The 70,149-nt window shown below is 43.3% G+C and overlaps 1 protein-coding gene and 1 pseudogene across 1 annotated transcript; both read left to right on the forward strand.

Moving 5' to 3' along the window:
* The first annotated feature begins 24,091 nt into the window (after nucleotides 1–24,091).
* On the forward strand, nucleotides 24,092–25,534 carry NYX (nyctalopin). The gene has a single exon (XM_075538240.1). It carries the CDS (start codon nucleotides 24,092–24,094, stop codon nucleotides 25,532–25,534), a length of 1,443 nt encoding a protein of 480 aa, XP_075394355.1.
* An 18,810-nt stretch (nucleotides 25,535–44,344) lies between these two features.
* Nucleotides 44,345–60,748, forward strand: LOC142433314 (small ribosomal subunit protein uS2 pseudogene; annotated as a pseudogene).
* The last annotated feature ends 9,401 nt before the right edge of the window (nucleotides 60,749–70,149 follow it).

A 70,149-nucleotide genomic window follows, 5' to 3' on the forward strand; every position in this document is an offset into this window, starting at 1 on the left:
TTAAAGTTAATGACCGTGTCCATGTCTCCTGGTGCTTTAATTTCAAACACATTCTAGCAGCCCCAGAAGACGACGTGACTCTGACTATAAGTCACAGGCAATACGGACACCATGTTCTCAAGAAGCAGGTGGGTGAGTCCTCTCCAGCCTCTGCTGGGGGTGGGGAGGAAAGAGCCTCAAAAACAAGGCCTCCGTGGAGTTAGGAGTGGCCCATAGCAGGGTCAATTCAGGGCCAAAGCAAAGCAGAAATTCTCCAGTGGACACGTGCGTCTCCAGATAAGTGCAAATACCTTCCACGCACTCATCCAGCCACCTCATCTCAAGCCCCCCGCCCCTCCCAGGGTCTTCTTGCTGCCCACGGCATCAGATCAGTAATCCTCAATTTGCCTGACAGGTTCCATCAAGATTCATCTTGCTTTAAACCATGAGCCTCTCTGTGTTCTATTCATTTTGCAGCTTTTAGCCCCTAAACCATTGTTGTCTGACTCATAGAAATCCTGTGACAGAGTTGAAATGCCCGCTAGGGATTCCTAGGCCATAATCTTTATGGGAGCACGGTCCTTCCTCCCATGGAGCGGCTGGTGGGTTCGAACCACCAACCTCCGGTGCTTCCAAAGAGTTTGTTTGTGGAACTCATGAAGCTGTCCAGATTCGAACTCAGTCTGATAAATTAATTCATGTAGTAGTTGTTATTAGATGTCATCAAGTCGGTTCTGACTCATAGCCACCTTATGCACAACAGAACGAAATACCACCTCATCCGGCGCCATCCTCTCAATTGTTCCTGTGCTTGAATCTATTGTTGCAACCGTGATGTCAATCCATCTTGTTGTTCCTCTACTTTACCAAGCATGATGTCCTTCTTCCAGGGACTGGTCTCACCTGAAAATATATGTAAAATATGTAAGACAAACTCTTTCCATGGTTGCTTCTAAGGAGCACTCTGGTTGTACTTTTTCCAAAACAGATTTGTTTGTCCTTTGGGCAGTCAATGATACTTTTAATATATTATTAGGTTTCCTAATTAGGTAGTTATAGAAACGACTCAAAAGGAGCTATAGTGGCACAGTAGGTCTGCGTTGGGCTACTAATCACAAGGTAAGCAGTTCAAAACCGCCAGCTGCTCTGTGGGAGAAGGATAAAGCTTTCTACTCCCCATAAAGATTTATAGTCTAAGAAACCCCAAAGGGTAGCTCTATCCTGTCTTATAGGATCGTTATGTGTCAGAATTGACTCGAAGGAAGTGAGGCTGTTGTTGTTTTTCTAGAGAAATTTATAGTGACCCTATGGGACAGAGTACAATTGCCCCCATAGTCTCCAAAGTTGTAATTGTTACACAAGCAAATTGCTATATCTTTCTCCTGCGGATCAATGAAAACATACATCTACAGAAGATTTGCACACAAATGTTGACATAACCAGGAAAGAATCCAAGTGCCCATCAATAGGTTAATGAATGAACAAATTCTATACAATGGAATACTGCTCAACAATAAAAGGGAAGAATGATCTATCAATTGTCAACACAGTTGAATCTCATCAATGCTGCTGCATGTGTCAACCTTTTTATTTGTTGTTTTTATTGTGAGTTGCTGTCGTGTCAATTCTGACTTATATCAATCCCATGTACAACCAAATGGAACATTGCCTGGTCTGGAACCTATCATTCCTATGTCTGAGCCCATTGTTGCAGCAACTGTGCTAATCCATCTTATTGAGCTTTCCTCTTTATCAGTGACTCTACTTCACCAAGCACGATGTCCTTCTCCAGGGACTGATCCCTCCTGATAGCATGTCTGAAGTAAGTCTTGCCATCCTAGCTTCTAAGAGCATTCTGGGTTTTCTTCTTCAAACACAGATTTGTTTGTTCTCCTGGCAGTCACTCCATAATATCAGCATCAACATTACAGAGTGGCATTGATACATATATATATCTCCCTTTTGGCACAGGGAGATATAGCAGTTGTCAAAGTAGTTGTCAGTTTTAACCCATCAGCCACACTGCAGGAGAAAGATGAATCAGTCTTCCACCTAAAGATTACAGCCTTGGGCAGTTCTGCTCTGTTTTATAGAACCAGCATCGACTCCAGGGCAATGGGTTTGCTTTACCCTTTTGTATGAGTATGCCAGTTTGTTTATCCATCCCCTTATTGTTGGACAATTCCTGAATTGTACAGTTAAAGGTTCAACTACAAACTGAAAGGTTGGTGGTTTGAATCTACCTAGAGGTATTTTAGAAGAGGTGTTAGTCTGGGTAGACTAGAGAAACAAATTCACAGACACTCACATATGTATAAGAAAGAGCTTTATATACAAGAGCAATTGACTATTGAGAAAATATCCCAGTCCAGATCAAGTCCGTAAGTCTGATATTAACCCATATGTATGATACCAATGTATAAAGTCCTCTTCAGACTCACAAAACACATACAATGATGCCGAATGCAGGAAGATCACAGACCAGTGGGTGGAAAGTCTTGTGGATCCAGTGGCAGTGGAAGCATCTTAGATCTGGCAGGGGTCTCCACGTGACTCCTTCAGCTCCAGGGCTCTAGCATAGCTCCTTGTGTCTTGTCAACAAGAATGTCTTGCAGGGAGTGAGCATGTGTCCCACCTCCAGCGAGCTATTTATCTCCTTAGCACTTCCAAATGAGGTCATCAAGTTGCGACCTGATTGACAGGCTAGACTCCACCCCTTCACTCTTAAGTCTCAAATTGACAACAGATTATGTAACTACCACGGAAGAAAAGCCTGATGATCTGCTGCAGAAATGTCACAACCTTGAAGATCTTATGGAGCACAGTTTTCCTCTACACATTCGGGGTCGCCATGACAGAATTGACTCATCAGCAAGTGACTTTTCTGTTTGTTTATTGTTGGATATTTAACTTTTTTCTAGTTGGAGGCAGTCGCTATTTAGGCCCAGCGGCCTTTTCTGAGAGTGTGTATTCTATTCCTCTGGAGAGTTCTCCACTGTTGACTGCAACCAAGTCTTTGGGGGCAGCAGAAAACCACCCCTATGAAGAAAAGGTTGATTTCCCTATTGCCTACAAGTCCCATGAGCTAGTAAAACTGCAGCTTGAATAAATGATGTAAACTTTCCTATCACAAACGATGCTTGCAGGACATGGAAATCAAATTCTAGGTTAACATGGAAAGCAAATTCTAGATCGGAAACCACCAGATGGTCACCCCCACTGCATTCCCATGTCCTCCAGCCGTTCCGTGTTGAAAACCCAGCTTTAGGTCTCGGCCTGAGGAGCAACTGGGGTCGCAGTTGCTGGGAGGGAGAGGAGAGTGACTTCGAGAGCCCAAGAGGCTGAATAGATTTTGCTGAGACCAGAAAATTGCCCATATTTTCCCCAGCTATTTTGGTTTCACGGGGCCCAAGTTCTTTTGAGACAAAGAGAATGAAGAAACAGTCCCAACTCAGTCTGTGGTTGGAAACTCCATGAGTAATGTTCTTCTAGCAAACCTCAAGGGGGGAAAACACATATTTGCAAAGTTGAAGAGCTAGGCAAGAGAAACGCTTCAGCTGGTCTGCATTAAGGCTTCATTATGTGGCCAGCTGAGCTTGGCCGATGCAGCTTCCCTGCAGCTTGTGGGCGCCAGTCGACCCTTCCAGGACACAAAAAGCATGGGTCCGATTTGACCAGATATTCAGAGACACCTTGTCACACACACACACACACACACACACAATTGAGGTAAATTCTGCAGAACAAAAATAAAATACCAACTAAGTGGCATTTAGTACATTTACAATGTGGTACAGTCATCACCTCTCTCTAGTTCCAAGACTTTTTCATCACCCTGACAGGAAACCTCACACCCCTTAAGCAGTCACTCCCCACTCTTCCCTCACCCTATTCTGCAGGCTAATCAGCTTTCTATCTGTATGACTTTGCCTATTCTTAACATTTCATATAAATAGAACCACAAGCTACGTGACCTTTTGGGTCTGGCTTCTTCCACTCCGATAATCTTTTCAAGGTCTACCAGTTCGCCTGTATCAGTACTCCATACAGATAGTCCACATTTTGTCAAGCTGCGCATCAGTTGATGGGCATCTTTTGGCTATTTTTGTGCATGCCATGTACATGCAGTTATGTGAGAGTTTTCCATTCCTTTGGACATATACCAAGGAGTAAAATTGCTGGGGCACAAGGGAAATCTATTTTACAAGGTGTAGACTTTTTATACCTCACAAGCTAAGCCCGTGTTTCCATGCACACCAGTGGGTTTTGATCTTGACTGCATATTGGAGCCACCAGCAGACCCTTTAAAACCTTCCAGGCCTAGTTCCATCCCTGAAGATCGGGATAGAATTGGCCGGGCATAAGGTCTGGACATGGTGAGATTGAAGAGTTCCCCAGGCGATTCTAATGTGAAGTTCAGGTACAGAATCAGTCTAGACTCTTCACTGCCGTCTATTTGCCGCAATAGCATCAATAATCTGACACTTGGTGTCTGCTTCTCCACTCTGGGACAGATTTCCAAGTGGTCCACGAAGGACTGAGCAATTGATGAGGTTTACTCCTGTGACGAAACAGGTGTGTGAAGCCTGCTATTAGCTTTGCTCAGTGCTTTCACAGCTGCTCCAAGCATCACAACTCATCTGTTCCTCCTAGTTGTCCACACATTAAAGATGAAGAAACTGAGGTTTAAAAAAAAAGGGAGAGGGGAGGGAGGGGGGGGGAAAGAGGACCTGATGCAAGGGGCTTAAGTGGAGGGCGAATGCTTTGAGAGTGATTGGGGCGGGGAATGTGTGGATGTGCTTTATACAATTGATGTATGTATATGTATGGATTGTGGTAAGAGTTGTTTGAGTCCCTAATAAAATGTAAAAGAAGAAAAGAGAAAAAAATGATTAGGGCAAAGACTGTACAGATGTGCTTTATACAATTGATGTATGTATATGTATGAACTGTGAAAAGAATTGTATCAGCCCCAATAAATTGTTAAAATAAAAAAATTTAAAAAAAAAAGGGGAGGAAGAAGAAAAAACCCAGTGTGATAGGGCCTATCAGAAGTAGAGTCCTCAGAGCGTGAGAGATCGAGGAGGAGAGGCCCAGCCTTCAGGGTGTTTCAAGATGGAATGCTTTGGAAAGTGCATGAATCCCAGGGCTATGACAGAGGCCAGCTGAACAGGGTCCGGACCTGAGTCCTGGCCAGTCCTGCTAAATTTCCCATCTTCTTCTTCCTGCCTCAGGCTGGGAACCTTTTCAAATTTCCAGAGGGAGCTTCCCAAAAATACCAGTGTGAGAAGAGAAATTGCTAAGCAACTGTCAATGAATTTAACTCTCCTTTCTCACAAAGTGTAAGCTGTATTTTAATTTGGTGAGTGTTTTGCTGGCGCTGAGCTCTGGGTGGCCAAGGAGATTTGTTTTGGGGACAGTCACTGCTGATTCTGGAGAGGCCATTTTTCATTTGGACTTCTCTAAGTCAGGGTTGGCCTAAACACTTGTGTACTCAATGTTAGGTATATTCTGCCAGTGAATTTGATTCACTTTCCCTACCAAGAGGTGTTCGCGTGACTCTTCAAGGGCACAGGGACGGGCAGAAGGAGGAAAACGGTTATAGAAAGACCAAGGGAACTTGTCAGGATGTTCTGGTGAGATTCCTAGAATCCAATCTAGGCCAGTGAAGCACAGAAACTTATTTACAAATTTAGGTGTTCCCAGGCTTCCTGATTAGAGGCCACACAGCTGGGAGCAATGAGGAAGGAGAGGAGCAGAGGGGAAGTTCCAGTAAAGACTCCTTGGCCATCTGCGACTGGGGGCAGACATGGGCGCATGTGCATGCTAGGTGCTAGAAACCCCATGCTAGCCTAGAAGTTATATGCCTCTGACATTATTGTTCTGGAATTTTGTTTCTACATGGTGCCTGTTTCTGAACCCAAGCCTGCCTTGGAGGTATCTAGTTTGGGTAAGTGCTAGGTCACATGCCCGGGCCCCAACATTAAGGGAAGCTAGTTCCACATTGGACTGTGAACTGCAAGGTCAGCAGTTCAAAACCACCAGCTAGTCTATGGGAGAAAAGCAGTTCTAGTCTGTCCTGAGTCAACATAGATTCGATGACAATGAGTTTGGGTTTTGTTTGTTTTTGGTATAGGGCTTCCAAAGCTGCAATCTTACAGAAATAGATGGATAATTCTCCCGTATAGCCATTGGGTGGGTTCAAACTGCCAACCTTGTAGTTTGCTGGAGAGTGCTTCCCCAATACACTACCAGGATGCCTTGTGTAGAGAACTCTCTAACTGTAGAAAGAGTGCTTGAAAGGTAGTGGATAACCAGCAGAGATGTCAACTGCCCACTACTGATTTGGTGCCACGGAACCGAAACCCACTCGTTCATCTAGATGGTTTGAGTGGATTTCTGAAGTGGCAACAGGGAAATGTCACAGACAGGGCTACAGCAGGGCCTTGTGGGAATCAAAGGAGTCCCTATGTGGTGCAAGCAGTTTAGTGCTGTACAAGTAGCCAAAAGTCGGAGGTTCAAACCGACTGGGAGGTGTCTCAGAAGATTTTCAATCAACTTAGAAGAGATCATATTCTTGAAAATTCTATGAAGCAGTTTTATACTGTACATGCAAGGTCACGGTGACTTGGAGTTGACTCCTTAGCAACTAACAACAAAAACAAGAGATCCAAAGGACTGGTCAGTCACTTCCCTCTCCCTGGGTTTCCCTGATCTCTACCTCCGTGTCACATTTATTCCTCTCCTTCGCACCAGCTTCTGCATGTTGTTCTTGACAACTGCTCCTCTATCACTTTGACCTACATGTGGCTTTGGTAGAAATCCCCAACTATCCAGTCCTTTTGTTCAAGGGTTCACATGATCGTACTGACACAGGTTCTCAGTGCTAATTCCATTTTTATGGAGAAGGAGGAAACTCCCCATGTGTTCAAACATTTACCCATAATCCAAACAGCTGTGACTGGGAGAAAGTGCAAAGACACATGGGGCTAGAAGTGGGTATTTGTTCTTAGAGGCAGTGGTTGGCAACAGGTGGCGAACCGAAGGCATCACGATGGTTGGTGTCACTCATGGTGCCCCAGTCCTAACTCCATGGATCTCTTACCATAACCAGATCATACAGAACCCCGAGTAATGTCTATTATCATGTTTCACCATAGAATAACATGTGACATAGTTATAAATTATTTAAATATAGTATTTATTAGCTTATATGCATATTAACAACAAATTGTTTTGTAAAATTTTTCTTTTTTTTCTGTTATAAATCATTTTACTGGGAGCTTCTTACAGCCCTTATAACAATCCATACATCAAGTGTATCAGCTGCATTTGTACACATGTTGCCATCATCATTTTCAAAACATTTTCTTTCTACTTGAGCCCTTGGTATCAGCTCCTCTTTTTGGCCTCCCTTCCTCATCTTCCCACCTTTATGAACCCTTGATAAATTATTATTATTTTCATATCTTAAACTGTTTGCTGTCTCCCTACACCCAGGTTTCTGTTCTTTGTTCCCCTGGGGAGTGGGGTTACATGTCGATCATTGCGATCGGATCCCCCTTTCTTTCTCTTCTCTCCCACCTTCCTCCTACCCTTATGGTATCACTACTCCCATTACTATTCTTGAGGGGTTTATCTGTCCTGGATTCCGTGTGTTGAGAACTCTTATCTGTGCCAGTATACCTGCTCCAGTCTAGCTGGGTTTGTAAGGTAGAACTGTAGTCAAGATAGTGGGGGAGGAAGCATTAACGAACTAGAGGAGTGTTGTGTGTTTCATCGGTGCTTTGCTGCACCCTGGCTGACTCATTCCTTCCTTGTGACCCTTTTGTGGGGGAATTTCCAATTGTCTACAGATGGGCTTTCGGTCTCCATTCTGACCCCCATCCTTTGCATTAATATAAGTGTTTATTTTGTGTCTTCTGATGCCCGATACCTCATCTTGTTGACACCTCTTGCTCACACAGACAGGATGGTGTGCTTCTTCTATGTGGGCTTTGTTGCTTCCCTGCTATATGGCCACTTCAAGGCTTTAAGACCCCAGATGCTGTATTTTTTTTAATAGCCGGGTGCCATCAGCTTTCTTCAACACATTTGCTTATGTATCCATGTTTCTTCAGCGATCATGTCGGGAAGGTGAGCATCGCAGAATGCCAGGTTATTAAAACAAAATGTTCTTCCATTGAGGGAGTTCTTGATTCTTGAGTAGAGACCAAATATCTATTTGCTATCTTAATACTAACATTTAAATAAATGTAAATAGACCCATATCCCTATTGTTATATATTAATATATTTGCATATGTACATGCCTATATTTATTTATGTCTTTTTCCTCCTAGGTCTTTCCTCTGTTTCCTTTTACTATCCTCCTGTCCCACTATATGTTTAACCTTTATTCGGCTCCCAGTAATTCCTCTAGGCAACACTGCGCTTGATCAAACTCTACCCGGCATTCTATGCCCTCCTTGCCTTTGATTTTGGATCTCTTGTTGATCCCTTGTCCCTGGGTTGGCTTTCCCCTCCCTTCTCTCTCCCCCCTCCCCCAACCCCCCCAGAGTCAACGGCCCATTGTTTTTTCCTTGGAATTGTTTATCCTGCCTATCTTATATGGATAGACATAGGGAAAAAAAGAAAAAGCCTATATGTAGTTCCAGGACTGTCTGCTGTCCCTTATGAATGTTTTTCAGTCTAGTCTGGTGAGGTGCCAAGCCCTGCCCACCAAATCTGAAGTCTGTTTTCAGGATTCCTCAGGGACTTCAGTGTTTTGCTCCCCTTGCTCTCTGTTGCGCTCCCTTCATGTTTTGCCCCAGTGTGTGTGTGTATGTGTGTGTGTGTGTGGGGGGGGGGGATCAGACCAGGCACATTCCTTCACTGTGCCTTCAGTGCTATTCCCCCTAGTGCTGTGGGTCAGTGAGGGCGTGTCATGTCTGGTGGTGGGGTAAAATCTTTCTGCACAGAATTACAACATGATTAGTTTCAACATTTTTAGTAACCATGTTGAAACCTTTTTTGAGTTTTCTCCTTCTTTTCTTTATTTGCTACTTCATTCTCAAAAATGTTACTGCTATACATCTGAAAATATTATTTCTCAGAATATTGTAGCTGAAACACCAGAAAACTTGACAAAATCAGCTAGTATAAAAACATTGCCAACAACAAAAACAACAGCAAGCACAAGCATGAGCTTGTTGTGAAATCAGATGAAGCCACATGATTTGAAGCATCATTGTAATTGGGTAATAATGACAGCTCTGACTGTTACTTGTTAAGTGTCAGAAATTCAATTTGGATTCATAGCCACCCTATGTACAACAGAACAAAGCATTGCCTGGTCCTGTACCATCTGAAATGAATTGTTATATATAGTTTGATAAAGAAGTTCTTCTTATCTTCCATATGTACATCCGGGTGTTCTAATACTAATACTAAAGGATTTTACTTTCCTCCCTAAAATATACCTGGACACTCTTGAAGAAAGAAAGAAAGAAAGAGATCAATGGACCCTATTTTCTTGAATCTGTTACTAAATTCTATAATCTGGTCCAGTGATCTATTTTGCCTATCTTTACACCAGACATATTATTTTTTCTTTAAATATCATTGATTCTGTTGTTTCTGAAAATATATACAGCATCCTATAAACCCACTGCCATCAAGTGGATTCCAACCCGTAGTTAACCTATAAGACAGAGTAGAATTCCTCCCTAGCGTTCTGAGACTGTTGAATCTTATGGGAGCTGATAGCCTCATCTTTCTCCTATGGAAAGGCTGCTTGGTTTGAACCACTGGTCTTGAGGTTAGCTGCCCAGTGCTTATCTGACAGCACCAGCACCACCAGGGCTCCTTACACACAGCAAAACATATACCAATTCAACCTTTCTATAGTGACATTGATTAAATTCTTGGAGTTATGTTACCCTTTTTCTCTAAGTATAAATCCTCCAACTTGGTTCTTTTTCAAAACTGCATTGGCTATTCTAGGTAATTTCCATTTTCATTCTAGAATCAACTTGCTGATTTCTATAAAATCAACTGCAATTTCCTTTGGAACTGTACTGAATTTATAAATCAATTGGAAGAGAGTTTCCATAAAGCAATGTTGGATGGATATTCCAATTAATGAATACTGCCTCTGCATGTATTTAAAATTTTAAAGAATTCCCTCAAGGATGTTTTATAGTCTGAAGTTCATATCTTTGATTAAATTATTCCTATGTTGTTGCTGTTAGGTGCCATCGAGTCAGTTTTAACCCATAGCGACCTTATGCACAACAGAACAAAACACTGCCTGGTCCTGCACCAACTTCACAATTGTCTCTGTGTTTGAGGCCATTGATACAGCAACTGTGTCGGTCCATCTCATTGGGGACCTTGCTCTTTTTTACTGCCCCTCTACTTATCCAAGCATGATGTCCTTCTCCAGCGACTGGTCTCTCCTGATAATATGTCCAATGTATGTAAGATGAAGTGTTGCCCTCCTTGCCTCTAAGGAGAACTCTGGCTGTACTTCCAAGACAATGCTGTCCTTTTAGCAGTCCATGGTGCTTCCAATATTCTTTTCCAGCACCACCATTCAAGTGCATTAATTCTTCTTCAGTCTTCTTCATTCCGTGTCCAACTTTTACTTGGGTCAGGTCTACCTTGGTCCTCAAAGTAACATTCTTACTAGGTCTAGTGCAGCAGCTTTACCTAATGCAAACTCATCTTTTGATCTCTTGACTGCTGCTTCCATGAGCACTGATTGTGGATCCAAGTAAGACAGAATCCTTGATAACTTCAACCTTTTCTCCATTTATCACAATGTTACCTCTTAGTGCTGTTATGAGGATATTGATTTTCTTTACATTGAGTTGTAATCCACTATGAAGGCTGCAATCCTTGATCTTCATCAGCAAGTGTTTCAAGTCCTCCTCACTTTCAGCCAGCAATGTTGTGTCATTATCATATCTCAAGTTGTTAATAAGCCATCCTTCAATCCTGATCCACATTTGTCTCCATATAAATCAGTTTCTCTGATGATTTGTTCAGTATATAGATTGAATAAGTGTGGTGAGAGGATACAACCCTGTGGCACACCTTTCCTGATTTTCAACCATGCAGTATTCCCTTGTTCTGTTCTCACAACTGCCTCTTGGTCCATGTACAGATTCAGCATAAGCACAATGAAGTGTCTGGAATTCCCATTCTTCTCGAGGCTGTCCATAGTTTGTTATGGTCCAAACAGTTAAAAGCCTTTGCATAGTCAATGAAATACAAGTAAACATCTTTCTGGTATTCTTTGCTTTCAGTCATGAGTCATCTGACATTAGCAATGATAACCCCCATTCCATGTCCTCTTCTGAATCCAGCCTGAACGCTGGTAGTTCCCTGTCAATGTACTGCTGCAACCATTGTTGGATGATCTTCAGCAAAATTTTACTTGCATGTAATATCATGATATTGTTCTATAATCTGAGAATTCTGTTGGGTCATCTTTCTCTGGATGGGTACAAATATGGATCTCTTCCAGACAGTTGGCCAAGTAGCTATCTTCCAAAATTTCTGCATAGACAAGTCAGTGCTTTCGATGTTTTTTTTTCAAGTTTTATTGGCACATAACTTATACATCATACAATTCTATAGTTCAATCATATCAAGGAGAATTGTCCAATCATTACCACATCAATTTTCTTTTTTTAATTAAAAGATCATTTTATTGGGGGCTCTTACAACCACATCAATTTTAGAGCATCCCACCCCCATGGTTAAATCACCTTTAAAATGAGTTGTGCAATCAGTCAGTTCTAGTGCTCCCTCCCTGCTCCCGCCTTCATTATTTACCCCGGAATTCCCCTTTCTCTCCCTATTACCCACCCTCAACCCTGCATCGCATCCCCTATAAACCCCTGAATCAGTTATTATTATATATCTACTCCTCCTGTGCTTCACAAATGGGCAACCCAACAGAAAACAATGCAATACAAAATCACACTAAGGTGGTAAGAATAAAATCCTAATAGTATAAAGACAAAAGTACAAATAAGGGATAGGAAGGAAAAAACTCCCATCAATATTCAAAAAGCCAGGGAAGAAATTTAGGTCAAGGAACAAGTAAGAGATACTTGCACCCAGAACAAATTCAGGTCAGGTCTATAGGGAGGTCAGCTGGCCAAGTATCCAGTTTAATCCAGCATAATCAAGATTTCAATGGTCTCTGCCTGCTAGTAAGGCTGTTAGAGACTCTTGCCAGTGGCTAGAATGGATCTGCCATCGGCTCAGTCTGACTCTGCAGATGGGTTTTGGGCCCCCATTGTCCTCCACAGCCTTCTACAAATTGGGTGTTGATAATTTTAGCTCTGATATTGTTTTCTTCACCTTATTTGAATTTTGTAATTGTCATCTTTGGATCACACAAACTGGTGTGCTTCTGCCATGTGGACTTAGCTGACTCCTCGTTTAGATGGCTCCAATGTTTTATCAGCTTGTTGAGATATTTCAATTGATAGTTCATCAATTCTTAAGAGTCTTGTTTTTGGCTTGAACCTCTTCCTTCAGCACCATTGGATCTTGCTCATGTTACCTCCTCAAATAGTTGAATGTCGACTACTTCTTTTTGGTACAATAACGTGTGTAGTCTTTCTATCTACTTTTTATGCTTGCTGTATCAACCAATATTTTGGCCCACAGAATCTTTCAATATTGCAACTCAAGGCTTGAATTTATTTTTGAGTTCTTTCAGTTTAAGATATGTTGACTGTGAAAGTACTCCCTCAATGCAAGAACACTTAGTTCTAATAACCCAGCATTTTGTGATGCTCATCTTCCCAACATGATCACTGAAGACAAAATGGTTGCATAAGAAAATGTAAAGAAAGTTGATGGTGCCTGGCTATCAAAAGATACAGTGTCTGGGGTCTTAAAGGCTTGAAGATAAACAAGCAGCCATCTAGCTGAGAAGCGAAAAGTTCACATGGAAGAAGCACCCCAGCCTGTGTGATCAGGAGGTGTCGATGGGATCAGCTATCAGGCATCAAAGGCCAGGACTAAAAAGTCATATCATTGTGAATGAGGGAAAGCGCGGAGTAGTGACCCAAAGCCCATCTGTAGACAATCAGACATCCCCTTAAAGAAGGGTCACAAGGAAGAGGCGAGCCAGTCAGAGTGCAGTATAGCACCAACGAAGCATACAACTTTCCTAAGGTTCTTTAATGCTTCCTCCGCCTCCCCCGAATATCATGACCCCAATTCTACTTTACAAATATGGCTAGACCAGAGCATTGTCATGGTACAGATCAGAGCTGGAGACACAGGGAATCCAGGACAGATAAACCCCCTCAGGACCAATAATGAGAGTAGTGATACCAGGAGGGGAAGGGGAAGGTTGGGGGAGAAAGGGAGAGCCAATCAAAATGATTTACATATAACCCCCTCCCAGGGGGATGAATAACAGAAAAGTGGGTGAAGGGCGACAGCAGTCCATGTAAGACGTGAAAAAAAATTATCAAGGGTTCATGAGGGGGGAGGAGTGGGGGGTGGGGGGAATGAGCTGATACCAAGGGCTCAAGTAGAAAGAAAATGTTTTGAAAATGATGATGGCAACATATATACAAATGTGCTTGACACAATGGATGTATGTATAGATTGTGATAAGAGCTGTAGGAGCCCCCAATAAAATGAGTGTGTTCTTCCCTTTTGGTTTTCTCATTCTAGATCTTTGCACATTTCATTATAATATTTGGCTTTGTCTTCTTGAGCTCCCCTTTGAAATTTTTTATTCATCTCTGACTTCCTCATTTCTTCTATTTGCCTTAATTAGTCTATGATTAAGAGCAAGTTTCAGAGTCTTCTGACATCCACTTTGTTCTTTGATTTCTTCGCTGTCCTTTTAGTGACCTTTTGCTTTCTTCACATATGATGTTCCTGAAGTCATCCACAGTTCATCAGGTCTTCTATCATTTGTGCTAAATGCAGCAAATCTGTTCTTGGTTTGTTCTCAAAATTTAGGTAGGATAGACTCAAGGTTGTATTTTGGCTCTGGCGGATTTGTTTTAATTTTCTTCAGTTACAACCTGTACTTACATATGCGCAATTGGTGATCTGTTCTAGAGTAGGTCCCTGGCCTCATTTTAGCTACTGATATTGGACTTATCTATTGTCTCTTCCCACAGATGTAGTAATTTTATTTCTGTGTATTATATCTGGAGAAGTCCATATGTAGTCACCTTTTGTGTTTTTTGTAAAAAGGTATTAGCTATGAATAAGTCGTTGGTTTTGAAAAATTCTATCATGCGATCTCCAGCTTCATTTCTGTCACCAAGCCCATATTTTCAAATTACTGTTCCCTCCTCCATGTTCCCAACTTTTGAATTCCAATTGCCATTGATGAACAATGCAGCTTGATTGCCTGTTTGATCACCGACAGCTTTGCATTTCATGATTGATTTTGCAATGTCCTTTTTGACAATGAATGCCATGCCATTCCTCTTGATTGTGTTATTTCTAGCATAGTAAATAATTTTATTTTCTGAATCAAAATGGCAATGCCAGTTCATTTCAATTCATGAATGCCTAGGATATCGATCTTATGCATTCAATTTCATTTTTGACGACTTTCAATTTTCCTAGATTCATACTTTGCATGTTCTAAGTTCTAGTCATTAGCAGATTTTTGCAGCTATTGCATCTATTTTGTAGCTATTCCTAAGTATATGTTTTTTAATGTCATTGCAAATTATAAGGAGTTTTCAAATATTCACTGCTAATTAAAAGAAACAATATTGATTTTTATTTATTGCCCTCGAAACTATGATCTTGCAAACATTACTAACTAATTCCAATATTTTTCTGGTAGATAACTTTCATATTTTATGTACACAATCATATTGTCTGTGACAGTTGGGCTTCTTTCATTCCACTTTTGCCATCTTGTATTTCTTCTACTATTCTGGGTTGGAATTATGGAACACTGGTAAATGGCAATGAGGAGAGTAGGTAGGTATTCTTGACTTATTTCCAATCTTGAAATATTCAGTATTTCACCACTAATTATGGTGGCAAATTTTTTATTAATAAATCTTTTTATTGGGGCTCATACAACTCTTATCACAATCCATCCATCAATTGAGCAAAGCACCCTTATACATTTGTTGCCCTCATCATTCTCAAAATTCGCCTTCCACTTGGGTTCCTGGAATCAGCTCAGTTTCTCTTTTTTCCCTTCCCTATCCTTCCCCGCTCACCCCTTCCCCCTGCACCCTTAATAGTTTATAAATAATTATTTTATCTTATCTTATACTGCCCGGTGTCTCCCCTCACCCACCTTCCCATTGCCCATCTCCCAGAGAGGAGGTTACACATAGATCTCCAAGATCAGTTCTCCCTTTCTACACCCCGTTCCCTCCTGGTGTCGCCACTCCCACCGCTGGTGTTGAGGGGTTCATCCGTCCTAGATTCCCTGTGTTTCCAGATCCCTACTGCACCGCTGTACATCTTCTGGTCTAACCAGGTCCACAAGGTAGAATTGGGGTCATGATAATTGGGAGGGGAGGAAGCATTCAAGAACTAGAGGAAGGTTTTGAGTTTCATTGTTGCTACACTGAACCCTGAGTGACTCATCTCCTCCCCACTGCCCCTCTGCAAGGGATGTCTAGCTGTTTACAGATGGGCATTGGGTCCCCATCACGCACTCCCCCTCATTCACGGTGATGTGATTCCCCCTCCTCCCCGCCCCCCGCCTTTGTTGTTTGAGACCTGGTCTCCTCTGCCCTTCACGATCACCCATGTTGGTGTGCTGCTTCCGTGTGGGCTTTGTTGCTTCTGGGCTAGATGGTCGCTTGTTTGCTTTCAAGCCTTTAAGTCCCCAGACGCTATATCTCTCAAGAGCGGTGCACCATCAGCCTTCTTCACCACACTTGCTTATGCACACTTTCGTCTTCAGCGATTATGTGATGGAAGGTGATCACACAATGATTGTTTTTGTTCCTTGGTGTCTGCTACCTGGTCCATTCAACACCTTGTATTTGCTTAGGCTGTGTGCTTCTTCTCTGTGGGCTTTGTTGCTTCTGAGCTAGATGGCGCTTGTTTGCCTTCAAGCCTTTAAGACCCCAGACGCTGTATCTTTTTGATGGCTGGGCACCATCAGCTTTCTTCACCACGTTTGCTTACACACACGTCTGTCTTCAGTGATCATGTCGGGAAGGTGGGTATGATGGAATGACCGTTTCGCTGGGTGAGGTGCTATTGTATTAAGGAAGTGTGCATGAGGAGGCCCAATGTCCACCTGCTACCCTACTACTGAACCTATAAATATGTGCACATAGGTCTATTTCCCCCATTATCATAAATATATTTACATATGCACCTATCTGTATTTAGGCTTCTCTGTATGCACTTTGCCTCCTACTCCTTTCCTCTATTTCCTTACTCTTTACTCCCGTCCCACTACCATGTTCAGCCTTCATTCTGATTTCAGTAACCTTGCCCTTGGTCACTCAGTAAACTTGCCCTTGGTCACTCCCTACCAATCCTCCCATCCCCTCCCTCCACTGGTTTTGAACCACTCGTTGGCCAACACAGGGACAAGGGAACAACACCCCCTCCCTTCCCCTACCTCCCACACTCTCATGTGTCTCCAGGACCGTTGGTCCCGTTATTTTCTTTTCTCATTGTTTGTCCAGCCTATCTTGTCTAGGTGAACCTCCTGATATAGTAATGTGTGTATACAAATGCAGATGGCATTGACAGTGCCCAAGTGGCACATAAGAACATGGCTCGAAAGCAGCAACACCGACACGCTGATAGGCAAAAAAGCCCCTAGCATACAAAATTTACAAGATTAAAAAAAAGACAAAACAAAAAGATAGCAAAAAAAGAAAAAAATTGCTAGTAGTTCAAGGTCTGTTTCTTGGCCTTTAGGAGTGTTTTCCAGATGAAACTTGTGGGGTGCCACGTCCTGGCCCCAAAGTCCATCCTTTATACTCCCTCAGGATCTCTTTGCTCTGCTTCCCCCGCTGCTCCATTGCACGCCCCCAGTGTTGGTGGCAAGCTTTTTTGGATGCCATTTTCCAGATTGAAGATGGTCTCTTCAATTCTTAGTATTATGAATGTTTACTATGGGTTGGAACCCTGTTGGCATAGTTGATTAAGCATTGAGCTGCTAACTGCAAGGTCAGCTGTTTCTCCATGGGAGAAAGATGAGACTGTCTACTTCCATAAGATTTACCTTTCAACACCCTATGGGGGCAATTCTACTCTGTTCTATAGGGTCACTATGAGTTGGAATGAACATGATGAAGGAAGGTTAATGTGTAGGTGTTGAAAAGTTCAAATATCAAATACTTTTAAAAAAGTTTTATTGGTATATACTTTATATATCATACAATTTGATTGTTCAATCATATTAAGAAAATGAGTGCAATCATCACCACAATCAAATTCAGAACATTTTCTTCTCTTACTCACTGTTGTTAACTCCCCATTGTCCCCATCCTCCCCTGCCATGCCCTTAGGCAATTATGAATCCAGTTACTATCCCTATAGTTCTACCTATCCTGGATTTCATTTACAGAAAATCATGCAAAACACAAACAGCAAGCAAACAACAAAAACCTAACAACAATGAGTAGATAAAACATAGAAAAACCTCACTAGAAAAGAAGCAGCAGAAAATGTTAAGAACTGAAACAACTTTAAAAAGGGTCCAAAGAGAGATCACATGATGCGGTATTACATGAACCTAACTCCACCTGCCATAATCCACTTTGCAATGCTCTGCCTGAGAGCAAGGCTACTCACAGCCCTGGACTGTGTTTAGAGGGGATTCACTAAGGCTTCAGCCATGGGTGGATTCTGCGAATGGATTTTGGGCTTTCACTATCATGCATAACCTTCTGCAAACCAGGCATTCACATTTATGTTCTGACACTATTCCCTTCTTCAGCTTTGGATTTTATTATTCTCAATCCTGGCATGCTTCTTCCATGTGGACTTAGTTGGTGCCTCACTTAGATGGCTGCTTATTATAAAACAAGTATGACCCTAGATGCTTTTCTTTTTGACAGCCAGATATCATCTGGTTTCTTCACATTTTGCTACAGCAATTATATCTTTAGTGATCTCTTCATGAGGATGAGCACTGAGCAGGACCATGACATAATGTCAAATGCTTTTTAATCACCATTGGTAGAATTATATATGCTTCTCCTTTATTCAGTTAATAGTGTGAATTTCATTGATTTACTAAGGTTAACCTTAATTTGAATTCCTGGGATAAGACACAGCTGGTGGTTTTGGCTTGCTAATGTGTTGTTACAGATTTTTGTGTTTATGCTCATGAGTGACACTAGTTTGGAATAGCCTTGTCAGATTTTAATATCAGGATTGTACTGGCCTCATAAATCAAGGAGGTTCCTTTTGACTTCATTTTCCTGTAAAACTATTTAACATTTTGTTCTCTCTCTTTTTTAAATCGTTGTATTAGGGGCTCATACAACTCATCACAATCCATCCATACATCAATTGTGTCAAGCACATTTGTACATTCATTGTCCTCATCATTCTCAAAACATTCGCTCTCCACTTAAGCCCTTGGCATCAGCTCCTCATTTTTCCCCTCCCTCCCCAAACTGTTGAACATTTATAATGCAACTTTTGGGGGTATAATTCTGGGCTGTGCTATGCTTCTATTACTTGTTCTTCCCTCTTGATAAGCATCATGCTTTGTTACATGTCTAGTGTTATTTGATTGCAAAGTAAATGTTGTGCATAGTAGTTGTAAAAACTCTGGATTCTTCTATTTCCTTTGAAGAGTATTACATTTTGTTCCAGCAGGCAGTTAAATTACTGGCACATCACTTTGCTGGCTTTTAGGCCTTGTTAGGGTAGGTCTAAGGTGCTCTGGTGGCATAGTTAGTAGGCTGTATATTGGGTTGCTAACCACAAGGTCAGAAGTTCAAACCCACCACATGCTCTATGGGAGAAAAATGAGGCTTTCTGTGCCTATAAAGGGTTACTACTTTGGGAACCTGAAAGGGCAGTTCTACTCTGTGCCATAGGGAGTTGGCGGTGAGTTTGGTTCTGGTTTTGAGAGTAGAACTTTTTCAGTTTTTGCCTTTAGGCCTGAGAAGTGGTCGTGAGGTGTGTCCCTTGCGGTGTTTCAATGGGAAACGAAAGCTATTTTCAAAGCTCCCCTGGAACAAGGTGGATCTTGACCTCTCCACCTTTCTCCAATTGCTGGACAATTGCTGACCTGCCTGTTCAGTTTTTGCTTTCCCCTGGTTTTCCTACCACACATTACTCATAATGAAAGGGTGCTTGTATGTGAAATTTGGGGTTCCCTCTTGTGACTCCCGTTTCCATGTTTTCCCTCCTTACTTTCCAGCCAGTCACTGTGGCAGCTATGAAGTCTGACCTATAACTTGTTTTCCCAATATTAAAAATGGGGCTTTCTGCTTGAACTCTGTTCCCTGTGTGTTATGTGCTGCAAAATGCTTTGAAAGGAAAAGCTAGTTAAATGCTCTTCTGTCAGTGGATGTGTGCACTCTGATGGCCTGTTTTGGTTGCCTCTCCAGTACTGTGTTAGGGTTCTCCAGAGAAACAAAACCAGGACACTTATGATTTTATAGCTATAGACACATAGTTAGATACAACATAAGGAATAAACAGCAGTACAAATGGCTCAGTTCAACTCACTTCCGTGAGACAGTTAATATACTGGCAATCCTTCAAGTCAAGGAAGCAGACAGATGAGTCTTCTGTAGAGCAATACAGGCAACTCAACCACAGGCAGCAAACAGCAGGGCAGGTCACCAACAATCAGACAGATGACAGGGTCCGGCAATTCCCAGTTCAAGTGATGTATACACCAGTAGTGTGGCAAAGCAGGTCTCGAAGGAACCTCAAACTCTAGTGACACGGTCCATGAATTGGATGTCCCAGAGACAGTGTAGCTCACAAGTTGAGGCAGAGAATTAGCTAAGGTAGCCGCACACTGGTCCAATCATCAGAGAGCAAAAGACAAAAGGAGAGGCTCGCCCAGCCATTTATCTCTTTGCCCTTCAATTAAACTGCAACCTTATTAACTCCACATGTGTTTATTGGCCAGGTTGGCCCAATAATCCTACCTTTCACAAGTACCTTCATACAATTCTTTAAAAATTCTTCAGAGTTTATGTTAGCAATCAGTTGGACTCTTCGTTATCCTGATGCAAACTACTCTGTTACCAGGATTGCCAGCAAAACTCAGCCAAAAACATTGTTGAAAACAATTGTTTCGTTTTTTTACATACTCATTTTTAGCATGAAACTAAAGACGGGGCTTTATTCCCATAATGAGTTATAGTCTTGGAAATTCACAGGGGCAGTTGTACCCTGCCTACAGGGTTGCTATGAGTCATCATTGACTTGAAGGCAGTGAATTTGGGTATATTTATAATACCAGAGCATTGGTGGTGTAGTGGGTTACATGCTGGGCTTCTTCTAACCACAAGATTAGCAGTTCGAAATCCCCAGCTGATCTGCAGGAGAAAGATGAGCCTTTTCACCCCTGTAAAGCTTTTCAGTCTGGGAAACACATAAGGGAGCAATTCCACTATGAGTTGGAAACGACTTGATGGTGTTGAGTTTGGTTCGTTTGGGGAAGCTAATTTGGAAGTTTGGGTTGTCAGTCCTGAGAATGTATTTCATTTAAATTTCATGAAATAATTCAGCAACACTAGGTCTCGAGTAGTGACAACATGTTGAGTGGGTTTTCAGTTTCAGAAACGTGTAATACATTCACATGGTTCAAAAATTTAAAGGTGAAAAGGAAACAAGGTGTTTCCTTCCCACTTGCTTGCTTGTGTGTGTGTTTTTTTAAATGGTAGCTACAATTTTTGATCTCTTGTGTAATACAAAAACAAATGGAGGAATCATGTCTGGCATACTTCAATGAATTCCGTAGCAAAGGGTTTCCACGGTAAAGTACCTCCTCCAGCAGAAACCTTCACCAAGGAAAGCATCAATTTCAATTCATTCTGCAAACACTTATTGAACCACACAAGTGTGCCTGGAACAATGTTAGCTTCCGTGGGGTATTAACATGAGTCATATGGTTGATAGTGCACTTTTGTTAATTAGAAAGAAGTAGAATGAAGGGCCGTTTGTCATCAAGCAATCTGATGCCTTCTACTTAACCTAATTGGAAGCGTTGATAGGAAGAGGTCTATCTCTGTCTAGATGAGACTCAGAGGTAAGGTTACATTCTTGGCCCCGTCACCTCACAGAGTGTGTCACCAACCCAGCAAACAGCTCTGTTCACAGCCAAGCACAGCACCAGCCCAAGGACTTTGCTGGAAGTTTCATTGTCTCTCAGTTTTGAGCGCGGAGAGAAAAAATGAAGTCAAGTCTTCACAACATCAGAACGTTGAACTAGTTACAGTTGGCAACTAAAGCATTGTTCAAAATCCTGCCTGTTTTCCAGCCAAGAAAGGGCTGAATCCCTTTTCCTGCAGTTGAAAAAACTTGGGAGTTTCCACAACAAATGGAAAAGGCGTCGGAGGCTAGGTCAGCCTACTGTGGCAGCACAGAAACAAGTATATTCTACACACTCATTTTGCGGCACACCTTCAAGGGCTAGGAAAGGCTGTTGAGGAAGAACGGGACTGCAAATCTGCTAACTGCCAGGTCGGTGGTCCAAATCCAACAAACTTTCTGTAGGAAAAAGATAAGGCTAATGGCTCCCATGCCTTATGGTTTAATTTTCAGAAACCCTGGTGGTAGAGAGGGTTATACATTGAGCTGCTAACCACAAGATCAGCAGTTTGAACCCACCAGCTACTCCAAGGGAGAAAGATGAAGCTGTCTGCTCCAATAAAGATTTAGTTTTAGAAACCCATAGGAGCAGTTCTACTCTGTCCTATAGGGTTGTTATGAACCAGAATTGACTCAATGGCAGGAATTTTTTTTTAGCATGGTTTATAGTATCTATCAAAGAAGCTCCAAACGAAGGTTCATTCCCAATCTTGTCCCCTATTTCGCCCTATTCCTGTGGGTAGTATTTCTCAGTGGGGGTTTCAGGAATTTAATTCTTATGGTGGGAGGGCCTAGTGCAGCTCTAGGCAATAGAAATATAGTGTGAACCAGGTTAAAATGCGCTAGTTACCACAATTTAAAAAGTAAAATGAAACAAGTGGCACAAAAATCTTTAAAAATACTTATATTGGGGGCTCTTACATCTTATCACAATCCATACATTCCTGCAATGTGTCAAGTACATTTGCACATATGCCGCCATCATCATGTTCACAGCATTCTCTTCCCACTTGAACCTGATATCCGCTCCCCATTTCTTCCCCCTCCCTCCTCTGCCCACCCTCCCTCACAAACCCTTGATAAGTTATAGGTTATTTTTTCCATATTTTACATCGTCCTCCGTCACCCTTCACCCACTTTTCCGTTATTCGTCCCCCTGGGAGGGGATTCTAAGTTGATCCTTGTGATCAATTCCCCCTCATCCCCCTCCCTAGTCCTTCTGGTATCTTTACTCTTCTTGTTGGCCCTGAGGGGTTCATCTATCCGAGATTCTCCGTGTTGCGGGCTCTTATCTGTAGCAGTGTGTATGCTCTGGTCTAATCCTATTTGTAAGGTAGAATTGAGGTCGTAATAGTGGGGTGGAGGAAGCACCAAAGAGCTAGAGGAAAGTTGTGTGTTTCATTGGTGCTATACTGCACCCTGACTGGCTCATATCTTCCCTGTGACCCCTCTGTGAGGGGATGTTCAATTGTCTACACATGGGCATTGCGTCTCACTCCATGCCCCCACCTCATTCACATTGGGGATGATTGTATTTTGGGTCTTAGATGCCTGATTCCAACGACACCTCATGATCACACAGGCTGGTATGTTTCTTCCATGTGGGCTGTGTTGCTTCTGAGCTAGATGGCTGCTTGTTTATCTTCAAACCTTTAAGACCCCAGGCACTATATCTTTTGATAGCCAGGCACCATCAGCTTTCTTCAAGTGGCACAAATCTTATTGGTTTATTTAAGCCAATTATGAGCTTATCCCAAACATCATTTTGACATGCAATCATGTAAAACAATGAATGAGATAGTTGGTTTTTGTTTTGTTTTGTACGAAGTCTTTGAAATCCAGAGTGTGCCTTACACCTATCAACTCAAACCAATTACTGGCAAGTAGACTCTGCCATCATGGGGTCAGATCAGAACTGTGCTTCATAGAGTTTCCAGTGGTGGCTGATTTTTTTGGAAGTAGATGACCAGGCACCATCTAAGGGGTCTCTGGTGAGGGAAACCTCCAACCTTCAGGTCGGCAGCCATGCACATTACTCACTGGCACCACCCAAAACTCCCCATCATTGAGTTGATACCGACTCATAGCGACCCTCCAGAACAGGGTAGAATTGCTGCTGCTGTGGATTTCCGAGGCCGTAAATCTTCACAGGAGTAGAAAACCTCATCTTTCACCTGCAGAGTGGCTGCTGGTTTCGAACTGCTGACCTTGCGCTTAGCAGCCCAACGTTAGACTACTGGTTTAATTATGATACCTGGAAAACAACAGAGAAGGGGTGGTTTTCTGTGGAGAAACTGTTAGGTCTCTCGGGGGCGAGATGTACCTCGGGCCTTGGCTCTGCGAGAGAAAGAATTCACACTGAAGCCTGGTTTGTGATTCCGGTGAATTTGTAGAGAATAGTAGCAGTTTCAGGCTCTATGTAACTGGAACACAAGCCAGTCAGGGTCCGCAGCATGGTTGTGGGACTGTGGCCTGGCTGCTTCTGCCCGCAACCCAGTTGCACTACAATATGTAGCAGCCTCTGGGCAAGAGCACCAGAGCAAAACTTCTGGCTTTTCAAGGGTCCCGTTGGGAGGCATGGTCGACAATACCGGTTGACCCTATTGGCTGAATCAAACTCACCTGGCTTAGATGGGCCAATCCAGGTGGTGTACCACCCCTTCCTGACCAGAAGCTCGAACCTCTGAGCATGAGTAGTGGATGCCCCAGTCCCTATGCTAGTTACCTAACGAACCCTTTGTAAGGCCCTGGAGACTAGAAAAGGCCGTTTAGTCCCTTAGTGGTGGGCGGTGCCTCCTGCCACCTGGGAGGCTAGGATTTTACCGCGGATGACCCTTTGGCTGATGGTGGTTCTGTTTCTGTCTTTTCTCTCCCCAGCGATGGTGCTCGGCCTGCCTGGCGCTAGGGCCGCGGGCGCTTGCACGCGCTCCTGCCCCGCCACGTGTGTCTGCAGCAGCTCCCAGCGAGGCTGCTCGGTGCGCTGCGAGCGCGCGGGCCTGCTGCGGGTGCCGGCCGAGTTCCCCTGCGAGGCGGCCTCCATCGACCTGGACCGCAACCGCCTGCGCGTCCTGGGCGAGCGGGCCTTCGGCACGCTGCCCGCCCTGCGCCGCCTGTCGCTGCGCCACAACAACCTGTCCTTCATCACGCCCGGCGCCTTCAAGGGCCTGCCCGGGCTGGTGGAGCTGCGCCTGGCACACAACGGCCACCTCCGCTACCTGCACGCGCGCACCTTCGCCGCGCTGGGCCGGCTGCGCCACCTTGACCTGGCCGCCTGCCGCCTCTTCAGCGTGCCCGAGCGGCTCCTGGCCGAGCTGCCGGCCCTGCGCGAGCTCGCCGCCTTCGACAACCTGTTCCGCCACGTGCCGGGCGCCCTGCGCGGCCTGGCCAACCTGACGCATGCGCGCCTGGAGCGGGGCCGCATCGAGGCCGTGGCGTCCGGCTCGCTGCGCGGCCTGTGGCGCCTGCGCGCGCTCAGCCTGCAGGCCAACCGCGTCCGCGCCGTGCACGCCGGCGCCTTCGGCGACTGCGGCGCCCTGGAGCACCTGCTGCTCAACGACAACCTGCTGGCCGCGCTGCCCGCCGACGCCTTCCGCGGCCTGCGCCGCCTGCGCGCGCTCAACCTGGGCGGCAACGCGCTGCGGCGCGTGGCGCGCGCCTGGTTTGCCGACCTGGCCGAGCTTGAACTGCTCTACCTGGACCGCAACAGCATCGCCTTCGTGGAGGAGGGCGCTTTCCAGAACCTCTCGGGCCTTCTGGCGCTGCATCTCAACGGCAACCGCCTCACCGTGCTCTCCTGGGCTGCCTTCCAACCCGGCTTCTTCCTGGGACGGCTCTTCCTCTTCCGGAACCCGTGGCGCTGCGACTGTCGCCTCGAGTGGCTGCAGGAGTGGATGGAGAGCTCTGGGCACGTCGCTGAAGTGCCGTGCGCCTCGCCGGGATCCGTGGCGGGCCTGGACCTCATGGAGGTGAGATTTGGGCATCTCACCGACGGCCTGTGTGTGGACCCTGAGGAGCTGAACGTGACAGCATCTGGTCCAGGCCCATCCCCAGACCCAGTAGCTGCCACTGTGAGCAAGTTCAGCAGCCTCCTCTCCAGGCTGCTGGCGCCAAGGGCTCCCGTGGAAGAGCTGGCCAATAGCACCGAAATGCTAGCCAACGCCTCGTTGTCCAGCGGCTTTCCTCACTGTGGGGTACGCCGCTTGGGCCGCCAGACCAAGGTCCTCCTCAGCGTTTGTCTCCTGCTCGGTGTGGCCCAGCACGTGAAGTCTGGCTTGCATATGGACTGACTGACCCTGACACACTGGAATGGCCCAAACTACGTGGCCAACCAGAGAATGTTTGATTCACCGGACTTGAGGGGGCAGGATGCAGGCGGGTTGTGAGGATGCCGCTGGAGGGTGGAAGGAACAGTTTCTCTTCAGAGCTGGTCCTAGGAAGAGAAGAACCCTAAGAAATGCCACCTCGGGGGGGGGGGGAAGATATGGATTTTTGCCCATGCCATATGGGCATCCGTTAAAAAAAAAAGAAGCGAGAATGAACATAGAAGGCTGGGAATTGGAAGACACACACACACACACACACACACACACACACACACACACACGCCTCTCCCATCTTCAGACAACAGGGCCAGCAATGACTGAAAATGAGTCAACCAATGCCTGAATTTGAGTCAACCTATATAGCTAAGAACGGTGCCCTTTCTCCGGTCCAGGTAGCTCACAATCATTTTCCCTCCACCCTAGGGGCCTGGGGACATTGAGGTCCAGGAGCATGGATGGACAGGACAGGAGAGAAGGGGGATAGGAGTGGGACTTAGAGCAAGGTGGTGGTGGTGCCTGGCGTCTGAGATGTATGTGTTAAGTGTTACAACAGAGGACCATTTATTTATTCCCGTTATTCCCAATGGTGGCCTTGGCCACAAAGAAACTTGAGGGACAAAAGAAGTTGTCTGTGGACAAGTACACGCAGAAAGTTCTAAGAGTAAACAAACAAACACCAACAACACAAAGGCTAATCAAGTTACTACAAGACTAATCAGAGATTTTCATATGCTCACAGTATTGAAGGCCATAGAATCTCTCTTTTTAGTGTTTTGTAGAAGAATGTCCAGAAGGCACAAAGATGCTATGCTAGTGGGACTAGATGATTCCTTTTAGCATGGAAATCATTTGGGGACTTACTAATGGCCAATCAAGAAGGAGTCAGTCAGTAACTGAGCAGGGGACTGAAAGATGGCCAGCATGGGAGTTGGCCACAGAATGCTCCCAGACCTGATGGCCAGACACAGGGCAGATCAGTACCTGCAGCGAGTGTACACAGCATCAGGGAGGGCTGTGACCGAGGGCAAGGCTGTCAGATCCTATTTCAGAGGCCCTAACAAGCCAGCTGTTCTCAGGGTTGTAGTTGGAAATGAGTAAGCTGGACTATGCTGTCAGCCTCAGGACCTGAAGCTCTTTTGGCTCAGTTACTGGCTGCTGGCACATGCTGTATCCTGCTGGGCCTGCTCTCTAATTAGCAGCAGGACCACCTTGAGCTGCACATAGCAGGCCCACATTCATGATGAACCATGAGTACCATATGTCTGCTAACTACGTACTCAGGCTGTTCCCCACACCACGTGCAGTGATGACTGCACTTGTCAACATTCTGGAGAACTGTGCTCTTCTCCGTGTTCACAGGTACACTCTTTGTATTTGAAGAGGTAGACTTTCAAAGCCCACCTGGTTCCGAGCTGGGAGCAGTACCTCTGGGTCTAGGCTGAGTATCAAAAATGTTGCCAAAAGTACCACCGAGGGCAGGGGATTTCAAATGAGTCCCGATCAGCATTTTCAAAACCAAAATGTGATAGATGAAGGGTAGGGAAATTTCCAGAGTATCACGTGTATAATAAATATTGTTTTGTGAAGCTTTATGCGCTTTTGTTCCAGTTGTACGTGTATGTATTGGGCAGCCACCATGGTCTGGAGCATGTGTGTTTTATTTATTTAACTTTCTTTTGAAAAAAAAATGAAACTACATGTCAACATTAGAAGAAGAGTATAGTGAGTATTTTGGCCATTCCACCTAGATTCCTAAGATGTTCATGCCTTACCATATTTCTTTTCCTTCTTGACACATTTCATATTCTTTCTAATGTGGCTGTGGGAGCTAGACGTGGCAGCATGGCCACTCCCTAGTTTTACATTAAAGAGAACAGTGCGTTACAGCTTACGTTCTAAGCACTTGGTTATGTGTTTGTCAAGTCAGCAGTTTGAAACCACCAGAAGCTGCTCAGGAGAAAGATGAGGCTTTCCACTTCTGAAAAGAGTTACAGTCTCAGAAACTCACAGAGGCGGTTCTAGCCTGCCTATAGGTTACTCGATGGCTGTGGGTTTTGCTTTGTTTGTTTTGATTCATGGAAGGTTGGCGTCCTAACTCCACTTTCACTCTTGATGTAGGTTCAGTTTGAGTTTTTGTGTTACTTTTTTGAGTTTTTGTGTTACAGTTTGTGTTACATTTGAGTTGTATGTGTTACTTCCTCAATGATTAAAATGAGACCCTAACTCACTGCCACTGAGTCAATGTCAACTCATAGTCACAGTACCCTATAGGGCAGGGTAGAACTGGCTTATGTGTTTTCAAGACTAACCATGGGAGTAGAAAGTCATGTCTGGTGATTTTGAAATGCTGACCTTGCAGTTAACAGCCCAACATGTAACCATCATGTCACCAGGACTCCTGAGCATTAAACCGCAGTGTGGTTATGCGTAGACAAGTGTGAGACAAGCCCAAGGAGGAACTGTTGGCCTTTAGGACGGCATGCTTAAACGTGGCTTAACTAGTGTGCAGACAGATGCTCACCCAGAGAACTAGGAAACTAGCCTGGGCATTTACCAAGAGCAGCCATTTAGAGGAATGCTGTCGGATATAAGTTAAAAGTTGGGGGTCCTGGTATTGTAACCACCTTGTGGTAATGACTCAGGATTGCATAATCATGGGTCATCACCTACCACACAGTGATGGAAGCTCCCAAACCAATCCTGTAACCCCTTTTAACCTGCAATTGTAAATGTACCCCAAGCAGAGTGTTTTTCCTGCTTCTGTAGTCTCAACCGTGACCGTGATGGATTGTCTCTGCTACCAATCATGATCTTGTGAAGATGTCCTCTGCTCTTTATCACATGATGAATCCATTGCTGCGATTTGGTGGGCTCCATCAGCCTTAGACTGATGGTTTCTGACATCTGGCTAATTTTATTTTGTCTTTGTCCCATTTAAGGCTTAATAAAAGGGACTTTATAAAACATGTTTGAATCTGGGGTCTTTCCCCCCCCTCGCCCATTAGTAACCTAACTTTTAGAAATTGTAATTAGCTTGTTTCTGTACATTTATCATCCGTTCCTGCTCTTTAGCTCCTGCATTCCAAACTGGCAGGTGCCTGGTTATCTGCCTCTGTTCACCTCTCATGGGTCCTCCCCACCCCACAAAACCTGCAGTGTTCCACTTGGTAAGCCAGCTAGCATTTCAGAGAAGAAAGGATTCCAACAACCATTTCATTCTAGTTTAGCTTTTAATTGTGAATTAGGTGAAAGCAGATAATCAGTTTTACATTCAACAATTCATATGTAGTTTGTTTCATGTTCCAGATGGCAATTCTCACATACTAATATCACTTCTTCTTGGGTTTCCTGTTTATATCCCTCCTTTTCTAACTCTTTGGGTAAATGCTGTCCTTTTGATTTTGAGTGGTTGATTATTGTATCACAGGAGTGACTTCAGTTGCAGACCTGAAGGGTGTCTATGGGCATAGTTTTGGCTGTCCCACTAATTCCTATCTTATCAGAAAGCTTGCTCTCTTTTATGATTTTTAGTTTTGTTTCACGATTTTCTTGCACTCCATCCAATGTGATCTTTTTTCCAAGGCAGTTGGTAGTGGTAGCTGGGCACACTCCCCCTCACCTGTTCAACAGGCCCGTCTGTCTGAGCATTACCATTAAGGCAGCATTTTGTTTATAACCATATTTGTCTCTGTTGCCTTGAACTCTTGTAAACCTCCCAATGTCTTACCCTGCTTCAGTCATTTTCTGCCAATCTCCTTACTGCATGTTGCCTTTCCCTTCACCGAAGTTCAGAAGTATCTATCTGGAGCCCTGGTAGGGTAGTAGTTACAAGTTGGGCTGTGATCTGCATGGTCAGCAGTTCAAAACCAACGGCAGGTCTAACGGAGAAAGACTGGGTTTTCTACTCCCATGAACAGTTACTGTCTCGGAAGCCCACAGGGGGTTGCTATGAGTCAGCATTGACTCATGGCAGTAGGTTTGGCTTTTCTTCCCATCCACCCCTGGCAGCCATTAAGGACTTTCTTTTAGTGTGAGAACCTTTTCTTGACTTTTTATAATAGTGATTTCATATATAACATTTGTCTTTTTTTAATGCCCTTTTGTGTTTTTCATATATAATGTATAGTGTGGTTCTTGATGTCATCCACAACTACACAAGACCTCTTTAAAGACCTGCTCATCTGCACAAGATCCTTTTTTATTAGTAGTAATCATTTTACTGGGGGGGGGAACTCTTACAAAGCTTATAACATTCCATCATTCAATTGTATTAAGCACACTTGTATATATGTTGCCATCAACATTGCCAAAACATTTTCTTTCTACTTGAGCACTTGGTATCAGCTCCTCTTCCCTCCCCCCTCCCCACCCTCCCACCATCGTGAATCCTTGATCAATTAAGTATTATTATTGCTATTTGGTGTCTTGCACTGTCTGTGTCTCCCTTCACCCACATTTCTGTTATTCGTCCCCCTTGCTTGGGGGAGGGGGCAGGTGGCAGCTATATATCCAACCTTGTACAAGATCATGAAGAGCAAAGATGTCACTTTGAGGACTAAGGTGCGCCTAACCTGAATCATTTGTCAATCACCTCATATGCATGTGAAAGTTGGCCATTGAATAAGGATAATGGAATTGATGCATTTGAATTAGTACCGATGATTGCCAAAATTTTTTTAAAAACTCTGTTTTGGAAGAAGTATAGCCAGAATGCTCCTTAGATACAAGGATGGCAAGAGTTTGCCTCATGTACTTTGGACATACGATTGGTCTCTCCTAAAGGACAACTGCTTAGTAAAGGATGAGGTCAGCGAAAAAGAGGAAGGCCCTCAGGGAGATGGACTGATACATTAGCAGCAACAATAGGCTCAAAGAAAACAACAACAGGAAGGATGGTAGTATTTTGTTCTGTTGTACTCATGTACACTACAAATTGGAACCAACTTAACAGTACCTAACAACAACAACATGCAATATCACTTACCTGTCAGTTTCTCGTGTTGCTGTGATGCTGGAAGTTCTGTTGCTGCTGTTTCAACTACTAGCAGGTGAACAGGTCCCAGCAGAGCTTCCAGACTAAGAACAGACTATGAAGAAGAAATAAGCTGTTCACTTCTGAGGGATTAGGCACTGATAACCTTATGAATATCAGCAGACATTTGTCAGATATAGCTCCTGAAGACGAACCACTTCGATTGGAAGACACTCAAAGTATGACAGTGGAAGAGCTGCCTCCTCAAAGTAGAATTGACCAGAGGGCATAGCTTTGCGCACCTTCATTTGCTGATGGGGCAAACTGAAAATGAGAAGAAATAGCGAAGCTTTGCGCACCTTCATTTGCTGATGGGGCAAACTGAAAATGAGAAGAAATAGCTGCAAGCATCCATTAATAAGAGGAACATGGAATGTACAAAGTATTATTCTAGGAAAATTGGAACCTATCAAAAATGAAGTAGAATGAAGAAAGATAAATATTCTTGCCATTAGTGAGCTGAAATGGACTGGTATTGGCCATTTTGAATCAGATAACCATATAGTTAACTCCTGGGAATGACAAATTCAAGAGAAACTGTTGCTTTCATAATCAAAAATAACATTTCAAGAGCTATCTGTAAGTACAATGTTGTCTATGATAGGATATCACATAATAGCTATATGCTTCCAAGGAAGTCCAGTTAATACAAGCATTATTCAAATCTGTACACCAATCACTAAAGGTAGTGATGAAGAAACGGAATAGTTCTAACAATGTCTCCATTCTGAAATTGATCAAACATGCTAGCAGGATGCACTGATAATTAGTGGTGGTTGTAATACAGAAATTGGAAACAAAGAGGAAAGAATAGGAGTTGGGAAATAGGGCCTTAGTGATAGAAAAGAAGCTGAAGATCCAGTGGTAGAATTTTGCAGTAGCAATGACCTTTTCATTACAAATACCCCTTTGCAACAATGTAAATGGTGACTATACACATGAACCTCATTAGATGGAATATACAGAAATCAGATAGACTACCTTTGTGGGAAGAGATGATGGAGAAGCTCAATACAGAAGCCTAAACAAGGCCAGGGTCATACTATGGAACCACAATCAACTGCTCATATATAAGTACTGGTTGAAGTTGAAGAAATGAAAAGTCCACAAGAGCCAAGACGTGATATTGATTATATCTCACCTGAATTTTGAGAACATCTCAAGAATACATTTGCTGCATTGAACACTAACGACAGAACTGCATACATGAATATAAAACCAAACAAAAGGAACATCAGACATAAAGAAAGCAAAAAGTCAGGGAAAAGACAAGGAAGAAAAGACCAAAGGGAATTTCCAGAAGAGACTTTGAAACTTGCTCTTGAATGTCACTCAATGTCAACGTTGATTCACTGTGACTCCCTGTGGGTTTGAGACTGTGGCCGTCTTTCTCACTCTGAGCTGCTGTTGGTTTCAAACTGCTGACCATGCAGATCACAGCCCAACACATAACCACTACACCACCGGGGTTCTTGAATGTAGAGTAGCTAAAATAAGTGGAAGAAATGATGGCATAAAAGAACTGAACAGAAAATTTCAAAGTACTGCAACTTGAAAAGACAAAACAAAGTATCATAATAAATGTGTAAAGACCTAGAATTAGAAAGTCAAAGAAGAAGAAGAAGAAGAAGAAGAAGAAGAAGAAGAAGAAGAAGAAGAAGAAGAAGAACATGCTCAACATAGCTCAAGCTGAAAGAACTGAAGAAAAATACAATCTTGAGTTGCAATTGTATAGGCACAATAGTGAATAGCATAGGAAGTACCAAAAGGGGATAGAAGAAGGGATTCCATTAGTAGTTGAAACTATTGGATACAAAGTTGATGTTCTGAAATGTAACCCCCCACCTAATTACAATAAAAATTGTTATTTTACAAAAGACAATGAACGGAATTCACAGTCACTGTACCAAAAATAATTGATAAACATTCATCCATTTCAAGAACCGATGTTATTGAAGGAAGAAGTCCAAGCTGCACTGAAGGCGTTAGTAAAAAACAAGGTTCCAGGAGTTTGCAGAATACCAATTAAAATGTTTCAACGAGCGTGTGGAGCACCAGAAGCACTCATTCATCTACATTAGGAAATTTGGGGAAAAAGAAATTTGGAAGACAGCTATCTAGACAATTGACTGAAAGAGATTTGTACTCATGCCGATTCCCAAAAAAGGTGACACAATAGAATGCTCAAATTATACAGCAATATCATTGATATCATATGCAAGTAACATTTTGCTGAAGATCATCTATATTGACAGAGAGTTGCAAGAGGTTCAGGCTGAATTCAGAAGAGAACATGGAACATGTGATACCATTGCTGATATCAGATGGCTCTTGACTGAAAGCAGAGAATACCAGGTAGATGTTTTTTGTTTTGTTTTTAAAAATATTTCTATTGGGGGCTCTTACATCTCTTATCACAATCCATACTTTCGTCCACTGTGTCAAACACACTTGCATATATGCCACCATCATCATTTTCAAAGCATGCTCTTCCCAGTTGAGCCCCTGATATCAGCTACCCATTTATTTTCCCTCCCTCCCCACCCACTCTCCCTCATGAACCCTTGATAAGTTATAGATTATTATTTCCATATCTTACATTGTCCTCTGTCGCCCCTCACCCACTTTTCCATTATTCATCCCCTAGGGAAGGGATTCTAAGTTGATCCTGTGATCAATTCCCCTTTTCTCCCCCCACCATTCCTAATCCTACTGGTATTTCTACTCTCCTTGTTGGCCCTGAGGGGTTTATCTATCCTGAATTCCCTGTGTTGTGGACTCTTATCTGTAGCAGTGTGCATGCTCTAGTCTAATCTGATTTGTGAGGTAGAATTGAGGTCATGATAGTGGGGGAAGGAAGCAACAAAGATCTAGAGGAAAGTTGTGTGTTTCATCGGTGCTATACTGCACCCTGACTGGCTCATCTCATCTCTTCCCTGTGACCCCTCTGTGAGGAGATGTCCAATTGTCTACACATGGGCATTGGGTTGCCATTTCATGCCCCTAGCCCCCATTCACCTTGAGTATGGTTTTGTTCTGGGTCCTAGATGCCTGATCCCTAATCCCATCGACATCTCATGACTATACAGGCTGGTATGCTTCTTCCATGTGGGCTTTATTGCTTCTCAGCTAGATGTCTGCTTGTTTATCTTCAAGTCTTTAAGACCCCAGACGCTGTATCTTTTGATAGCTGGGCACTATCAGCTTTCTTCACCACATTTGCTTATGCACTCATTTTGTCTTCAGCGATCATGTCATGAAGGTGAGCATCACAGAATGCCAGATTGTTAGCACTAAGTGTTCTTGTGTTGAGGGAGTACTCGAGTCAAGGCCCAAGGTCCATCTGCAACCTTAATTCTTAACATGTAGATATGAATACATAGTTCTATTCCCCTCTTGTTATATATATATATATTTACATATATACATGCCTGTATTTCGACCTCTACAAATGTTCTTTGCCTCCTGGCTCTTTCCTCTATTTCCTTTTATTTTACTCTTGTCTCACCATCGTTTGGCCTTCATTTGGGTTTAGTAATTCCTCGCTGCTACATTGCCCTTGATTAAGCCCCACTAGGCATCCTACAACCTTCTCCCCATTGATTATAGTTCACTTGTTGTTCCCTTGTCCCTGGTTTGGTTACCCGGCCCCCCCTTCCTTTCTCCCACCTCCCCTTCTCCTGTATCCCACCAGAACCATTGGTCTAGTTCTTTTCATCTAAGAATTATTTATCCCAACCAGGTAGATGTTTATTTGTGTTTTATTGACTATGCAAAAGCATTCAACTGTGTGGATCATAAGTTATGGATAACATTGAGAAGAATGAGAATTCCAAAACACTTTATTGTATTCATGTGGAACCTGTACATAGACCAAGAGGCAGTCATTAAAACAGAACAAGGGAATACTTGTGTGGAAAGGTGTGGCTCAATCTGTATGCTGAGCAAATAATCTGAGAAGCTGATCTATATGAGGAAGAAAGTGGGATCAGGATAGGGGGAAAGGTTACTAACAACCTATGATATGCAGATGACACAACCTTGCTTACTGAAAATAAGGAGGACTTGAAACATTTGCTGATAAAGATAAAGACTGACACCTTCAAAAAAAGACTGCCGCCTTCAATATAGATTACAACTCAATATAAAGCAAACAAAAATCCTCACGACTGGACCAATAGACAACATCATGATAAGCAGAGTTAAGAAATTGTCAAGAACTTAATCTTATTTGCATCCACAATCAATGCACATGGAGCAACAGCCAAGAAATCAATTAACATATTGCATAGGGCCAATCTTTTGCATACAATTTTTAAAAAGTATTGAAAATGAAGGATGTCACCTTGAGGACTAAGATGCAGATGATAAGTTTTGTGTCAACTTGGCTGGGCCAGGAGTCTCAGTTTGGCAGTTGGAGCCTCCCCTAGGGTGTGATCTAACATAATGTAACCAACTCTATGATGAGCTCTGCTGTGAGCAGCTAAGTGTCCGTGGGAAAAGTATGGTGGAGTGCTACCCCTTTAATCAGATAGCCGCCATGATGCAATTGGAAGGAAGTTTCATTGGAGGTGTGACCTACTATTATGTAAGTTGACACGGTTAAAGGTAACTGTTCTCTCTTCTTGCTGGTCTGGAGCCTGCATCTGGCTCATAGACCTGCCATGTTATCTGTGCACCCTGGGAGCGATCAACAACCTGTCATATTGCCTGCTGACCTAGGATTCATTCTACTCTGCGGCCATGAGTCTGACTTGCATCTTGGTTCATCTTCCTGTTTCTTGGTTCCTCAGTCTCTGCCTTCACCAGCTTGTGGTCTTCCTTTTTCTGGACATGAGTCAGAGAAAACCTCCAGTTTAACATCTGACCCATAGACTTGAACTTGATTGGACTTAACACCTGCTACACCTGCTATGTGTGAGCCACTTTCTTGATATAAATATCTATCTATCTATCTATCTATCTATCTATCTATCTATCTATCTATCTATCTATGCACATGCATACCCATGTTTATTGCTACATTTTTTGTAAAGATTTTAAAAAATCATTTTATTAGGGGTTCATACAACTCTTATCACAATCCATACATACATCAATTGTGTAAAGCACATTTGTACATTCATTGCTCTATCTATCTATCTAACATTTTTCTGTCAATAGTTTTGCTTCTCTAGAGAATCTAGCTAACAGTTAGCTGATCCAAGTTATGATATTTACAACCACATCATATTCATGTGAAGCTGGACAATGAATAAAGAATATTGCAAAGGTAAACAAGCGGCCTCTAGCTCAGAAGCAACAAAACCCACATGGAAGAAGCACACCAGCCTGTGTGATCCCGAGGTGTCGAAGAGATCAGGTATCAGACATCATCAGAACAAAAAAATCATATCATTGTGAATGAGGTGATATGCGGAGTGGAGACCCAAAGCCCATCTGTAGGCAACTGGACATCCCCTTATGGAAGGGGAGGAGATGAGCCAGTCAGGGTGCAGTGTAGTAACGATGAAACATACAACTTTGCTCTCATTCTTAAATGCTCCCCCCCCACTATCATAGTCCCAATTCTATCTTACAAATCTGGCTAGACCAGAGGATGTACACTAGTACAGAGAGGAACTGGAAACACAGGGAATCCAGGGCGGATGATCCCTTCAGGCCCAGTGGTTAGAGTGGCAATATCAGGAGGGTGGAGGGAGTGTGGGGTGGAAAGGGGGAACCAATTACAAGGATCTACATATAACCTCCTCCCTGGGGTAGGGGCAACAGAAAAGTGGGTCAAGGGCAAGGGCGGACAGTGTAAGATATGACAAAATAATAATTTATAAGTTATCAAGGGTTCATGATGGAGGGGGTAGTGGGAAGGGAGGGGAAAAATGAGGCGCCAATGCCCAGGGCTTAAGTGGAGAGCAAATGTTTTGAGAATGATGAGGGCAATGAATATACAAATGTGCTTTACACAATTGATGCATGCATGGATTGTGATAAGAGTTGTATGAGCCTCTAATAAAATGATTTAAAATATAAATTGCAGACAAATTGATGCATTTGAATTATGCGAAGAAAATTAAAAGTACCTGACTGTCAGAAGAACAAATTATCTTGGAAGAAGTTCAGCCAGAAAGTTCTAAAATGCAAGGATGGCAAGATTTTGTCTCATGTAATGTGGACATTAGGAGAAGCCAGTCTCTGGAAAAGGACATCATGCTTGGCAAAGTAGAAGGTGAGCAAAAAAGAGAAAGACCCTCGAGACTGCTTGACAACATGGCTGCAACAATGGCATCCAATATAACCGCATTTGTGAAGCTGGGACAGGACCAGGCAGTGTTTCCTTCTGTTGTGCACAGGACTTCTATGAGTTGGAACCAATTTGACAGCACCTAATGACAACAACAACTTCATTTAACTTAATGTTCTCCAAGTTCACCTACATTATGAGGTGCCTTACAGACATCTATTATTCTTTTGATGTACACAAGCATCTTATTTTTAGAGGTCCTGAGGTAGTTAGTTTATTGTGCCAACCTGGCTGATAAACACATGTGGGGTTGTTGAAGGGTGGAGAGATATATGGCTCAGTGAGCCTTGCCTTTCTAGTCCTCGGGTCTCTTGCTTTATGATGGTCGAACCAGGGTGCAGCTGCCTTAGCCAGTTCCCTGCTTCAGCTGGCAAGGCTCACTTCCTGCAAGACTTCTCCCCGAGGAGAAGCCACATGGACCTACCCTGGGTACTGGAGCAGCCCCGTGGAGACCCCTGCCAGCATTGAGATGCATACACATTCACTGACTCGACTTTCCTCCTGCAGTCGGCATCATTGTGTGTATTTTGTGAGCTGGAGGAGGACTTTGTGGATTGGTGTGGGACATATGGGTTAATGTTGGGCTTGTGGGCTTGGGCCGCACTGGGTTGGGATGTTTTCTTGATGTACATTTAACCTTTATATAAAACTCTGCCTTATACATGAGTTTCTGTGGATTTGTTTCTCTAAAGTACCCAGACTAACACAGATCCCATTCAACTATCTTGTCTTTTGTTGTTTGTGTTTTCCATTATGTTTGATAGTGTAATTTTGCCTTATTAGGGCCCCTTAGGGGAGCCTGGTGGCAATAGTGGGTTAGACATTGGACTGATAACTGCAAGATCAGCAGTTCAAAACCACCAGCTTCTTTCAACAGAAAGATGAAGCTTTGTATTCTCAGAAAGTTACAGTCTGGAAAACTCACAAGCATGGTTCCACCTTGTCCTATAGTGTTATGAGTTGGAATTGACCCAATGGCAATGAGTTTTGAGATTAGTGGCCCCAAATTTGTCCCCATTTCCCCCTTGATCTTTACAGTTCTTTCTAGGTTTTACATTTAGATCTTTGATACATCTTGAGTTTCTTTTTACATATAGTGTGAGATATGGGTCCTAATGTCATTGTTCTGCGAATGGGTGTCCAGGTTTATCATCATTGTTTGTTAAAGAGACTATCTCTTCCCCGCTTCATGTGATTTGGATCTTTGCCAAAGATCAACTGTTTGTATGGATTTACCTCGGGGTTCTCAATTCTGCTCCATCTATAATTTCCTTGTCTTTCTCCTGTGGAGTGGCTGGCGGGTTAACCCATTGTGCCACTAGGGCTCCTTTATGTGCTTTGAATGTGGACACTAGTGAACTAAATCAAGATGTCTCCAGGTCTTACATAGCAATTGATGACATTTTCAGACTTCTGATCCAGAATTGCATCAAACCTATTAGATTTCTTGGGTGGGAAATACCTCAGTTCTTGGTTTAGCATGAGCAAGAATTCACACCCGGTTTGTGTGAATTCACAAGCCTGGTTTGTGATCCAACCAAGTGGGCACAGGACAGGAGCCGAAGGGCAAAGAAGAAGCAGAGTCTCACGGTCAAGGTAATTTGAGGTCTCTGGCTGCGAGGTGTGGTCGAAGGTATTGATTGACCTCCTTTGACTGAATTAAGCCCACCTGAGCCTAGTTTGGGCTGCCCAGCTAGTCTTTATGGCTGGCTAAGGGCTCTCCTGATTCGCTTCCAACCTCCTATAGGGGGCTATCCGGCATGGAGAGGGACAACCCCGTCTCTGTTTCTTGCTACCTAACAAACTCAAATTAACAACATAAGACTGAATATATTAAATAATTACTCTGAAGCTTCTTAGGAGTCCTGGTGGCACTGTCAGGTAAGCATTGCAATGATAACCACACGGCTGGAGAACCTATATAGCAGTGGTTCTCAACCTGTGGGTCGTGACCCCTTTGGGGGGTCAAATGACCCTTGCACAGGGGTCACCTGCTTCATCACAGTAGCAAAATTACAGTGATGAAGTAGCAACGAAAATCATTTTATGGTTGGGGGGTCACCACAACACGAGGAACCGTATTAGGAAGGTTGAGAACCACTGCTATATAGGGTGACTATGAATCGGAATTCACTAAATGGCAATGGGTTTGGCTTGGTTTAATTGGATGGAGTTGATATGAGAATATTGCTAATGTCCAAGGATCTTTTTCCTAGGTATTAGAAATCATTTTCCCCTCTATAAATGTAAGCATGAGTAAATAATAGCACTAGGTTAGCAACAAATATCCTATGCTAGTTTCCTCATCTCCTGATTCTTGATGTTCGAGTAGCCCATATGTCACACCTTGGTTATTTGCCTCTTACCTTTGGCCTTTATTCCCACCTAGATGGATTAACAAATGTATGATAGCATTGAGCTGGACCCAAGGCTGAATATTAACTGATTTATCTCTTCCACCTGATACTTCCCTTGTAAGATCTTTAGTCCAAATCTGTGCTTCTGTGGTATAATCATTTAACTTTTATTTTTGTACTTCAAATAGGGTTAGAAGATATTGTGACACATGTCATGTTAAATATATTCATAATATTTTAAATAGTTCCACCCCTGGATTCCAAGAAACACCAACATGACTCTAAGTGTAAATTTTCAAAGCTGAATGGCTCTTGGCGTTCTCTCTGCAGCTCCAGGAGGCATCGTGCCATTGTTAAAACTGACTGTTGTGTTTATATTCCTCATAATAGTGCTAACATTACCCACTATATTTCCCATATGCAACATACAATATCAAATCTCAATAAATCTGTTCTTTCTTTGGTATTTTAAATAGGGTTTAGTTCTTAAGGTGAATGGTGGAAGAACATAAATTTTCCTTGGCTTCTTTCACCTTTATAACTATAAAATGTTTTTAGTTAATCAAGTGTTGGATTTCAATGGAATGTTGTGTACCCAAACCTACTTGTCCTACAGAGAAACTTAGTCACTTGTGGTGCTTTTTAGCAAAGAAATGTGTAACTTTGTGCCCTTTGCTATGTGAGTATTGGCTCATGTCCTTTAGCTGGCTAAGGAGTTTCTCAAATTTGACCTAAACCTTCCACTAATGAAACCCCCAAATGACTCACCCTGAAGAGGAGACCTACAGGCATGGCAAGATTAAGAAAATTGATGTGCCATAAAATGGCAGGGAAACAAAGTAAACAACAGGAAGTGAAGCCCTTGCAGAAGAAAGGTTACTCCATTTGTAGGATATCACTGCCTCCTAGTGGAAGCTTAATCAAAAGGGGGAAATGTGGCTGGGGAGGCTAAAACCAATACAGATGTTCCATAATTCATTCTGGAAAGCCTGGCTACTACATGGTTTCACAGTGCAGAAGTTTAAGATGATTACTAACCTGGCTTTTAGAAATAGTAATTAGCTTATTTCTGTAGACTTATGTATCATTAACATGTCCTGCTTTTTAACTCCTGCATTCTAGACAGATAGCAGACATGCTACCCCCCCTTCCCCCCCACCCCCTTACTGTCCCGCCCTGTAAAACACGCTGCAACATTTGTCTTCTTTTTAAAATCATTTTATTGGGGGCTGGTACAACTCTTATCACAATCCATTCATCCATCCATTGTGTCAAGCACATTGCAACATTTAGCTTCTTAAGCAAACTAACATTTCGAGAAGAAAGGATTTCAAAGAATGTGCTAATGAACCTCTGAAAAATTGGCTAAAATTGCCCAGGCTTCTGGGGCTCTCTTTCTTTCTCTCTGACTATGTAAACCCCCAGTGTGACCACGTTTCTTTGGAACATGCAATTTAGGTTGTGTGCTTCCCAATCTGAATAGTTGATCTAATAATAAGTCTCCAGTATTATTTGTACCTTGATTTCAATTCTCAGAAATTCTTTTACACTAACAATTTGAGTAAGTGGCAGGCAAACTGGCCTATGAAAGGGGCAAGGTGTGCAAGCCCTCCTCACTCTTATTGCTAACTGCATGGTAAAGCTCACTAGGGATCCACTTCCCAGTTAGCAGTGACTCCACGCCTCGCCTTCCCACATTGCCATTTCTCTCACTCTGTATCTCCCTGGAACTAGTAACAAATTAGGACAGTATCTTTCTTCAGGAAATCTTTCTCTGACCACCAGCCACCCAGAACCAGGGCTACACAACACAAATGTGTACCGACAATTCCTGCTGTCTCATTGATCTGCGGGTTTACTGATGCTATACAGTGGTTCTCAACCTGTGGGCTGCGACCCCCTTGGTGGGGGGGGGCGGGTCAAATGACCCTTTCACAGGGGTTGCCTGATTTATAACAGTAGCAAAATTACAGTGATGAAGTAGCAACAAAAATAATTTTATGAGCTGCAGCTCAGAGAGAGGGACATGTCTGATCACATCCTGGCCCACCAAGCCTTGAGAACGATATCCCCACTCAGAGCAGCTAATCCATAGAGAAGACCATATGGCTGGCCCCATTATGAGACATGACATCCCGCACTGACCCATAGACTTACAGGGGACAACACTGGAAACACAGTGTGGGAATTAAGCCCAATCTGATCCCACCATACCGAGGCAAAACACCAAGGACGTGCAACAAAACAGCAAGGGGAACAGAGTAACAAAGTCTCAAAGGAATACCAAATAGACTTTGGGGCCAGGGCATGGCACCCCATCAGACTCGACCAGAAAACACTCCTAAAGGTCAACAAACAGTCCTTGAACTATTTACAGGCTTTTCTTTCTTTTTTTTGTCATTGTTTTTTTTCTTGTTGTTTTGTTTTCTTTTGTTGCTTTGCTTTGCTCTGTCTTGTTTTTGTGCATGTTATTATCTCCGCAGGTCTGTCTAAATAAGATAGGCTAGATGAACGATCTGGAGTTGAAAACACCACACCGACAGTTCCAGGGAGACATTGGAGGGGGAAGGGTGGGAAAGAAAGTGGTATTAACAAACCCAGGTCAAGGGACCAACAAATGATCCAAATCGGTGGTGAGGAGGGTGTAGGAGGCCTGGTAGGGCGTGATCAAGGGTAATGTAACTGAGAGGAATTACTGAAACCCAAATGAAGGCTAAGCATGATAGTGGGACAAGAGGAAATAGAGGAAAGAACAAGGAGGCAAAGGGCATTTATAGAGGTTTAAATAAATATGTAAATATATTTATATATGAGGATGGGGAAATAGATCTATGTGCATATATTTATAGGTTTAGTTTTAAGGTAGCAGATGGACACTGGGCCTCTACTCAAGTAGTCCTTCAATGCAAGAATACTTTGTTCTAATACCCTGGCATTGCGTGATGCTCACCTTCCCAACATGATTGCTGAAGACAAAATGGGTGCACAAGCAAATGTGTTGAAGAAAGTTGATGGTGCCTGACTATCAAAAGATATAGCGTCTGGGGTCTTAAAGGCTTGAAGGTAAACAAGCAGCCATCTAGCTGGGAAGAAACAAAGCCCACATGTAAGAAGTAAACCAGACTGTGTAGAAGCACACCAGCCTGTGTGATCACAAGTTGTCAAAGGGATCAGGTATCAGGCATCAAAGAACAAAATATCAAATCATTGTGAATGAGGGGGAGTACAGATTGGGGACCCAAGAACCATCTGTAGGCAACTGGACATCCCCTTACAGAAGGGTCACAGAGAGGAGATGAGCAAGTCAGGGTGCAGTGTAGCAACGATGAAACAGTTCCTAAATGCTTCCTCCCCAACCCCCACTATCATGATCCCAATTCTACCTTACAAATCTGGCCAGATCAGAGGATGTACACTGGTACAGATAGGAACTGGAAACACAGGGAACTCAGGACAGATGATCCATTCAGGACCAGTGCTGAGAGTGGCTGAGAGTGGTAGGGTAGAGGGAAGGTGGGATAGAAAGGGGGAACCGATTACAAGGATCTAGATATAACCTCCTCCGTGGGGAATAGACAACAGAAAAGTGGGTGAAGGGAAATGGCGGACAGTGTAAGATATGACAAAATAATAATAATTTATAAATTATCAAGGATTCCTGAGGGAGAGGGGAGTGGGGAGGGAGAGGGGAAAATGAGGAGCTGATACCAAAGGCTCAAGCAGAAAGCAAATGTTTTGAAAATGATGATGGCAACAAATATACAAATATGCTTGACACAGTGGATGTATGTATGGATTGTGATAAGAGTAGTACGAGCCCTCAAAAATGATTTTTTTAAAAGAAAATGATTTTATGGTTGGGGGTCACCACAACATGAGGAACTATATTAAAGGGTCACAGCATTAGGAAGGTTGAGAACCACTGCTTTAGAATAACCCATTTGCTAAAACCAGAAAGAATACAAGCTACCAGACTGACAGGTAAGGTCTGGGAGAGGTCCCAGCAGGAGGCTTCCAATTGTCCTAGGGGATGTGTTGCTCCCTCTCCCAGTCTGAATGTTCTCACCTATCTCAGAAACTCCAGAGAGAGCACTCTAAGGTCAGGAGTCACCTGGTCATGGGAAACAAAATGAGTAACATGAGTAACAAAACATGAGTCACCTGGTCATGGGAAACAAAATGAGTAACATGCCCCTTCACTTCCTGATGTCTATTGCACCAGGTGTAGGGTCTGCATAGCCCCCACTTGCCTGGCTATTTTAGAAAGCAAAACAAACAAACCAAACACACTGCCATGGAGGCAATGTCAACTCATAGTACCCCTATCTATAGGGCAGGGTAGAACTCACTGCCCCTCAGAGTTTGAGACGGTAGCTGTTTATGGGAGTAGAAAGCCTTGTCTTTCTCCATCACAGCGGCTAGTAGCTTAGAACTGCCTACCTTAGAGATAGCAGTCCAATGTGTAACACTTCACCACCAGGGCACCCCTTAGAAAGGCAAGGAGCACCTTAATTGCTTGGGCTGTTTTCAGGAACCAGGTACAAATGATCAAACCTGTCTCTTTGTCTCACAACACATCAACATGTATTTTCTAAGAACGAGGACATTTCCTTAGCCACAATGCCATGACCCAAACCCAGAAATGTTTCACTGAGATAATATAGCTACTTTAAATGAACTTTATAGGCAGTGGCCAGAGGTCCAGACAGCCAGGGGAGGGTCTGGCTCACTGTCTTCAAGAACCAAGGGTCAAAAAAAAAATAGACTTTATATGGAAATTTTTCTCGTTTTAAAAAAATCATTTTATTGGGGGCTTGTACCACTCTTACTTTATATGGAAATTTCAACAGTTGTCAAGAACAATTTTTATGGCAGTTATCCCCCCCCCACCCCAACCATGGGTAGAAAATAAGGTTTCTGGGTTATGGATTGCTACCATTTGATCACATTACTAAAACACTACATCTGTGACCTGAATTGGCTTTCATGTTTCCAGGTGGATTCGTCTCCAAATGTCTTACTTTTCAAGTGCAAGAATCAGATGAAGTCTGAAACCTTGTTTGTTTGAACCGTGTGTTGTGGCCATGGCGACCGTGGGAGGGTCAGGAGAATCCCAGCCAGCAGATCGCTGCACTTGGGTAACCATGGAAGGGCGCAGCACAGACATGCAGCACGGGTTACCGGAGAACAAGATGATGCTGAAGATAAACAGTCTTCCTTTCATTTGGACAGGGTTCATGTGAGTCAGCTTCAAAACGCTGCTCCGGTTCTGCCTGGGTGGTTCGATGGTCAGCTTTTTAATGGACATTTGTTTGGCTGAATGTATCTGACCCGGCATCAACACCGTAATAGCTTCCAGGGAGACAGATTTTTATGGAGCTAACCAGTCCAATAGGATTGTGGGAATGTGGTTGCTGCAGATTGACAAACAGATACAGAGATGCCTCAAATGAGTTTGTGGTGAACTGTGGCCATTTTGAGACCTCATGGGAGAACAGGAAGTGAAGAGTTCTCATGTTGAGTTCATTAAGTCTCTCAACCCGATTGCCTAATTAGTACCTTTGGAAATATGGGCTACCATGGAGTGTGCTAAGCAAACCTGTCAGGATGGGCCGTGTTATGCTATGGTAGCAAATAACTCCGAAAGCTTAGTTTCTGTTCTGCTCAGGTCCATCGTGGGCTATTTAGGGGCTCCACTTCAGGACACTGCTGTCCACACACAAGGCTTGCTGCCACAGGGGAGAACCTGAGCGCCTCACATATCAGTCTTCAGTGCTTCTGCCCAGATGTGACTTACATCACTTCTCCCATTTCACTGGCCAAAAAAGGTACGCGGTCACACTTGAACTTCACACAGGTAGGGAAGAATGGCCCTTCTTGTGTGCTCAGAAGAGGAGAACTGGGAATACTGGTGGTACTATTCAGAAGCACTAGTAGCTCCAATTGGGAGCTCATCTTCTAGACTCCAGCCTGGGCTCTCAGACCTGCTGGGAGAAAGACTTGAGGGAAAAACCTGGGGAGAACCACCAGACTCAGTTGTTTTCTCCAGCACCCCAATTAGGCTTCTGAATACAGTACTCAGTCATGGGAATGCTATGACCTCATTACGTTGGTTCTTTCAAGAAGGGAGAGAGAAATTGTAGTGACCCGAGGCTCATATTTTTACCTTTGAAAAATATTTTCCATGTAAATACTCAAAGTGCAATATTCATATTCTAGAAGCTTGAGCGCTAGAGACAGATTCCTTCTCACTAACTCCATGGCTGTTTCTGAGAGGTCTCCTGAGGTGGTTTAACAAGGAAGAGGCTGTTCTCCAAGTCCAACCCCTTCTTTGTCAGACCACCACAATGCTGCCCTCTAGCGGACATTGTCTGCTGGGCACAACTACCCTGACCTCAAGGAAGGTGACCCTATTCTTCTTCCCTTTGCTTCTCTGGCTCAAGGCTCTTCTCTTCACCCGCTGACAGCAAAATAGAATAGCAGACTGAGAAGTAACTGAGACTTTAATGAAGGGTTGGATCTAATGGAAGAGACAACTTAAAACAAAGAAACAAACCCCCCTCCAACTCACTGCCTTCCAGTTGACCCATAACAACCCTATAGGGCAGGGTAGAACTGCCCCTGTGGGTTTCCAACCCTGTAACTTTTCTTTTCTTCGGTTTTATTGGCACAGAATCCATACATCATACAATGCAGTCGTTCGATCATGTCAAGAAGAATCGTACAGTCATTACCACAATCAATTCAGAACATTTTCTCCCCCCCCCCATGATTAAATCACCTTTAAAATGAGTTGTGTAATCACATTCAGTTCTAATGCCCCCTCCCCCTCCCGTCTTCACTGTTTACTCCTGAAATCCCCGCCCCCCCTCTCACCTTCACCCTACATCCCCCACAAACCCTGGCATCAGTCAGTATCTCTATGCATATGCTCCTCCTGTGCGCCACAAACTGGGGAACCCAACAGAAACAATAAAGACGAAAATGAAATGAAGCGGTAAAGAGAAAATAATGGTACTATAAAGATAAAAATACCAACAATGAGCAAGAAAGAAAAGACCTCCATCAATATTTGAAAAGGCGGGGAAGGAATTTTTGTCATGGAACAAGCACCTAGAGCAAACGCAGGCTGGGTCCAGAGGGAGGTCAACTGACCCAGCATCAAGTTTGATCCAGCCTAATCAGGATGACAGTGATCTCTGACAGTAAGGCCTTTCCACACCCTTGTCTGTGGCTAGAGGGGGTCTGCCAGCGGCTGGACTGTAACTTTTTTCCCCTTCAGGGTATTAGGACTTTATTTTTTGTTTGTTTTAGTTTTCTTTTTTAATTAATTGTGATTAATATATATCAAATCATTCCATAGTTCGTGGATTATAGCTCTTTATTGGAGTAGAAAGCCTCGTCTTTCGCCAGGGGAGCTGCTTGTGATTTTGAAATGCAGTTCTTGTGGTTAGCAGTCCAGCGCTTAACCACTATTGCCACTAGGGAGAAGGAGTAAAGAAAACGGAACAACTGACTGCTTTTGGCAGAACTCCCAGCTTTGCCATCCTCACGGAGTCCTCTGAGTCTGGGCTGGCTTAACAGCCCCCAGCCTACCCACAGTGGAAATGCTATGGCCTCGCGAGACCATGGCTATGAGACTCCGAGCCGGCCTCAGGAGCATTCTCCACAGAACCACACACACAGCCGCGCCCGTGCTCCTTCTGCTTGCTTTCCAAGCCCTGCTTCAGCCCACTTCCATGTGGCCTAACAAAATCACTGCTCAGAACTTCCCCAGACAGACAGGCATTCTGTGGGCACTTAACAGCCTTCAGTTGCCCAGAGTAATATAGTATTTCTCTCCAAAGGAGCACCCTATCTAGAAGACGTTGCTCTGATTACAAAAAAGGCAGTTACTTCTTCCGTTTAAAGTGTACGTGTTTGCCTCATGTTTTCTTTGGAAAGATATGCCTATTTCAGATTACAGTGAAACCTCCCCAAACTGGAACCTGTGTAAGGCAGAAAGCTGTCAGAGAAGGGAAATTAGAATAATTTCCACTAAAAGGAGTGGAAAATTTGCAAGACCCAGAAAAACAAGGCAGGCCTGTCAAGTTCTGGCGCTCTGTTCAGTTGCCCATCTGAGACTGGGTCAGGTCTCCCAAGAGAAAGCTGGCTTGCTATTTGCACTGGGCGTGTTGATTTCACAGAGCCCAAGACAGTCTTGCCCAGAGGCCCGCCAGTGGGCAGGGAGCAGGAGCCAGTTGGGACAGTAAATGAGTTTCCCAGGCTCTCAACGTCTGGCAGCCCTGTGTTGGCCCCGAGCTGCCTACTTGCCCAGGGAGAGTGTATGCATCTGCTAGCTTTCTTGAGTGATGATTATGTGTGGGCCAAGGGGCAAGAGGAACTAGATGTCTTGTGGTCAGTGCTTTCAGGAGAAAATGGGGGCACAAGAGTCATATCAGGGGAGGTATTTTTGCTTTGTTTTAACAGCAGAAACACACACATTCATGTACTCACACACTCATTCACTTGAGCTGGCCTGATTTGAGGAGACTACTATCTGTCTATTTCTCCTTTCCCTAAGTCTGTGGTCTACGGATCACTTTGGTTTTTCAATTTAATTTAGTTTTTTTTAAAAACAGTTTCATTGACACATTATGTACATATCATATAATTGAATAATTCGCTCATATCAAGAAGAGTTGTACAATTATCACCACAATCAATTTTAGAAATTTTCTTCTTTCTTGTACTCGCTATTAGCTCTCCAATTCTCCCCAACCTCCCCTGCCACGCCTCCAAGAAACCATTAATCTAGTTACTGCTTCTATAGCTTTACCTACCTTGGATTTCGTATACAATAAAACATACAAAACAATAACGACAGCAAAGCTGATGATAATAACAAAGTAAAACAGGAGAAACCTCACTCAAAAAGAAAATAGAAAAGATCGAAAACTAGAACGACTTTACAATGGGTCAAAAGGGAGAATAAATGACAACGTGTTAAAGTGAAACCCAACTGCATCTGCATTATCACTTTCCAATCAAGACCCCTTTGGTCTCTGCCCCCCTGTGGCCAAGTCTAGAGTGAAAACTACATTATGTCCTGGCCGACTTCAGCTCCTGAATGCGAGTTATTTCTTCTATGTGTGTTCTAGTCAAGGAGCATTTAAAAGCACTTAGACGAACTGCCATTTTAAAGGGAGTTCCCTTGACACTTGGCTAACTTTGATCACTCTGGTCCTGAATGTAGAAAAGGCGAGCTTTGTTCACCATCCGACTGACGGAAACCCCGGAGCCTCCTCTCTAGGTTTTACCTGAGCTGTTTCCAGTGGTCTAGCAAGAGCTGTTTCCAGTGGTCTAGCAAGTTACCTCAGAGCCCAAGTTACCACAGCTATTCCCAAACCATTAGTAATAGTTGCAACAATATTAAAATCTTTTAATAACAAAGAAGATGAGAAATTGGAGTGTGCATCACTAGGAAAAGTATGATTTCATTAAACTTGATTGATTTTTTACCTTGAACATTGAAACCCTCTAAGCCTCAACAGAAGGAGCCTTGGTGGTGCTGTGGGTTAGGCTGCTAATCACAAAGTCAATAGTTCGAATTCACTAGCTGCCCTTTGGAGAAAGCGGAGCTTGTTTGCTTCCATAAAGATTTATAGTTTCAAAAACCCTATGTAGGGTCGCTGTGATTCAGAGTCAACTTCATGGCAGTCAATTGGTTAAAGCCTCAATAGGAGTGCTGGTAGTGCAATGGTTAAACACTTAGCTGTTCACCCGAAAGTTGGCAGTTCAAACCCACCACCGGTGTCACAGGAGAAAGACTCAGGGTTGTCTTCCTATAAAGATTACAGCCTTAGAAACGATCTTATAGGGTTACCAGGAATTGAAAGTGATCTGGCAGCACCTAACAACAAGCCTCGAAGATAGAAGGAATACACAGAGTCACGGCACCAAGAAGAACATTGCATATGATCAAGAACCAATGGTATTGAAGGAAGAAGTCTAAGCTACACTTGTGAAAAATAAAGCTCCAGCAAGTGATTGGCTAGCAATTGAAATGTTGCAACAAACTGATTCAGTGTGGGAGAAACTCACTTGTCCGTGCCAAGAATTTGGAAGATAGGTACCTGGCTAACCCACTAGGAGACATCCATATTTGTGCCTGCTCCAAAGAAAAGTGATCCAACAGAATATGGAAATTTAAAAAATATATCATGAATAGCACATGCAAGTACAATTTCAAGTACAAAAATCAAGCAATGGTTGCAGCACTACATTGACAGGGAGCTGCCAACAATTCAGGCTGGATCCAGAAGAGGACATGGCACAAGGACCATCACTGGTGCTGTCAAATGGAGCTTGGCTGAAAGCAGAGAAGACCAGAAAGATGTTTACTTGTGTTTTATTGACTGTGCAAAGGCACTCCACGGGATGGCTCCTAACAAACTATGGATAGTATTGAGAAGATTGGGTATTCCAGAACATGTAATTGTGCTCCAGTGGAATCTGCACATGGACCAAGAGGCGTTGTTCACACCGCATAGTTTAACATAAGGAAAAGTATGTGTCAGGATCGTATCCTTTCACCATACTTATTCAATCTGTAAAATAAGCAAATAATTGGAGAAGCTGGACTACATGAAGAGAATGTGCATCGGGATTAGAGGAAGGCATACTGAAAATCTGTGATATGCAGATGACACACCATGCTGGCTGTAAGTGAGGACACCTTGAAGCACTTAGTGACAAAGATCAAGGACTGCAGCCTTCAATGTGGATTACAACTCAATGTAAAGAAAACCCCAAATCCTCACAACCGGACCAATGGACAACATGATGATCAACAGAACAAAGATAGAAGTCGTCAATGAGTTCATCTGGCTCCTTCTCATGGGCACAACAGTCATGAAACCAAACAATGCATTCTATTGGGTAGATCTGCTGCACAAGGTCTGTCAGGGGAAGCCAGCCCCTAACATATCATTACGGGTCCGGTAGGCACAACTGCACAGCGATAATAAGCAAAGATCATAGTAAAGTTATAGAGAGCATGAGAGATTGAAGAGAAGTATTGAAATAAATGGAGTCAGACATGATTCATGGTAGCATGCTCACCTCAGCCCTGCTTGGTCCACGTGGAGGGAGAGAGAGTTTAATGCTAGCCCAGGCTTTTTATCTTCTCTGGGGACATGCAAGCCCCCCAATTACAGGTGAGGACATACGGCACAGGAAGGGGCTGTGCTATAGGCAATACAGTAGTGAGAGGGGGTGGTCTAGGGACATACACACAATAGGAAGAGGAGGGATTGGGGGTATACATGTGACAAGATGGGCAGATCCTAGATTTAGGATGGCAGTTTAACTTTGACCTGTTCTCTGGATCTCCATAGGAACCATTTGCAGTAGGGTGTAAACCCCACCTACAGGAACCAAATAGATGACTTCAGGCATCCATTGTTCTTAACAGCAGGGAGTGGGGCCTACTGCAGTCTGGCAACTGATCGCCCCCAGGGAGGATGCCTGTGAGCATCTGACCTCCCCCGACAAAGGTCTCTCTAAAGTGCTCAGTAGCAAGCATGTCACTTTGAGGATGAAGATGCACCTGACCTCAGTCACAGTGTTTTCAATGGCTTCACGTGTGTGTGAAAGTTGGGTATATATGAAAGTGGAATAAGGACTATTGAAGAAGAATCGATGCATCTGAATTATGGTGCCAGTGAAGAAGAATATGGAAGGGACAGGAACTGCCAAAAGAGGAAACAGATCTATCTTGGACAAAGTACCGCCAGGCTGCTCCTCCGAAATGAGCATGGCAAGACTCATGTACTTTGGCCAGTTGTCAGGAGAGACCAGTCCCTGGAGAAGGACATCACGCTTGGTGAGGTGGAGGGGTAGTGAGAAAGAGGAAGCCCCTCGATGAGATGGATGGACACGGTGACTGCCACAATGGGCTCCAGCATAACAATAGTGAGGATGGTGTAGGACCAGGCAGTGTTTCCTTCGGTTGTACATCAGGTTGCTATGAGTTGGAACTGACTCGATGGCACTTAAGAAGAAAAGCAACAAGATGCTTCCATAATTAATTGTGTGTTGATTCGGTTATACACAAGACAGAGAGTTTAGGTGTACCTGATCACAATATAAAAATGTTTTTTTTCTTGCTTTAATTTGTATTCCAAACTTAAATTTTTCCCAAGCCACAGTTTTGATTCTTCGGTTTCTTCTGTGTAACCTCCTCTTCTGGTCTAGGAACAATTTGTTCCTTTTCAGTCAGGATCATTTCAATGTGGCAGGGGAGCTCAGGTATGGGTTGATCTGACCACGAACCCTAAGGCCAGCAGCGCATCTTCGGGGCCTTGTTCACCTGGATGTGCCCAATGACCAGAGGATCCACATCAGAACTCTTTAAGTTCAGCATGATTCTCTGCCTTTTTGAGCATGCGCAGAGAACATTCAGCACTCTTTTGGGGCACCAACCCTGGATGCAACCTCACTCTTTGGCCTGGGCACACCGACCAACTCCACCACTGTAACGTCGGAAGGGCACACACCGCTTCTGCTAAGTGACATCATTCAAATATTTGGTGGCTTTCTGGATGTGCATACCCTCGAGGGCCTGGGCAATTTCATGGGTGTACTTAAAATGAATCCAAAGATTCGACCTTCTTAATTTGCATGATTTTGTGGGTTTTTCTGGATCACGTGAGTGGCAAACCATTTTGGCAGATCATCGCTGGCGCCTACGGGCAGAGGAAGAGCAGCGGGTCCTGGGAGAATTCATGGGCACTCAACTTCTCGCTAAAAAAAAGATCTTTCACTATGGGTCACACCATGCTTATTTGAAAACTTATGTCATAGATCAATTTGATTTCTTAATTATTTTTTGTAGAATATGGAATCAAAAGTAAAGTTCAGGGCCCCGTTTTGTTTGTTTATTATTTTTCTCCCAGCAATTTTTTTTGCACCACCACCAAAAAAGTGAATGTATACCCTACTTAAAAATATAGTTAGCTAGAACCATGGAAGACTTCAATGATTACCTGCATGATTAGGAGTTAGTTTGAAATGAGGTGCTCTTCTATTGGGCTGAAAGCTGAGGGTGAAATGATAAGTGAAGAACAGGCAGCTAATGAGTACTGGCTCCCGTGGTGAGACTCTGCCAAGGCCCACAGAGCACTGATGGCTGTTTCATTTAATAAGTTCATGAGAATGCCTTTGAATGACCCACTTGGTATCTAGTAATGATACCTATCATTAACGTGCCCAATACTCTGGAATCAAAACAAAACAAAAGTAAGTGAAGATAGAGATTGTGATCACTTAGGATAATATTATACATACATCTGCCTTTCCAAATGTTCCTCATTTTATTCCAAAAGGCTGGTTTTTCTGAACTTCAATTGGTTATCATTATTGACTACCAATTGTATATCAAGTAATCAATGTCTTTGTCAGAAAAGGGCATCGTGTTTGGTAAAGTAGAGACCTAATGAAAAGGAGGGAAATCTTCAGTAAGATAGATTGACACAGTAGCTACCAAGGACTCAAACAACAACAATCACGAGGACGATGCGGGACCAGGTGACATTTCATTCTGTCATACATAAGATCCAGGAGTTGGAGCTGACTTGATAGTAACTAATAACAAAGGAGAGGGAATTTTGCCAGAACAACGACTTATACATTGCAAATACCCTTTCCCCCAATAATATAAGCAGTGACTACACTTGTGGATCTTGCTACATGGAATATATAGGAACCAACTGCACTCTATCTATGGGGAAAGACCACAGGGAAGCTTAATATCATCAGTAAAACAAGGCCAGGGATCGACTTTGGAGTAGACCTTTAATTGTTCATATGGGAGTTCTGGGTGAAGCTGAAGATAATATAAACAAGTGAATGAGAACCAAAATATGACCCTGAGAGCCAAAATATGATCCCGATAACATTCAGAGACCATCTCAGGAATATATTTGATGCACAGAACACTAATTACCAAAGACAAAAGGAGTTTTTTAAAATTTATTTTTAAAAATAATTTTATTATTTATTTTAAAAAAATAATTGTATTGGGGGCTTTTACAACTCTTATCACAACCCATCCATCCATCCATCCATGATGTCAAGCATATTTGTACATTTGTTGCCATCATCATTTTCAAAACATTTTCTTTGTACTTGAGTCCTTGGTATCAGCTCCTCATTTTTTCTCCTCCCTCCCCACCCTCCTTCCCTCATGAACCCTTGATAATTTATATATATTTTTTCATGTCTTCAGTGAGTGATGTCTCCCTTCACCCACTCTTCTGACAACAGGAGTTTTGAGAGGACACTAAGAACATCATACACGAAGAAAGCAAAGGTCATTTAAAAGACAGGAAAGAAAGAAAAAACCAAAGTAGCTGTCAGAAGAGACTCTGCAACTTGCTCTTGAATGTAGAGAAGCTAAATCAACTGGAAGAAGTGATGAAGTAAAAGAGCTGGACAGATTATTTCAAAAGGCAGTTTGAAAAGATAAAATAAATTATCGTGAAATGTGAAAAACTTGGGGTTAGAAAACCAAAAGGTAATGTTCAGTATTCCTCAAGTTGAAAGAAGAAGAAAAAAGACACCCCGAAGTCTCAAATTTCTATATTAAAGGGTTCTGTGAGCAAAATATTGAATGACGCAGGAAGCATACAAAGAAGATGGAAACTGGGGAAGAATGGCAAAGTGAATTATGGTCCATACACACAATGGAATGTTGTGCAACGCTAAAGCACAATGATCCATCTGCAAAGCACCGTCTAACATGGACAAAAACCTGGAGGACATAATGTTGAAGGAAATTAGTCACAAAAGGAGAAATATTGTATAACGCCACTATGAATTATGAAACATCAAGAGAAGGGTTTCACGTTAAAAGCAACATTCTTTAATGGTTACAGGGGTGGGGGGGGAGGGAGAGCGAAGTACTGGCTAGAGGGCAGGCAGATGTCAACTTGGGTGAAGAGGAAGGTAGCATACAATAAGAGGATATGGCACAAGGATGATCACTGTTGATGTCATGTGGATCTTAGCTAAAACCAGAGAATACCAGAGAGATGTTTACTTATGTTTCATTGACTATGCAAAGGCATTCAGCTGTGTGGATCCTAACAAACTGTGGATAGCATGTAGAAGATTGGGAATTCCAGGACACCTAATTGTGCTCATGCAGAACCCGTACATGGATCAAGAGACAGTTATTCAATCTGAACAAGGGAATACTGCATAGTTTAAAATCAGGAAAGGTGTGCATCGAGGTTGTGTCCTTTCACCATGCTTACTCAATCAGTATGATGAGCAAATCATCTGAGAAGCTGGGCTATATGAAGAAGAATGTGGCATCAGGATTAGAGGGAAATTAACCACTTGTGCGATACAGATGGCAATCTGGCTTGCTGAAAGCAAAGAGAACTTGAGGGATTTACTGATGAAGCTCACAGACTGAAGCTTTCAATATGGATTGCAACTCAGTCTAAAGAAACCCAAAATCCTCACTAATGGATCGAAAGATAAAATGATGATAAGTGGGAAAAAGATTGAAATTGTCAAGGATTTCATTTTACTTTGAACCACAACCAACACATAGAGAAACAGTGGTCAAAATCAAATAATGGATGAAATCGGGCAACTCTATTGGAAAATATCTAAACAGGTTGAGGTACAGGCAGTCGGGAGGAGGTCAGACCAAATCCAAGGGGGTACATGTTAGCACAACACAAAGAAGGGGAAAGGTGAGGGAGGGGGAGAGAAAAATGTGGAGGGGGAAGGGAGAAAATGGCACGGGAGCAAGCAGGGCACGAACCCACCCAGGGAAAGAGTATTGTTTATGTCTCCACAGAATTGGGAGTGTGCATGCAGACCCCACCCACGGTGCTCCAAATCTTGAAGGCAACGTTACCACGTGGAGAAATGCATGAAACGATTAGGCTTCAGGACCAGCCGCAATCAGAGCCAAAGTGACCCCTCCCTATACATATGCACTACAGAGGACAACACTAAACCTACAGGTTGGGGAGAGGGGCCCACATGCTGCACACACATGGAAGCAAACTAAGAAGGAAAAAGAGAAAGGGGTGGTCTAGACCCCATATAAGCATACCGAGTCTGGAGGACAATGCCCCTGGGCAGACTTTGGGCCCCTGGGCAGACTTCGGGTCCCTGGGCAGACTTCGGGCCCCTTCCTCAATGCAAGAAAACAACCTGGCATTCTGTGATGCTCACCTTCCCAGCACAATCGCTGAAGACAAAACGGGTGCATAAGAAAATGTGGTGAAGGAAGTGGATGGTGCCTGGCTATCAAAATATATAGCATCTGGGGTCTTAAAGGCTTGAAGTTAAACAAGCAGCCATCTAGCAGAGAAGCAACAAGCCCACGTGGAAGAAGCACACCAGCCTGTGTGATCATGCAGTGTCACCGGGACTAGGTAACAGGTATTAAAAGACCACAAACAAAGAAAAAATATATTGTTGAGATTGTCGAGAATGAGGGGGGTCGGAGCAGAGACTCAAAGCTTATCTGTAGATATTGGGACATCCCCTCACAGAGGGGGTCACACAGAAAGGATGCATCAATTAGGGTGCACACAGTACTCCTCTGGTTTCTTGAAACTTCCTCACCCCCCACTATCATGACCCTAGTCCTGCCTTTCACTGTGGGCTAGACCAGAGCATGTGCACAGGTATGGATAAGACATATAAGCTCATGACACATGGAATCCAGGAACAGGAATGGGAGTAGCGATACCAGGAGGGCAGGGAAAAAGTGGGGAGTGGAGGGGAGAAAGGGAGAACTGATTGTGATGATTGACACATAACCACCCCCGCCCCAGGGGCGGACAAACAACAGAAGTCGTGGGGGAAGGGAGACAGCAGTTGGTGTAAGATATGAAAAAAATAATTTATAATTTATCAAGGGGCCACGAGGGTCGGGGGAATGATGGGGGGAAAAAGGAGCTGACACCAAGGGCACAATAGAAAATAAATGTCTAGAAAGTAATGATGACAACATATGTACAAATGTGCTTGATATAATTTATGTATGGATTGTTATAAGAGCTGTAAAAGCCCCCAATAAAATGGTTTTTTTAAAAGAAAGAGCTTTATATCAAAGAGCAATTGTGTATTAGGAAAACATCCTAGTCTAGCCAAGATCAAGTCCATAAGTCCAATATTAGCCCATAAGTCTGATATTAGTCCACAAATCCCTCTTTAGACTCACTTTAGCAATGATGATACAGAATGCAGGAAGATCACAGGCCAGTGGGTGCAAAATCATGTGGGTCCAATGGTGGTGGACACATCTCCAGGATTCTGGCTGCCATCAGTGTGACTCGAAGTGGCTCCTCAACAGGAAGATGAAGCCGAGAGAGTGGGTGTGGCCAGCATCTACGGAGAAAGAGAGAGGAAGCCATTTATCTTGGCTTCTATCTAATCAAATTGCAACTTGATTGACAGGCTAAATTCTACCCACACCTTCCTACAGGTGCCAAGTTGGCACAGAAAGCCCAACTATCACAGCGACCTATGTACAACAGAAGGAAATACTGCACAGTCCTGTACAATCTTCATAACTATTCTTGTGTTAGCCCATTGTTGCCGTTGCTGTGCCAGTCAATCTGTTTGAGGGGCTTCCTCTTCAAGTCACTGCCTTTTTACTTTACCAAGCATGATGTCCTTCTCTAGGGACTGGTCTCTCCTGACAACATGTCCAAAGTATGTGAGATGAACTCTTGCCTCTAAGGAGCACTCTGGTTGTACTTACTCCCAGACAGATCTGCCTTTTTTCTCCTGACAGTCCATAGGACTGTCTATATTCCTCGCCAGCACCATATTTCAAATCCATAGATTCTTACTTGGTCTTCCTTATTCAATGTCCAACTTTCACATACATATGAGGTGATTTACAATATCATGGCTTAGGTGCACCTTAGTTCTCAAAGTGACATCCTTGCTCTTCATCACTGTATTTCATTTTTAAAAATCATTTTATAGTTTATTAATTCTCTAGTGAAAAATCCACATGATCATTACAGATCAAGTCACTGCAGAATCTTTATTCTTTCTGTTATCCAGTCTCCAGCTCATTCTTTGCCCGCACCAGCGCTGGCCTTGGCAGCCCCCCTGACTTTCTTCATTCTAGTCTTTCATTCCTGGTGCTGTTTTCTTGAGGTCCCTTTCTTCTCATACAGGCATGTCTTGCAAGTCTGTGATTAGGTTCATTTTTCTTTGTATAATCCAAAGAACTGTAAACCATGCCAAAGCCACCACCAAAATAGGTTCTCAATCTAAATACAAAAGTGACATCTGGTGCCGTCATGTACACTTTGGTTAGTTTCTTATGAATTTCTGTCTTAGGCACTATCGCTTTCCCAGGGTGAAGGACATCAATTACCCCACCCCACTCCGCCCCCACCCATTGAAGTAGTTGGTTGGTTATGAACTCCCTGGTCCAGATAGTTACTGTGTCATTCATGATGGCGAAGGATGCTTAAGCAGCCGGGGGGTGGGGAGGGGAAGCTCTTCAACACTTTAAAGAGGTCTTGCTCATCAGACTTACCCAATACTTCATTTGATCTCTTGACTGCTGCTTCCATAAGCATTGAAAACTCCTTAGATATAGCCAAACACCTGGGGAGAATGAGTTGTTGGGCCTTGGGGACCAGTATCATAGTCTTGGAGGACACCAAGGTCAATTGGCATAACATAGTTCAGAGACACAATATTTAATGTCCTACTTTGTGACTAGCAACTAAAGTCTTAAAAGTCCATAATCAGCCATCTAAGGTGTAAAAATCAGTCTCTCCCCATCCAGTAGAAATAAAAATGATAAAAAAATGGAAGACATGGTAAGAGTCCAAAGAACCACACAAACATCAATATACATGATTCTGAGATCAGAAGAATTGGGTGGTGCCCGGCTAGCACTATCAACCACTCTGAAAAGTCTGAAAAGGAGCACATTAGCAGGGCCTAGACTGACTGGGAGAACAATCCGAATCCAAGTTCAAAGTCATAAAAGAGACCAGTCTTACTGGTTGGGTAGAGACAGTTGGTACCCCCCAAGACTATGGCCCTCTGTCATTCTTCATGTCTGCAACTTAACTCACCCACATATTAGAATAATCAACCGTTTAAGACCAAAAGGACAACATTTACTCAAGGACAAAGTTCAACAGATTAGGGAAGAGGGAGGAATGGAAACAGGAACCATAAGGAGGAAGTGGAATAAGTGAAGGTACATTGAGAGGATAGTAATGAAGAAGTTGAAGCAAAATATGTATGAATCGCTGAATATACAACCAATGATCTGGTATGTAACCCTTCATTTAATGCATAGTAAAAAGTTCTAATATACAGAGTTAAAAAGTAAAGATGTCACTTTGAGGACTAAGTTGTACTTGACCCAAGTCATGGTATTTTCAATCACCTCATCCGCGTGCAAATGATGGACAATGATTATGGAAGCGGAGTATAAAGAGAATGGATGCCTTTGTATTAGCGTTGGTGAAGCATATTGAATATACTACAGACTACTAGAAGAACAAACAAATCTGTCTTGGAAGAAGTACGGCCAGAATGCTCCTTAGAAACAGAGATAGTGAAATTTTGCCTCTTTTACGTTGGACATGTTTATAGGAGGGACCAGTTCCTGGAGAAGGACATCATGCTTGGGAAAGTAGAAGATCAGCAAAAAAGAGGAAGATCTTCGAAACGATGGATTGGCACAATGACTGCAGCAATGGGTTCAAACATAGGAAAGATGCTCAGGAAGGTGCGGGCCTCAGCAGGGTTTCATTCTGTCTTATGTAGGGTCGAGATGAGTTGGAAAAGACTTGACTCCACCCATCGACAACAACAATAACATTAACAAAACAACAACAATACTAACTCTCATCACTTAATTATCTCAAAAATCCTGCCATCGTGTTTCCCCTATTTTACAGATACAGAGACTAAGGTTTAGAGACTAAGTTATTTGGCCAAGTTTCACAGAAGTGACAAAACTAGAATTTTAAACCGCATGTCTAAACTTGCGACCCCACACACTTTCTAGTAAGCTGCTCTGTCACTAGATACTGAAGCACCATCTTTTATCTCTGGGAACTTTAAGCGAATAGCTGAGGTTCAGAGGAAATGACACAGAGCGAGAGAGAGAGAGAGAGAGAGAGAGAGAGAGAGAGAGAGAGAGAGAGAGAGAGAGAGAGAGAGAGCAAGACAGAACGAGAGAGTTTTTTTTTTTTTTCCAACTCCACCCTTCCGCTAACCCCCCTTTTGGGCCGGCTCTCCAGCGAGAGAGTTTTATTCACCGCCAGATGGACTAAAACATTGCGACTGAAACTCCAGATGCCTCTGGAAGACCTAGTTTTGCGTTGGGAGTGTTTCTTGCAGGCGTATGGCTCCTGTTACCTCGGAGCCTAAACCCACTCATGGGGCGCTCACAATCCATTCGCAGATCATAACCTCAGTAGTTGCAACCAGCATTAACAGATAAGAATGACAAAGGAGATGAAACACTTTGGCATCCAAAAGAATTATACACCACTACTAAGTGGGATTTATTGTAGGTATGCAGCATTGCTTTGACATTTGAAAACCAATCGGTACAATCCAGTAAGCTAAAGAAGGAAATATCATATGATCCTGTCGATAGATGCAGAAAAAGCATTTGACAAAAATTCCATATTAATATTAATCATCATAATAATAATACACTTGAAACCAGTTGTAAAAGGGGGAAATGGCTTTCTGCGCTACCCAGAGCAGGGTCCATACGGCGTTGTCCTGGTTCCCATCGTAACTTAAAAGGGAAACTTTAACAATGTCCGGAGCCCTTGACGTCCTGCAGATGAAGGAGGAGTTGGTCCTCAAGTTCCTGGCTGAGGGAACCCAGCTGAAGTTTGCTGCTGCTACCGGAGCTTCACGCCGGGAACCTTCACTAACCAGATCCAGGCAGCCTTCCCGGAGCCACGGCTTCCAGTGGTGACTGACCCCCACGGCTGACCACCAGCCCCCCGCAGAGGCCTCTTACGTTAACTTGCCCACCATTGCTCTGTGTCACACAGATTCTCCTCTGCGCTATGTGGCCATTGCCATCCCGTGCAACAAGGGCGCTCACTCAGTGGGCCTGTGCGGTGGATGCTGGCCCGGGAAGTTCTGCGCATGCGGGGCACCATCTCCCGCGAGCACCCGTGGGAGGTCATGCCTGATCTCTGGGTCTACAGAGACCCAGGGGAGATTGAAAAGGAAGAGCAGGCCACTGCTGAAAAGGCTGTGACCAAGGAAGAGTTTCAGGGCGAATGGACTGCGCCTGCTCCCGAGTTCACTGCGGCTCAGCCCGAGGTGGCCGCCTGGTCTGAGGGCGTGCAGGTGCCCCCACTCCCCCACGTTCTCAGGCCGCAACTGAAGACTGGTCCACAGCCCCCACCACTCAGGCCACCGAGTGGGTAGGAACAACCACTGAGTGGTCCTAAACGGTTCTTCCGTGGAGATTAGGTTGATGGGAAATAAAGACAAGTTTCTACAAAAAAAGGGGGGGAATTATCTCAAATGTTAAAGAGCATTTACAGGTAACATTCAGCTAATATCATACTCAATGGTGAAGGATTGAATGCTTTCTCCTTAGGATCAGGAACAAGATATGGATGTCTTATTTCACTACTTTTAAAAAAAATTGTTATTTTAACAGTTAATTCACATGTCATACAATTCAATAGTTTAAACATATTAAAAAGAGGTGTGCAACCATCACCACAATCAGTTTAAAACCATTTTCTTTTTTTGTGCTTTTTATTATTAGATTCCTATTTCTAACCAGCCTCCCTTGCCATGACCCCAAGAAACTATTAATCTAGTTACTGTCTTTATAGCTTTGCCTATCTCAAATTGCATATAAAGAAAAACATACAAAAACCCAAATTAACAAAACAACTCAGCAACAGTGACAAAATAAAACACTGAAAACGCTTAGTTGAAAACATAACAGAAAATAATAAAAACTAGAACGAATTTAAAATAGGTCAAAAGGGAGATCGAATGATCTTTTAATTTAACTGCATCGACATTAGACCCCCTTCTAATACACTCTGTCTGATGACTAGACTATTCACATCCACAGTCATTGGTCAAAGGAGATTCACCAAGGCTTATTCCACGTGAGGACCCTGCAAATGAATTTTGGGCTTTCACTGTCAACAATAGCCTTCTGCAAACTGGGTGTTCAGTATTACGATCTAATATTGTTCCCTTTTCCAGTCTTGGATTTTATTTTTTATAATCCTTGTATCACACAGACTGGTGTGCTTCTTCCATGTGGACTTGGCTGCCACCTCACTTAGATGGTTGCTGTGTTAAGACAACCTTTAAGACCCGAGACTCTCTTCTTTCTGATAGCCAGGCACCATCTGATTTCATCACCACACTATTTTATAGCACCCATATCTTCGGTGATCTCTTCATGAGGGCACATATAGAGTAGGGCCGTATCATACGAACTAATTGCCCTTAGTTTAAGGCCATGAATAAGTGGGAGCTCAAAATCCATTTATGAATCTTTGGTTTATATCTGTCGCCGGTTCACTTTAGAGACATCATTTTCCTTTTCTTGGGGAACACTAGAAACCATTCCCATGGGCATATGGTAATTCTATCGATAGTACCCTTCATTTAGCCAATATTATAGAATTTCAAATACTGCTTTGAAAAGGGAAGTATAGATAGATAAGACAGCTTTTTAGACCGAAATACATTGATTGTTGATCAAAATCTCAAGTGACTAGACACTACTTATATAAACAATGAAGGTGGGAAGAGGGCAAAACTTTCAATAATGCTCACTCACAAAAGCAGAATCGTGGCTGCTAGACGAAGTCATGCCATAAAACAGCAAAGAAAGCATTCAAATAGCAAATACATGGTCGTCCCGCACTACTGCTCAGTGCACAGCCTCAAAGCAAGAGACTGGAACCAAGGTCCAGCGACCTCCAGCTCCATAACCTTGGAATACGGCAGTTGTTTGCTTCTTACACTAGGGGGCTTCAGTCGTAAATCCAAGGGACTATGCCAGTGCCTTAAGTGTGCTACAGGTCCGTTTAAAGTTTTCCAAATCGGAGTTTCCGGTGTGGTCTATGAAGGATGCTGTGTGCCCCAAAAGGGCAGAGTCTAAAGTTCTGGTTGTCTATAGCACACGACCTTTGCTACCAAGGGCTGGATAGAAACTAGGTAAAAAATGCCCAATTAGGAACATAATATCAGATGTATTCGCCCCTTGAGGGGCTATAAAAGTAATGTTAGTCGTTTCTCCCAATGTAGGTTGTCCCACCTGCCTCAGCCACCAACAGAGGTAGAACCTTCTCAAAGACAGCCATGCCTCTCCCTTCACCTATGGACTTGAATTTCCCTTAAGGTTTGCTAGGCCCTTTTGTGGGAGGATCTGTTGATTTGAGGTGACCATAAAACTGTTATATGGCAGGAACTGGTTGATCTTTTCTTTCTCCTCCCACCATGAGAAACTGATGGTGAAATCGCCTCTGTCGAAGTGGTGCTGAAGATGTACAAATAAGGGGATGATACATGGATCATAAGCATTAGGCAGGCACACCACTTTGTTGCTTGGGAGACCAGATTAGATCTGAGACCACATGACCTGAGTTCAGGTACCTGCCTTTGTTTATGCTTCTAGTAGTGGCCTCATACAATATTTGTCCTTTTGCGATTGACTGACTTCACTCAGCATAATGGTTTCCAGGTTCATCCATGTCATGAGGTGTTTTGTGTTTTCATCACTGTTTTTTCAGGGATGCATAGTATTCCACCGTGTACTATAATTTCTTTATCTATTCTTCAACTAATAGGAATTTGACTGGTTTCGAGCTTCCAGCTGCTGGGAAGTGTGCTGAATGAGCATGGAGAACAAAGGTTTGTTTATGTTGTGTCTCTTACTTCTTTGGGGGTATTTTGATTCCCAGTTGATTTAGGTAGTGCCAAATCACTTTCCACATTGGTTGTACATGCTTACAAGCCCACCAACAGTGTATATGAGTTCCAATCTCTCCAAACCTTCTCCAGCATTTGTTGTTTCCTGTTTTGTTTGAGTTGGGCTATGTTGTTGGTGTAAGGTGATATCGCATTGTTGTTTTGTTTTGCAACTCCTGGATGGCTAGTGATCATGAGTATTTTTCACGTCTTTGTTGTCCATTTGTGCCATTTTTGGTGGACTCCCTGTTTGTATGTTTTACCCAATTTTTAATTGGATTTTTTTTCTTATTGAGGTGTTGCAGAATTCTATAGATTTTAGTAATTAGTCTCTTGTCTGTCGTTTTGTTGCTAAAGATCTTTCCCCAGTGCACAGGGTCTCTTTTCACACTTCTGATGAAGTATTTTGATGAACATAAGTGTTATATTTATAATAGGTCCCAATGATCTATTTTGCCTTCTACTGAGTGTGCTTCTGTTCATACATTTGGTAGTATGGACATGGCCTATAGCAGGGCCCTTGTTTGTCCCAATGTTCTCATTGATGATCCTTAAAGCTCTGGGATTTCCATTTAGGTCTCGGATTCATCATGAATTCATTGTTGTTTGAGTTCTTGACCGCTGTTTCTGTGAGGATTGATTGTGGATCTAAGTTAAATGAAATCCTTGGCCATGCCAATATTTTCTCTATTCTGATGTTGCTTACTGGTCCCATTGCGAAGATTTTTGTTTCATTCATGCTGAGGTGTAATCCATCCTGAAGGCTTTAGTCTTTGGTTTTCATCCCTGCTCCAAGTCCTCTTTGTTTCCAGCAATCCTGAGGTCCTGTCATCTGCATAGTGCGCATTCCTTCAATCCTGAGGCTGCTTTCTTCTTCAGATAGTGCAGCTTCTTGGATTCTCTCCCACGCAGGGAAATCTCGTGGGCTTCAGAAGTAGAATTGCCCCCCATAAGTTTTTTCTGGCTGTGACTTTTGAGAAGCTACCCTGTCTTCCAAGTTGCCTGGGAATAGGTTCAAATGGTCAATCTTTTGATTAACAGGCCGGCATGTAACTATTTGTGCCACCCAGGGATTCTACAAAGCTCGTTATGGACCTAAATTCTTTCTATATTATTGTGTCGTTCTGTGTGGTCACCTCATGACCCAATGTGCCTGCCAAGACATTCACAGTCTAGCCAGAATGAAGGAGGAAGGGGAATAAAGAATAAATGTTTTATCATGAATACCATCTGAAAGTTGGACATGCCATTCTACTCATATCCCATTGGCAAGGCTGGGAAGTGTATCTTTTATTCAATTTGGCCACCACCTAACTAAAAAAGGATTCAAAGAGGGTAAGTAAAGTATGCTACAAAATCTTAGAAATATTTATTAAACAAAAACACCAAATTGTGAAGCTTTTCTTTCTTTCAATCATTTATTGGGGGCTTCCACAACTCTTATCACAACCCATCCATCCATCCATCCATCCATCCATCCATCCATCCATCCATCCATCCATCCATCCATCGTGTCAAGCATATTTGTACATTTGTTGCTATCATCATTCTCAAAATATTTTCTTTCTACTTGAGCCCTTGCTATCAGCTCCTCATTTCCCCCTCCCACTCCCACCCTCTTCCCTCAAAAACCCTTGATAATTTATAAATTATCATTTTTTTTCATGTCTTGCACTGACCGATGTCTCCCTTCACCTACTTTTCTGTTGTCCGTCTCCCTGGGAGGGGGTTATATGTAGATCATTGTGATCGGTTTCCACTTTCTCCCCCCACCTTTCCCTTACCCTCCTGGTATCTCTACTCTCATTATTGGTCCTGAGGGGTCTATCTGTCCTGGATTCCCTGTGTTTCCAGCTCTTATCTGTACCCATATACATGCTCTGGTCTAGCGTGAATTGTAAGGTAGAATTGGGATCATGATAGTGGGGGTGGGGGTAGACAGGGAGGAGGAAGCATTAAAGAATTAGAGGAAAGTTGTGTTTCATTGGTGTTATACCGCACCCTGACTGGCTTGTCTCTTCTCTACAGATGGGCTTTGGATCTTTACTCTGTGCTCCCCCTCATTCACAATTATACTATTTTTTTTGTTTTGGGTCTTTGATGCCTGATATCTGATCCTATTGAGACCTCATGATCACACAGGCTGGTGTGCTTCTTCCATGTGGGCTTTGTTGCTTTTCAGCTAGATGATCGCTTGTTTATTTTCAAAGCTTTAAGATCCCAGACACTATATATTTTGATAGCCGGGCTCCATCAGCTTTCTTCACCACATTTGCTTATGCATTATGATAGGTAGGTTTATTGTGCCAACATGGCCAGTAAATACATATGGGGTTAGTAAGGTTGCAGTTTAATTGAGGGGCGAAGAGATAAATGGCTCTGTGAGCCTCGCCTTTCCGGCTTTTCCTCTCTGATGATCAGACCAGTGTGTGGTTACCTTAGCTAGTTCTCCATCTCAATAAAAGTTCTAGGGGTCCAGTGGGGCACGTTGAGACATTCCTACTAAAGTGAAGAACAAGCTATTGTATCTGCCTCTCACCCCCAAATAAACAGGAGGCACAAAGCCTAGTGGGCCTCTTCGAATTTTGGAGGCAACACATCCCTCACATGAGTGTTCTACCTCAAACTATTTATCAAGTGACATGAAAGGCCTTCAATTTTGAGTGGGGTCCAGAACAAGAAAAGGCTCTGCAACAGGTCCAGGCTGCCGTGCAAGCTGCTTTGCCACCAGGATCACATGATCCAGCTGTGATCGAATGGTGCCTGAAGTGTGACCGGCAGATAGAGATGCAGTGTGGAGTCTTTGGCAGACCCCTATTGGTGAATCACAGCATAGACCATTGGGATTTTGGAGTAAAGTCCTGTCATCCTCTGCAGACAACTTCTCCCCTTTTGAAAAAGAGCTGTTGGCCTGTTACTGGGCTTTGGTGGAGACTGGACACCTCACCAGGGGCCACCAAGTCACCATGAGACCTGAGCTGCCTATGAACTGGGTATCATCTGACCCACAGAGTCATAAAGTTGGACGTGCACAGCAACACTCCATTGTTAAATGGAAGTGGTATATATGAGATCTGGCCAAAGCAGGACCTGAAGGTACAAGTAAGCTGCATGAAGAAGTGGCCCAAATGCCACAGTCTCCACTCCTGTCACATTACCTTCCTTCTCCCAGTCTGCACCTATGGCCTCCTGGGGAGTTCCTTATGGTAATTTAACTGAAGAACAGAAAAGTCAGGCTTGGTTTACGGATGGCTCTGCCCGATATGCAGGTGCCACTCGTAAGTGGAAAGCAGCAGCACTACAGCCCCTTTCTGGGATCTCCCTGAAGGACTGTGGTGAAGGGAAACCCTCCCAGTGGACACATGGAAAAAGTGGACATGGTGACATGGATGGAGGTTATGCATGGGAGCAGCAACTGGACTTCCACTCACCAAGGCTGACTTGGCCACTGCCACTGCTGAGTGCCCCATCTGCCAGCAGCAGAAACCAACATTAAGTCCAAGATATGGGGCCATTCTTCAGTGAGATCAACTGGCAACTGGTGGCAGATTGATTACATAGGGCCACTTCCATCATGGAGGGGGCAGTATTTTGTTCTTACTGGAATAGACACCTACTCTGGATATGGATTGGCCTTCCCTGTACGCAATGCTTCTGCCAAAACTACCATTCGTGGACTTACAGAATGCCTCATCCACTGGCATGCCATCCCACATAGCAGTGCTTCAGATCAATGAACTCACTTCACAGTGAATACAGTGCGGCAATGGGCCCATGCCCATGGAATTCACTGGTCATATCATGTTCCTCTTCATCCTGGCTTGATAGAATGATGGAGTGGCCTCCTAAAGACACAATTACAGCATCAGGTGGCAACAGCTTGCGGGGCTAGGGCAATGTTCACCAGGAGGCTGTGTATGCTCTAAACCAGCAGTCAATATATGGTGCTGTGTCTCCAATAGCCAGGATTCTTGGGTCCAGGAACCAAGGGGTGGAAGCTGGTGTGGCACCACTCACTATTACTCCTAGTGATCCACTTGCAGCATTTTTGTTTCCTGTCCCAGCAACCCTATGGCCTTTAGGCGTGGAGGTCCTGGTCCTGAAAGAAGGGAATACAGCATGGATTCCACTGAACTGGCAGGTGAGAATGCCCCCTGGCCACTTTGGGCTTCTCATGCCTTTGGATCAACAGGTCAGGAAGGGTGTCACTGTACTGAGTGGTGTGATTGATCCTGATTACGCAGGAGAAATTGGACTGGTGTTACATAATGGAGGTAAAGAAGAATATGTCTGGAATCCAGGCGATTACCATAGGCCATCTCTTAGTACTACCATGCCCAGTGATTAAAAGTAAATGGTAAATTACAGCGACCCAATCCTGACAGGACGTCTAATGACCCAGACCCCTGAGGAATGAAGGTCTGGGTCACCCTGCCAGGCAAAAAACCACAGCCAACTGAGGTGCTTGCTGAGGGCAAAGGTAATACAGAATGGGTTATAGAAGAGGGTAGTTCTACCCATCAGTTGCAACCACATGATCAATTGCAAAAGCGAGGTTTGTGATTATCAGTTTATTTTCTTTATATGTGCTTATTGAATATCTTTCCTTTTTCATGTATGATATATCCAATACAATTAGATTCAGTGTGTTCTTATTTATATGTATGATAGATGTTTGATGTTAAGTATAAGTTTGATTTCATTAATGTCTGGAAATGATATTTATGGCTAAAGAATTGTGTACAGGTGCCAAGCTGGCAAGGGGTGGATTGTGATAGGTAGGCTTATTGTGTGAACTTGGCCAATAAACACATGTGGGGTTAATAGGTTGCAGTTTAATTGAAGGGCAAAGAGACAAATGGCTCGATGAGCCTCCCCTTTCTGTCTCTTGCTCTCTGATGATTGGACCAGTGTTGGGCTACCTTAACTAGTTCTCTGCCTCAACTTGAGAGCTACACTACCTATGGGACACCCGACCTGTGGACCGTGTTGCTATAGATTGAGGTTCCTTCAATAATTGGTTCGCTGCACTGCTGGTGTATACATCACTTGAGCTGGGGGACTGTTGGACCCTGTCATCTGTCTGACGGTTGGTGACCTGCCCTGCTGTTTGCTGCCTGTGGCTGGGTTGCCTGTATTGCTCTACAGGAGACTCAGCTGTCTGCTTCCTTGACTTGCACTAGCAGCCCTCGTGAGTTGAAGGACTGTCAGTATATTAACTGTCTCACGGAAGTCAGTTGAACTGAGCCATCTCTACTGCTCTGTGGACTAATTAGCATTTATTTCTTATGTTTATTTATCTACATATATAAAATCATAAGTGTCCTGATTTTGTTTCTCTAGAGAGCCCTGTCTAACACATGCACCCACTTTGTCTTCAGTGATCATGCCGGGAAGGTGAGCATCATGGAATGCCAGATTAATAGCACAAAGTGTTCTTGCATTGAGGGAGCACTTGAGTAGAGGCCCAATGTCCATGTGCTACTTTAATACTAAACCTACAAATATATGTACAGAGATCTATTTCCCTATTATTATATATAAATATACTTACTTATGTACATGCCTGTATTTAGACCTCTATAAATGCCCTTTGCCTCCTAGTTGTTTCCCCTATTTCCTTTTACTTTCCTCTTGTCCCACTGTCATACTCGGCGTTCATTTGGGTTTCAGTAATTACTCTTGGTTACATTGCCCTTTGATCAAGCCCTACCAGGCATCCGACACCCTCCTCATCATCGATTTTAGATCACTTGTTGTTTCCTTGTCCCTGGGTTTGTTAAGGACGTTTTCTTACAGGAGATTTTGGGCTATTTTCTCTGTAGATTTTTGATGTTGTTTCTTCCTGCTCTGGAAAGTCAATCTGGTATGTTAATCCTTTTGATAGTATCCCATATAATTATTATCTTTTCTTAGGGATTTTTCTCTTCTTATTAATTATTTTTCTCATAGATTACTTTGGAGAGATTTGTCTCCAAGCTCACTAATTTGACTTTCAATTTTACTGCATTTTTCTCCAGTCATATGGAATTCTATTTGGTGTTTTTGTATGATTTCTAATTTTCAAGAATGTTTTTCTGTAGCTCTCTGAAACTTTTTCTCCATTCATAAAATGTACCTGAATATTATTCTTCTGAATTCCTTTGCTGGTAGTTAAAATTCCCTTTCTTCTTCAGGAAGTTTCTGTATATTGTCACTTGTTTGTGCCAACTTACATTGCTTCTTTGTGTGAACTGTGATTGTTATCTCCAAGACATTGTTATGTAACTGTTGGAGTTGCAAAGATGAGTGACTCATAGGGAATAATTGGCTTCATCTAGTGATGCGAGAAAGAAATAATAAAAGTGAAAGAAAACAGCGGCAATAACAGTTATAGCAAATTAACAACAAAACAAAACAAAAAAACCTTATAAACAACTACATAAATGGAAATTTCACAGCCCCATACAGGCACCTATGCTCAACACACCTAGGCGAGAACCAGCACCTGCTTTCTCTTCTTCAGTCGCCAGCGTGTGCTTATCCAGGTGCTGCCCAGGATGCACACAGTGGGAGTGTAGCCACCTATGTATGAGGGTGGGTTCTGGCAAGTTTTTTGGTCAACAAGGGCTTGTGGGGAATTAGACATTATACCCTCCCCCCCCATCTTGTGTCCTGTGCCTCTCCGTTAGTAGTTTACCTGAACATCAAAAGAAGGAAATGACAAGAAAAAATAAGCAAACAAAAAACTAGCTGCTGCTTTTTCTTCAGACCCCCATCCCATGACTTACTTCGGTCAGTGTAAGGGCGTGTGAGTATTAGGGTTGGCTCCTCACTTGTAGCTGGCAGTTTATCAATACAGTGGAACCCTGGCACTCGACCGCATCAGTACTCAACATAATCGGGCTTTGACATGAAATGT

The sequence above is a fragment of the Tenrec ecaudatus genome, chromosome X, assembly GCF_050624435.1.
Source record: "Tenrec ecaudatus isolate mTenEca1 chromosome X, mTenEca1.hap1, whole genome shotgun sequence".
Taxonomy (NCBI): domain Eukaryota; kingdom Metazoa; phylum Chordata; class Mammalia; order Afrosoricida; family Tenrecidae; genus Tenrec; species Tenrec ecaudatus.

Excerpts from the sequence above, each read along its gene's own strand:
- NYX (XM_075538240.1), top strand. The coding sequence starts at position 24,092 with ATGGTGGTTCTGTTTCTGTCTTTTCTCTCCCCAGCGATGGTGCTCGGC.